This window comes from Cupressus sempervirens, chromosome 11, assembly GCF_028749045.1.
Source record: "Cupressus sempervirens isolate cs-2001-9-10 chromosome 11, ASM2874904v1, whole genome shotgun sequence".
NCBI lineage: Eukaryota > Viridiplantae > Streptophyta > Pinopsida > Cupressales > Cupressaceae > Cupressus > Cupressus sempervirens.
In genome coordinates, this window is record NC_143128.1 from 533,157,239 (window position 1) to 533,229,327 (window position 72,089).

Genomic DNA, 72,089 nt, shown 5'->3' on the forward strand with positions numbered 1-72,089 from the left:
CAAAAATTATAGGTGACATTTTGAGTAGGTGTCTTTTAGAAAATTTTGTTAGCCTTCATGCTCCTATCACTTTCTTTTCCTTTCTCTTGTCTCCTCTACCTCTAACTACATCCTTGATTTGCCTAATCACTGTCAACAGATGGTATAGCCTTTATATCAGCAATGACTTCCTAGATCACAATATTAGTATCAACATCTAGCCATGTGGCACCCCAAATGGTATCTAATTCATCTATGCACTTATTCCATTTAGTATCGATTATGGCCTTTAATTCCATTTGACTCAATTCTGAACATAAAATCAATCATGTCATAGATCGTTGTTGCATTCATCTCATTATTGCAATAAGAAATAAACCTTGGATGTCTCAAAATATCCTCAAAAGAGGAAGATCACTCATGCCATTCCTTTATAACACCATTAGCATCTAGAATAGTAGCAATAAAATTTGGAATCCACATGGAAATTATCTTCATCTTACCTTGTATTAACTGCATTTTTCCTGAGAAGTACCCATGCAATCCCTTCACTCTATTAATCATCTTTCTGGCATTGATCATTACTGCCTTGGGTAACTCCTTATTTTGGGGTAATAGGGGAACCAAGCTATCAAAGAATTATGTATATGGTCCCCATGTTATGAATAAATGGGATATAAGGGCTAATGCTTCTAAGCACTAGAATTTAGCTCCTTGCAATGATATGTAACTACTATGCACATTTTGCGATACAATTTGTAAGGAACCTAACTTTTTCATCATTAAGCTTTGAATTTTCTTGATCTCTACCTCCTTGGCACCATCCCATTCATCTATATCCATCTACTGAATCTCTCCCACAGTTGTTGTATCAGCTTCTGTTTGGGCTTCTTGGCCTCTCACCTCTATGTTGGGCCTTGAAATATTCCCAAGGCTTCTTGTTTCTTCTTCTAAGGAAGCCACCCTCTATTATATGACATAGGTCCTCTTCAAATCTTCTTCATACTTCTTCCTAGCATCAATGAATATGTTGTATGTTTGATACAACTATTCTTCTAACATATTCACTTTTCTCTTCCCCACTAATGATGTTGTGTTCTATAGATTATGGATTTGATCACTGGATACTATAGTGACATTCCAAAATATCATATTACCTTGGGGGGAATCCTTTATTTCCATAAGGTTGGCTTATTCCCCTTAGGAGCCATGCTCCATACAACCATTGTTTTGCTATCAATGTTAAAACTAGATCCTTGTAGCTCACCAACAATATTAGTCTCTTCAATAGAGACTGTCCTGCCTTCTGATCTGATCTAACATAAAAGATGAGCTCAGCTCCCATCTTGGAAGGAGAAGCATCCCACTTCTTCTTACAAGTTCTCTGGCTTCTTCTACTATGAGAATCTCTCGTCTAAGATCATATTGCTGCAACCTTTATACCAACTCTATAGTCTTCTCAGGGTAATATCCTGGTTGCAATTGTAGGGCGAGCTCATTTTGCTTTACCTTGTACAAGACTAACTTGAATTCATCTAACTTGATGAATTCATCATCCTTCATGAACTCTTGGTCTTGAACAATTTTCTCATCTAGCATCTAAATTTGCAATTCAATTTTATTGGGGATCTTCTCATTCTCCCCTGCTTGCTCTAGCAAGAAATTATGTCTTATTGTGTCAAAATATTTGGATCCCTTAGGATAAATTTGTAGTGCCTTTCCTCTAACCTTATCAGGGATCTCCATCATTTTTTGTTTCTTCCTCCCTTGTGCCCATGAGGAACTTTATGGATGGTCATCATCAACCTCAATGGTTATGACATCCTCCTGTTGAGGGGATTGAGGCTTTGCCCTGTATTTGATTTTAGCAGGCACCTGTGCCATTATTTATTCAAAATTGTCTAGGCACCTATTATATTTGTTTATATATGTTTCTTGATGGTAGAAACCTTGAAATGATGGATCAACTACCTTCATGGCTTCTTCAATTTTCATTATCTTACTCCATTTTTGGGTTCTATCTCTACATACCTCTATCTCCAAATGGTTCATTATGTAGTCCTCTTACCAATTTGGTTTTCTACTAGGGAGGGTATACTTTCTCATCTATTTAAGAGCTTACCTCACCAAATCATTTGGATCATAGGTTCTAGCAGGGGCTGAGGAAAGCTTGAACTCTCCCATACACTAGTCTATCTCCTCTATAATATCTTTTCCTATAAAAAAGTCACCTATCTTTGTATTCCTTGCTACAAAAGAGCCTCTCTTAAAAGTAGGACCTAAATATTCTTTATTCATCATCAAAAATTTCCAAAAGGATTCTATTTGTCCTAACCTTTTAGGGATATAGTTTGTTAATACATGAGTGGACTGTGGACACCCAAAAACCCTTATAATTGAATTTTTTTCAAAGAGAAATACACTAGCCCGATCATGACTAAGTACCCTATCCCCATTTGGGCAAGCATATGATCTTATTAGCATCCTTACCCCTCTTAGTACTCTTTCAGTTATATCTACTAACATTTTGTAATAGGAAAAAAAAAGTCATTGCAAAAAGAAATAGTACTAACATATGGATAAAACCTTTGCCAAAAATGAGTCCACTTCTGCATAGGAAAGTTCCCTCCATTTTCTTTAGTGGCTTCAATGAAGTTTGAATGATATGTCCTATGTTCTTGAATAGAATGATGTGCATCAACAATGAGTAATGGAAGAATCTAAAATTCCCAAGCTCTCCATTCTGAGCCACCACAATTTTATCAAGCATCCTATTTATGATATATTTCACAAAATCATACCAAACATTATGATTTGGATTTTGAATATCCAAACCAATGATATATGTAGCCTAGGGCATTATTTGTGCCATCAATTCCTATCACCTTGTTTATCCCAAAAATGGTGTACCTAAAAATATTTGTAGAAGAATTCAAGTGGCATTAGGTCTCCTACCTTCTTTGGCATCTCACCTTTCTCTAGCTTTAATTTTGGAATATGCCTCTTCATGACTCTTCCAGTAAAGAAAATCTTAGAAGTTTTGAAATTTTCATTCATCTTCTCCTTTTCAATTTCCTTTTTCATTGGTCCTCCTAGGTCAAAGACCTAAATGAAAGTCTCCTTATTTAGTCTGCATAGGATACTCATATCGTTCCTATGGAAAGCTTTAGTTGTGGGATTATAGGATTTGATCAATGCCTTGATTAGATCAACATTTGTATATTACTTTTGGAATTATCAATTTTGCCATGTTCCTAATCCATAGGTTGCAAATTGTAGACTTTTCAAACCTATTATGATGAAAATACCAGAAAAGCTCATTTCCATTCATATCAGGTACAATGGCATCTCTACAGAAAGGGTATACATCTCTGAAAACATATGCATTCAATGTTTGAACATGAGAAGACCCTAGAAGAAAATATATCCACTCCTTTGCATACAGGGTTGCCAACTTTGGTTTTTCTTGTTCAATAGCTTGTGAAAACTAGTCCACGTCAATTTGAGCTATTATCTTGCCTTCTTCTTGTGCCATGATTATGTAGTCAAATTCTTTAATAAAAAGCTCTGTCAATTTCAACTTCTGAAAGCTTCAAAAATCTCTGTAAAATTTGGAAATTTCTTAATACTCTAGCTTCTATCTCTGGTTTGTGCAAAATACTATAGCTCAGAAAACCATTATGTCAATCTTATTAATAGAGAAAAGAGTACCATAATGAGCATTTATGTGTCTTTATGTCGACGTGCATGAAAAATCTCAATTTCTATAAAAGTGCCAAAATCTATTTGTACTACTAGCCTTTCTTAACCTTTTATGCACTTTTGATAGGACATCGCTTTTTAGACCATGATGAGGCTCTTTAACAATCATTTTTTGTTAAAACTTATCCTCGTGACCAAGCAACTCCCTTTGTTTGTTGTTCTATAGTCATCTTCTACCTTAGCCCTTAAACACCAGTGACTAGGTGATCATAGCTTTACACCCTTTTCGCCACTTCATGGTCTAATCACTGCTTTAGCCTTTAACTATACAAATGGGTGCCTTAAAGATTTGACCCCTTTCACAACTTTAATCATGCACTCAATCTATCTCATCAACATTTACACTTATAGGTTGCGACTATACAAATACCCCTAGTAGCAATGTGATTGCGACTTCACACACCTTTTTCACTTTTAAGTTTTTATTCCTATGACCATGTGATCAAGATACAGTATGCAGCTTAACCTTAAGACTTCACTAGGTCACAACTTGGATTATTTGATAACAATTTTGCTTTGTGATCATGTGAGCAAAGGATATTTTATGCTCTTTCAACCTACTCGCTGCTTTGCAATCTATTCTTACTGACACTTCTTTAACATTGTGACTGCGCAGTCTACCACATTCTACTTTGATCTTGACTTTTTTGCTTGGTCATAGTTTAAACATTTTCTTTTGATACTTAATTGTATGACCATGCGAATGAGAACTTTAACTAGTTTTGCTATGTCCCAGCTTGTCTTGATCACTTTCTTCTTATTAGTGGGACAGTGCGATCCCATATATCTTTCCTATGAACTGACTATGTTGCTGAGTCACTGATTTAATTACTCTTATCTTATTTGATAGCATGACTAAGTGAACAAACATTTCATGCACTTTATAGTAGTGATCACTAGGTCACAACTTATCCTTTTTTTTGCTTACCTAACATCATGATTGCATGATTTAACACTTTCTTAACCTTTTTGCTTGGTTGTGGTTTGAGAACTGGATATCTATTTTAACCATGCAACCTAGTGAACAAACACCTTTTATGCTCATGATGATGTGATGTTTCATATATCTACCTTATCAATGCTTTGCAACTTAAATTCTTAACTCAACAAGTAACCCTACTAAGGCACGATTAAAAGATTTCGCAGGCTCACTACTGTAACTCAAGTTATCTCTTAACTACCTGCGAACATGCGCTAGTCTTGAAACTTAACCACTTCTGCCTTTTTGCATCCTCGCAACTTTGACTTCATAGATTATTTGACTACCTATGATCATGTACTAATATTCACTTAGATTATTGTTTATTTCTTTTGCACCATCACAACTTAAAATATACTCAATGCTTTCTGGCCTGCGACCTTACAATAATTTCTTGGAGCTATCTATTTTCCTTGATCACAACCTTGCAACTGTGAACTTTGACACATCATCTAAACCAATGATGTTGTGATAACATTCCTATTAATTGTTTCAATTTATTCACAAAATCACAACTTAATTTCGCTTAAGTCTTCAATGACCAATGATTATGCGCGTTCTATTATTTTGCTCCTTCGCATCTATAACATGACTGTTACTAGTAATCATTGTGAAGCCATGCTGAGATGAGAATAGACCATTTTGTACCTTCATAGTAATCAACATGGTTAGCAAATAAAACATAGCGATGCTGCGATTTATGAACTTTCACAATGTCGCAACTAAAAGGATATAAAAGGTCATGAAATATAGAATCGATACTAGCTCAAAAACTTAGGGATACAAAGATATAAGTAAGATTTTTCACATATCCCTATCTCCAATTTGTAAATCAATTTTGAATGAACTCCATCAAAACATAAAACACAAAATTGCCTCAGGGTTTTTATGAGGGTTAACATAATTTTCAGAAACCATAAGCATGACAAACATAATTCTACCTTATTTTCACAAGTTTTGACACATTTTTTAGATAGGTGAAAATTTAGGCCATCAGCTCCAATGCCAATAATTACATATTCAGGGTATGAGCCCCAAATGACTATATTCTTTAAGGAAAAGAATTCTCCACCCGCTAAACTCGAGAATAATATGGCTAGTGAGGTTAAGGCCATGCAGAAGATGATGTCTCCTTTATCTAATGAACTTACGAGAATAAATTTAATTCCTCAAGAAACCAAGGCAATTATCCAAGACAACTTGTTGCCAAAACAATTATTCTCAAAATTAGAGCATAAATTATGGCCCTTATGGTAACATGAATAATGAGAATAATGGTATTACAGGTATGGGTCCAAGTGAAAATGGATATGGGTATAATGATGTTTTGGATTAGCCTCCCCAAATCACAAAGGAACAAAATTTACAGTTTAGTGCAATGGTGTTTAAATCATATGATAAATTTGTAGGAGGAAAAAATGATGAAGATGATCAAGAGGCATTTGTTTTCCCATTCAATGAAGAAAATGAGCATGGGCACTCTGGAATATATGTGTTAATCTCATATTGGTTTTGACAAGGCAATGACAAACCACTTAAGTCATTATCTAAAAGAAATAAAGTGCATGCCGAGTGATCAAAGCATGCTGAGCATCAATCTCTAGACAATACATGTGAGCAATATGATAGTTTGTGCCAAGAAATTAGTGCATGCTGAGTCATTTAGGAGTTAAGCTAGTAGGAGCAAAGTAAATAGTATGTGCCAAGTGATTTTGGTGCCAAGCAAATAGAGTGTGCCAAGTGTTGGTTGATAGTTTGTTCTCCTATTAGATTTTATAATCTTGACTCTTTATTACCCAATATTTTGGAGATAAAAAAGGATGTTACCAAAAAATGGGTCAGTGTATGTGTTCTATCACTTCTCTCTAAATTACACGGTACAACTCCCTTAAGACTTTCAATGATGTGCAATGAATATGTCTTTATTAGATTAGAAGTTTTGATAGAATTAAGTTCTTAACCTAAGAGTAGTAAAGGATAACCAAATTGCTTGGAGACACAAACAATTCAAGAAAGATAGATTTTAATAACCTATCACACTCAATGGAATAACTATAGTAGATTATCTTGAGATTTTTGACTCTTACTCCTATTCTAAATGCAAATTTAACTTATCTAAATGCAAAGAGGAATGGAAGAGGAAATACACATGATAGAAAATAGAATTGCTTTGATTACTAGAGTTGAATGAAATGGGATTCAACAAGTTACTAATAGATTCATACATATCTATCCTTCAACTCCCAATGAAACTATCTAACATGTTATAAAACTAGCAAGAGATGAAGGAGAATCATACATGAAGAAAGTAAATAGAATCACCTATATTGCAAACATCAAAGTGAAATTGATTCCACTTGATTATCACAGGATCATATATCATTGTCCTTCAACTCTTAATGCATAGCTAATCTATGCATGGGCCACAAAACATGACAAGCAAATAGATAAATGGAATTATAGAGCCAATTCTATTGTCTAGTGTGGAGTTTGATCAGTCCCCAAGTGGGAGATTGTTAGTTTGTGGTGATTGATCAGGGAAGTACTGTACATACTATTCACCAATGGTGGGCTACTATTCGCCAATGGATAATATTCACCAATTGGTTATTATTTATATTCACCAATTTATGGCTGACATGTTGTAACTAATTTTAACCCTAAAGCAGAAAAAATACTTGTATAAAAGGGCTTAGGATTAGGGATTGTTTTATAAGGTGTGATGTGAAAATTTCTTCTTGTGGCGGTATTGAGCTGTAAGGGATTATAGTAATCAGGTTGTAATCACTAGATTGTAATAATATTGGACTTGTTGTTTGGTGGACGTGGCCTAGGGTTTGGGTGAACCACATTGAATCTTGGTGTCTTGTGTTCTTTTTGTGTGTGATCTATTATTTTTTGATAGTGTTTATATTTGCATGCAATTGTTATTTTTGTTTGAGGTTTAATGGTAACAAATGGTATTAGAAAGAGGTTGTTTTTTCAGTTATTCTCTACAAGAAAGTCTCACGATTGAGTGGGAGCAATGGTAGATGAGAGTAAGCTGGGGGTTGAAAAGTTTAATGGGCTGAACTTTTAGTTATGGAAGATGCAAATGGAGGATTATCTCTATTAGAAGGATTTATGGAAGCCATTGGAAGGAAAAACCAAGAATCAGGGATCTATGTCAAATGACGATTGGGATCATTTAGATAGAAAGGCACTTGGAAGCATTCAATTATGCTTGGCATCATCTGTGGCATTTAATATTACAATAGTGAAGACAACGAAAGATTGATGGAAACACTAGCAAAATTGTATGAAAAGCCCTTCAGTTCAAACAAAGTATTTCTCATGAAGCGTTTATTTAATATGAAAATGGCAGAAGGTGGATCTATTGTAGATCATTTAAATGAGTTTAATACTATTACTAGTTAGTTATCTTCTGTGGGTATTCATTTTGTGTTCTTTGCCTAAAAGTTGGAATGGCTTGGTAATGGATATGAGTAATTCCATTTCTAGATCTAATACTCTAAAATATGATGACGTGATCAGTTTTATTTTGAGTGAGGAAACTAGTAGGAAATCCTCAAGTGGATCTACATTAGGAAGTGCTTTGAACCATAAAGTTGAGGCAGAATAACTGAGAGAGGAAATAATTTTGGAAATCAAGAGGAAAGTCAAAGGGGAGGAGGTCTCAATTGAGAGGACCAAATGATTGTTGGTACTGTGGGAAACTAGGGCATAAGAAGAAAGATTGTTGGACTCAAAAGAAAAATGAAGGAGAAAAGCAAGATGGAGACATAGAGGCAAATGTGGTAAGTAACAAATCTGAAGAGGATGCTTTGCTTCTATCTTTAGAAAGTGTTGATGATTCATGGGTTTTAGATTTTGGTGCTTCATTTCATGCTACACCTCATAGAGGTTATTTTATTGATTATGTCCAAGGGGATTTTGGGCTTATTTATTTGGGTGATAATGAACCTTGTTAGATTGTTGGAAAGGGAATATTTAAGATTAAGTTGTAGAATAAGAATCATTGGCTACTACATGAGGTAAGACATGTTCCGAGGTTGAGTAGGAATTTAATTTTAGTAGGGCAACTCGGTGATGAGGGTTGTGTAGTTACAGTTACTTTTAATGATAAAAAATAGAAGGTTTCAAAAGGTTCCCTTGTAGTAGCAAAATGTGTGAAAGTAGGCACCTTATATTTTTGAGAGGTCATATTGTTCCTTCTACTTTAATTGTTTCAAAGAAAAATGAATGTTCAGGAACAATTGTTGCAGTTGAGTAGGGAGAATAAGTTGCTGCTGTAGATTCTGATACAACATTGTGGCACAATAAATTGGGGCACATGAGTGAGAAAGGTATGAAAGTACTTCATTCAAAGCAAGATTTACTACGTATGAAATGTGTTAATATGGATTTTTGTGAAAATTGTGTGTATGGAAAATAAAAGAGAGTGATTTTTGTGAAAACTGGGAAGGAAAATAAAAGAGAGAAATTAGAGCTTGTGCATATAGATGTATGGGGACTAGCTCAGGTATCTCACCTCAGTGGCTCTTATTATTATGTTACATTTATTGATGATGCAACTAGAAAATTATGGGTTTATTTCCTTAGACATAAATCTGACGTATTTCAAACTTCTAAGAAATGGAAATACTTGAATGAAAATGAGACTGGTAAGAAATTAAAATGTCTTAGATCTGATAATGGTGGTGAGTATTGTAGTCATGCATTTGAATATTATTGCTCCACTAATGGTATTCGTAGACAAAAAATTGTTCCAAGGACTCCATAGGAAAATGGAATCACTGAACACATGAATAGGACTATAATGGAGCATGCAAGGAGCATTAGGTTGCATGCTATGTTACCCTTAAACATGTGGGTAGAGGATATTAATATTGCTATATATTTGATTAATAGAGGCCCCTCTACTCCTTTGGGTTGTGGTATTCTAGAGGAAGCATGGACTGGTAAGAAGGCGAGTTATTCTTTTCTCAAAACCTTCAGTTGTGAAGCATTTGCTCATATAGATTCTGAAAATAGAACCAAGCTGGAAGCTAATTCAAAGAAATGTGTATTTTTTGGATATGGCATTAATAAATTTGGTTATAGGCTTTGGGATTTTGAAAATTGTAAAATTGTAAGAAGCAGGGATGTCATATTCAATGAGAAAGTGTTGTACAAAGATCTGTTGTAGCAACATGAGAAGAAAGAACATGATTATGTAGCGTTGGATGATACTCCAAAAGATGATGTTCCAACAATTCCTCATGATGTTCAACAACTGCAACTACAAATACCACAAACACCAGTGAATGTTACTCTAGAAATATTTTCTCCTTCTTTGTATTCTATTTTACTAATAGATGTTGTTGAACCTAAATGTTATGATGAAGATATGGAGGTGGATACTAAGATTTAGTGGGAGTCTACAATGAAAGATAAAATGGACTCTTTACTAAAAAATAAGACTTGGAATTTATGCAAATTGGCTGTAAGTAAAAGGGCTTTATAGAATAAGTGGATTTACAGGTTGAAAGAAGAGGATGGAGGTAAGAAAATATTTAAAGCTAGGTTAGTTGTAAAAGGATTTGCACAAAAAAAAGACATTGATTTTGATGAGATATTCTCTCCTATTGTTTAAATGACTTCTATTCTCATTGTTTTAAGTATTGTGGCTACTGAAGATTTGCATTTGAAGCAGCTTGATGTTAAAATAGCCTTCCTTCAAGGTGATTTGCATGAAGAGATATATATGGCATAGCCATAGGGTTTTGAGGTCAAAGGTAAGGAGAACTTAGTGTGTAGATTGAAGAAAAGTTTATACGGATTGAAGCAAGCACCTCGATAATGATATCTAAAATTTGACAGGTTTATGCATGAGCATGGATACAATAGGTGTTATTTAGATCATTGTGTTTATTTTAAGAGGTTGGAAGATGATAGCTACATTATTTTATGTTTAAATGTTGATGATATGCTTGTAGATGGGTCTAACATGATCACATTAAGGTGATGAAATGCTAGTTAGAGCATGCATTTTCTATGAAGGATTTGGGGGCAGCAAAACAAATCCTTGGTGTGAAGATTTGTAGGGATAGGAAGAACAAGAAATTGACACTATCTTAGGCTGATTATGTTGAGAAGTTGTTGCAACATTTCTCTATGGAGAATGCTAAAGTTGTCAACACACCTTTACCTAGTCATTTGAAGTTGACTAAGGTGATGTGTCCCAAGACACAAGAAGAGGAGGATAAGATGTCCACATTACCCTATGCTTTAGCTATAGGAAGCTTGATGTATGCTATCGTACAAGGCCAAATATTACACATGTAGTGGGAGTCGTTAGTAGGTATATGAGTCATCCAAGAATTGAGCATTGGAATGCAGTCAAATGGATTCTTAGATATTTGAGAGGAACATCCAGTAAGTGTTTACACTTTGGGGGATCTACTACTGATTTATAGGGCTATGTTGACTTAGATTTGGTAGGGGATATTGATGCCAGGTAGAGTACTACAATTTATGTATTTATTGTTGGCAGGGCAGTCATGAACTGGGTTTCTAGGTTACATAATGTTAATGTTTTATCCACTACAAAGGAAAAGTATGTTGCTACTACAGAGGCAACCAAGGAGATGATATGGCTTCAGTTCTTCTTGGAAGAATTGGGACATCCACAGAAGGATAATTATTTGTTTATAGATAGTTAGATTTTTGTTCATCTTGCAAAGAATTCATCTCTACATTCAAAGAAAAACACATTCAGTTGTGGTACCATTTCATTCGATTAGTTTTGGATGATGGATAGTTAAAGCTAGATAAGATACATACAGATGACAATCCAGTGGATATGTTTACAAAGGTAGTGACAAGGGAGAAGGTGAATTCCCTTTCAGTTTTATTTGGTCTTCTAAACTAAATAGGAATAAAAGAACAACATAGTCCAGGGTGGTTTGATATAGTGGGAGCCCCATGTAGTGGTCTTGCTACAGGATCAGTCTCCAAGTGGGAGATTATTGTCTACTATGGAGTCTGATTAGTCCCCAAGTGGGAGATTGTTAGTTTATGGTGACTAATCAGGGAAGTACTATACATACTATTCGCCAATTGGCTATTGTTTATATTTGCCAATTTATGGATGACATGTTTTAACTAATTTTAACCCTACAGCGATAAAAATACTTGTATAAAAGGGCTTAGGGTTAGGGGTTTTTCATAAGGTGTGATACAAAAATTTCTTCTTGTGGCAGTATTGAGCTGTAAGGGATGATGAATTGTAATTAGGTTGTAATCAGTGGATCATAATAATATTGGACTTGTTGTTTGGTGGATGTAGCCCAGGGTTTGGGTGAACCACGTTAAATCTTTGTGTCTTGTGTTCTTTTTCTTTGTGATCTATTATTTTATGATATTGTTTATATTTGCATGCAATTGTTATTCTTGTTTGAGGTTTAATCCTAACAAATTCACCATCAAGTTTGCCGACCTTTGTATTATCAAAAGAATATACATTTATAGTTTCATGTCCTCCCTCAGTTTAGCAGAGCAACAATCGCAAATAGAAGAGAAAATGAGAATAAAATCTAAAATTATCTAAGGATATGGACACGTGGCATCTTTTGCATTAAAAATTATGAATCTGTGATATTCTTGAAAACATACCATGACTGTTCAGCTTCATGCAATCTCAAAAATCCTATAGAAATCAACATTCTCTTCATATTTCACTATTTGGCGCCAAGTCCATACAATTCATATTCCAACAATTATTGCATTTTTGAATTGCCATCGTTGATCTAAGATCAACGGTCTAAATTAAATCCTGATAAACTTTCTTTGTTTTATTCCTTGTTACTCCTTTATTTGATGCGATGATGCAATATTTTTATATTCGCTTAGTCGCTACCTTAACCATAGGTTATTCTTAACCCTCTATGAAGACGAGATCATTTTGTTTTCACTTAGATACAACTTTGAAACTTAACTCTATATTTAACCCTGTAACCATGCGATTAACTCCAATCCTTTTTGCTGGGTCACCACTTCAACCATGGCTTACCTTAACTTTCCTGTGATGGTACAATTTGTTTCTTTCACTCAATCACAACCTTAACTTGGGGTTTGCATTAATCATCAGCGACCATACGATAATGTGGATTTCTAGGATCTGATGGTTGAGATTCAAAAATTCCTTAATTATCCTTTTTGTTTTGTAGTGTGGTTCCATTCATTCCACATGTCAATTTCTTGTATTCCTGCATTGGTTATCTTTCATGCATCTCTAAAAAGTGGGCAAGAAAGTGTTGTTGATTTGCTTTTGATTTGATAGTGGCGATAAAATATCTGAACTCTGTTTGTTTTGCGGTGCGAGTCCACTTTCCAACTACACACATCATGGTAGATAGGTGCATTATTCCATTGCTTGGAGAATCCAACCTTGGACTGCTTTACTTCGTGGCACTTCATCACTAGGTTCTAACTCTATCTCGTGGAATATAATGGGCCCATTAGGACACATGTTGAACTGTCCTTATGTTGCTATAATTAATAGTCGAACAACTTTCCATAGTGATATAATGATAAGCATTGATTTCAAGTCTGATCTATGGTGATAATTCTTTTGATGATCTTACCTTCAGTTGGGTCCCATAGATAGATGTCAAATTGTCGCTATGTCACCATGATTATTCCTTGTGCAACTTTGGAAAGTGACATAGTGATGAGTGTAGATCTTTTAAGATCCAATGATTGTGGAAAAGGTCTTACTTCCAAGTTTACTTGACTACTCAACTCAATGATATGGATGTTTAGATGTGTTTTGGACCGTCGATTCAATTTCAACTTAGTTCTTGCCACCTTTGATCATGTTCTTTCACCATTTTTGATGATTTATTTGCTTCTCCTGCATTCTATCTTGATCATTTGCAATGTCTTTCATGAAAACTGCAATATATCATGAATCTTTGTCTCCAACATGATTAAGAATAGATAAATATAAATCATGAAGATATCCAAACCTTCTTCTCATTAGAGGAATGCATAACAAACCCTCCAAAACCTAATCACCTAGCCATTGGACTGGTGCATTACTCATATGATTTCCTGCATTAAGTTAGCTGAAAGGAATGATGAGAAGAAAGGCCATCCTATGGACAATCTAGATTTAGACTTGAAACTTCAAAGAAAAAAGATATGAATTGAAACTTGGGCAACAATTGACTCTGTCTGGGGATTTAAGCATGATAATGCTTGAAAAAACTCTAGCAATCTTTGGTTTCACACAAAAGGTGACAACTTGGAAACGAAAAGAACATACTACACTAGGAAAACAACAACAAACTACCAAGGAAAGAAAGCAACTAAGCTAAAGAAAACTGCATGAAAGGAAAACCTACATATCTAACTACTATGCAGGGGTTACCTGCTTTCAATTTTTCATTGGATATAACTTCAAATCCTGCCTATTATAGGAACATAGTAGGGTTTCTTCAGTGGGATATGCCAATTTGAAAGAGTTATTTTGATTTGCCTATATGGTCTAAAAAGATCCTTTCCACAAAGACTGAAACTTAGAATGCATACCCCTTGGTTCATGTCTTTTATCACATAGCAATACCAAATCACCTTCCATGAATTTTGTAGGCCTCACCCTTTTATCAAACAACTTCTTTACTCTTCCTTGGTGTTCAGTAATTTTATCAACCATCTCTTCCCTTTCTTCCTATAGTTTCGTAAGATACATGATTCTCTTGTCTAATCCATCTTTGAAAACATCTTCTTCAATGATAGTCTTTAATTTACATGGAACAAGTTCTAGAGGTAATGGAAAATTAGCTTCCACTCCATATACCAATTCAAAAGGTGAAATACCTATGGCTTTTTTTGGTGTGGTTCTATCAACCCATAAAGCATCATGTTTTTCTTGTGCCAACTTTTCTAATTATCTGAGACCAATATCTTCAAAATATTAATTAGATTTTTATTACTAGATTCGGCCTGCTCATTGCCTTGGCGAAAATAATTAGAGGAATGTTCAACTTGTATACCATTATCATAATAGAATTCAATAATTTTTGAAGAAGAAAAATATGATTCATTATCCATTATCAACTTCACAGGAACTCCAAATCTAACCAATATATATTCTTTGAGAAATTCACATACTACCTCTGATGAAGTCTTCTTCATTGGCTTTGCTTCAACCCATTTACTGAAATAGTTTGTAGCAGTCAATATATTAATGTCCTTACTGGAAGGAGGATTGATTGGGCCTATAAAATTTAATCCCCATTGATGAAAAGGTGCTTCAATTATTACTAGCCTAAGAGGTAGGGCAACAAGAAGAGGTTTACGAGTAAACATCTTGCATTTCTCACAATTAGCAACCCACTTATATGCATCTTCAAACATGCCAGACCAACAATTATATTGCCTCAAAATTTTAAATGTAGTGATAGTAGAAGAGAAGTCTCCTCCACATGCCTAATTATGAAAAGATGTTAACAAATTTACTTGTTGTTCCTTATCCACACATCTTAAAAATGTTCCATCAATTGCTTTCCTATACAAAAAATCATCATGAATCACATACTTCAAGGCTTTGTTTTAAGATCCCTTCTTTTCTTAGTAGTCAATCCATCAGGGCATTCACCATATGTCAAAAAATAAGCAAAGTTTGAGAACCAAGGATCTTGAAGACTTACCATAAGAACTTTTGGAGTGTCCTCTTCTTTGAATTGTTGATCATTTTCCAAGGCTTTACAAAGTGCATTTCCTCTTACAAGTTTGGTTGGCTTAATTTCTATATCATATTATTGGACCTTTGCTATCCAAACTCCTCTATTATTACAACCAACCTCTTGTTGTGTCAAAATACTTTTTATTGTAGGAACTAGCACATATATCACTAAATGAGAATATAACACATAAAACCTGAAAATCTTAAGGGCTCTCACTATTGCATGTGCATGTTTTTCCATTTGTGAGTATATCAATTCTTGAATCTTTAGAGGTATGCTCATGAAAGAAATTGGAGCTTGTATTCTTTCTTTGTTTTCTTACATCAATATAGTTGACATAGTATGTTCCGAGGCATAACAATATAAGATGAATTCTTTAGTGTAATTAGGATGGACCAAAACAAGAGCTTTGGCAATAACGCCCTTGATATCTTCAAAAGCCTTTTTCCTAGTATCACTCCATTTGAAAGTTTTATTACCTTTCATAATATCAACTATACGTTTAACTATCTTTGAGAAATCAGGCACAAATCTCCTCAAGAAGTTTACTTGGCCAAGGAAGGATTTTAGTCCAGTTTTGCTCACTGGCAAACTTAATTGCTGAATGGCTTTAACTTTGTCTAGTTCAATCTTCACTCCTTCTTGGGATACACTATGACCAAGTAATTTACCTTTTGTCACACAAAACACTAATTTCTTTGGATTCAGTGAGACACCATGATCTCTACATCTTTGTAGCACACTTTCTTGATCTTTGATATGATCTTTTCTCTTCTTAGAAAAGATTGTTAAATCATCAAGGTATATTACAATTATTCTATCTTTCAAATCACCAAAGGCCAAATTCATACCACGCTGAAAGGTTGCACCTACATTAATTAGGCAAAAATGCATTCTATTGTAGGAAAAAGTACCCCATGGAGTGGTAAATGCAATTTTGAACTGATCTACTTCATTTACTTGAATTTGGTTATATCCTGAAAATCCATCTAACATGGACATCATTTGTGATCCTGTAATAGTTTGTAAAAGATGATCCATATTAGGAAGAGAAAAATTATCTTTCAGTGAGGATTGATTTATATTTCTAAAATCTACACAAATCCTTATCTCTCGATTCTTCTTCTTCACTGGCACAATATTGGCAACCCAAGTAGAATGATGAATAGGATATATAATCCTAGCCTGCAAGATTTTGTCAATTTCCTTGAAGACTGCTCCTTCAACTATAGGGTTATAATTTCTTTATTTTTGCCTAAATGGTGTTCTGTCTAGTTTAAGAGGGATTTCATGTTTGAACTTTCCACCCATTAAATTGTTTAAGTCTTCATAATCCAAGAAAATACATCTTGGAATTCAATAAGTAATTTCTTGATCTCTATCCTCTCCTCTGGTGTGCAACACCTTCCTATGTTTATCATCTTTGGGCTGATCTTTGTCCCTATATTGATTCCATCATATTAACCACATGTTTTTATTTTCTTATCTCTTTCCTTTTTTATGTATGCATCATGTCTATCAAAACATTTTTGCAAAGAGATTAGATGGGGTGGAATCTTATTAAATTTCAATTGAATCATATCAAGCTCTGCTTTAAAAAAATTAAAACTATTTATCACTTGTCACTGAATTGTCACCATTTGCATTAGTTCTTCCTTTAAAATACAAGCATTCAAAAGGATCTTCCCCTTCAATGAATTGTTGTATGTGTTTGTCATCTTCAAACACCTGCCAAGATTCTTCATTATTAGGAACATCTAGTTTGAAAAGAACTTCTACTTTGTAGACTGATCCTTAAAATCAAGGTGTGGTAAGAGAAATGATGCAAAAATTGCTAAAGAATCAACTCTTGAATTGAATTCACTTAGTACTAATACAATTGAGAAATCATCCAAACTCTCAATTTCATCCCACACTCTATTACAATAATTTCTCAATCTAGAGTTCTTTACTGCATATTGATTTATGACTTGTCTTACCACCAATTTTGCATCTCCTTGAGCTTTGAGTAACTTGAACCCCTTTTCTTTTTCTACAATTATACCAAGGAGAAGGGCTTCATACTCTATAGTATTGTTAGTATTCTTGAAATCCAACTTGTGTGCCAAACAAGTCATTTCTCCACTAGGTGATATCAATACTACTCCTGCACCTAAACCAACATTAGCACAACTTCCATCAAATTCCAAAGTCCACAATTGATCATCTATATTTTGTTCTAATTCTTCTTGAATATCATGAGTGTCAGAGAATAACATGTAATTACCAAATTTCATTTCATGATATAAGATTTGAGATCTAGGATTATTTGATTTCAAGATAGTAAACCTTGCCTTTTCTTCTAGTTCTAGCTTCACCTTATTATCTCCAACTTGGATAGTAGCACATGACCAATATAGTTTTATCTCTCCCCCATGTCTTTACAAAAAAAATTTCTTAGGAGCATTCCATAGCTTGTAGGGATGTCTACCACTAGGATTGTGAGTTTAGTCTTTTTGAAGGATAAGAAGCTAGAGCAACTTGAGCATCTTTTATTTGTCCAAGTAAGGGTATTTGTTTTACATCCATTCAATAACATCTACCCAAATTTTTAGTCAATAGAAGACCTAGAGCTTTGGCTATAGAGGTAGGCATTACATTGTTAGAAGCTCTTGAATTTTGATGCAATTATTCAATCTATTCCCATTAATAAAAATATATAGAAAGGATCTGGTTTTTTATTTGGGTAAGTGGCTAAGAAAAGGGGTTCTTTTTCTTGAAACAACTTAGGAAGTACTAAATCTTCATTAGTCAAAGAAGTTCCACTAGTACTGGCTTTACTGAGATGATCAATATTGGCATTAATACTAACCTATACTTTGTCTTTATTATTACAATGCTCAACTAATCTTTTCAACTAATCAGGATTATCTTCCAAGTAATCCAGTGGAGATATTTGAATTCTTATCTCTTCATAGTATTGTATTATGTCAAATGAATTAGATGACTTACCTTCGTGCTCCTTTTGTGAAGTTGAAGGTGCCATACCATTGTCTTTATTAGTTTTGTTTGATGGTGCATTATTTTTTACAAGGACTAAATTGTTAATCTAATTTCTATTCTTTTGACCTCTAGTCATTACTGTCAATTGAGCTCCTTCTAGAGTTGCAAAGTAGTCACTTCCTGTCTCTGAATTTGATTCATACTCCAAGAAAAAGTTTTTAGAGTCACCACAAGGAGCATGATCATCCCCACTTTCAGGATATTCAATTGTGTACTCATTATTATCCACCATCTATTTATATTTGATCATATCAACACATGTATCTCCATCATGATATAATCTTAAATGAAAAGTACACATATTTTTCCTTTTTGGGGCAGGCTCAATTGCTAATCTCTATTGAATAGGTGGTATTTGCAATGTTTTACCTCCATTTGTGTATCAATATCCTTCTTGATGAGTTTGATGAAAAGAATTAGTAGGCCTATTGATTTGTTTCTTCAATGAAATGGCTTCATTTGAAATTTTTTGAAGCACAACCTCTGTATTATTTGAAGTATTAGCTATATTACCCATGGTTCTAGATTGAATCTCTCTTTTCCACTTACTAGAGGCTATAATGTCATCTTCCATCTCTATAGTTAGTGTCTGGGTAGCTTGTAAGTTTGCTACATTTGCTCTTCTAATTTGGTATCCTAAATCAGGAGGCATAGAGCTAACGTAAAAAGTCTTTTTATTATTATTTTTTGATGTAATTGCAGTAGGTATTCTCTTGATAAGTTTATTGAACTTTGCATTAAAATCTCTCATAGAAAATGATGGTTCTTTCTTTATTTGTGCCAATTGTAGCAACAATACTTGTGCATCTTCTGTACTTTTGTAACATTCTTCAAACCTTTTTTTCATACTATTCCAATCTATGATGCATCCTGCAAGTAAATCTTGGAACCAATGAATAAAATTATCTACAAGGGTATCCACAAACATTCTAATAGTGACATCCCCATGTTGAGGATTTACCACACCACAGGCTTTATGGAAAGCCCTTAGATGTTGTTCTATTGAGATAGTATCGTCACCATTAAATTTTGGAAAGTTTTTCCTTGATGCTCTGGACAAATCATTATTTGCTGTCAAAGTGAGAGGACCAATAACATTTCCCCAAGGGAATAACATAGCTACTGGTATAATATTCTAGTTTTCTTGAAAGGTAACATAAATAGGAAGTGCAGTACCAATTAACAACAAAGCATCCAAGATAGGAGGAATGGAATTCCTAGCAACAAGAGGAGTAAAAGAATGACTTATTTTTGTTCTATTAAGAGTAACTATAGGTAATTGCATATTTTGGAGTTGTTTAGCTACTGATTCCCTTGCACATGTTCTTCCTTTTCTGCAAATATCTTCTAGAATAGGTAAATTGGCTTTCTTAAGTTCCTCGTATATTGGGTAAATATTTCCTTTCTCCTTGGCACTCCTGATATATTTGGAATCCAGGATGTATCAACTATTTAGAAAGATGGTGTTTTGGATTTATCTTTACTAGTCTCCAACTTTGGATTTGCTTCTTTTCTTCAATAGGTTGAGGCTGTAAAACTAGTATCAAGTTCTTATGGCAAACACCTGACTACCACAAGTCCTTTCTTGTAACTCATATATATGGAATTAGAGTACAAATTAATATGAAGGGAAATTCTTGAAAGCTTTCATTTGAAATCTCCCCAGTAGAGTCACCAAAAACTGTTGGTTGATAGTTTGTTCTCTTATTAGATTTTATAATCTTTACTCTTTATTACCCAATGCTTTGGAGATACAAAAGGATATTACCAACAAATAGGTTAGTGTATGTATTCTATCACTGCCCTCTGAATTACAAAGTACAAATCCCTTAAGATTTTCAATGATGTGCAATGAATATGTCTTTATTAGATTAGAAGTTTTGATAGAATTAAGCTCTTAACCTGAGAGCAGTAAAGGATAACCAAATTGTTGTAGACACAAATAATTCAAGAAAGATGGATTTGAATAACCTATTAAACTCAATGGAATGACTGCAGTACATTATCTTGAGATTTTTTACTCTTACTCCTATTCTAAATGTAGATTTAACGTATCTAAATGCAAAAAGGAATGGAAGAGGAAATACACATGAGGGAAAATATAATTGATTTGACTACTAGAATTGAATGAAATGGAATTCAACAAGTTACTAATAGATTATACATATATATCCTTCAATTCCTAATGAAACTATCTAACATGTTATAAAATCAGCAAGAGATGAAGCAAAATCATACATGAAGAAAGTAAATAGAATCACCTATACAACAAAAATTAAAGTGAAATGGAATCCACCCGATTATGAAAGGATCATATATCATTGTCCTTTAAATCTTAATGTAGAACTAATCTATGCATGGGCCACAAAACATGACAAGAAAATAGGGTAAATGGAATTACAGAGCCAATTCAGCATCAAGTTTGCTGACCTTTTTATTATCAAAAGAAAATACATTTATAGTTTCATGTCCTCCCTTAGTTTAGCAGAGCAACAATCACAAATAGAAGAGAAGATAAGAATAAAATATGAAATTATCTAAGGATATGGACACGTGGCATATTTTCCATTAAAAATTCTAAATCTATGATATTCATGAAAATATACCATGACTGTTCAACTTCATGCAATCTAGAAAATCCTATAGAAATCAGAATTCTCTTCATATTCAACTATTTGGCACCAAGTCCATACAATTCATATTCCAACTGTTACTACATTTTTGAACTACCATCATCGATCTAAGACCAATAGTCTAGATTAAATCTTGATAAACCTTATTTATTTTATTCCTTGTTACTCCTTTATTCGATGCAATGATGCAATATTTTTGTATTCTCTCAATCACTACCTTAACCATAGGTTATTCTTAACCCTCTATGAAGACATGACCATTCTATTTTTGCTCAGTCATGACTTTGAAACTTAACTCTGCATTTAACCCTATGACCATGTGATTAACTCCAATCCTTTTTGTTGCATCGTAGCTTTGACCATGAGTTACCTTAACTTGCCTGTGATGGTGCAATTTCTTTTTTTCACTTAGTTTTGAGAAAGACTTGAACAAAATTGTCAAAAGGATTAAGGAGAGATTTGGTGAAGGTGAAGGTAAAGGTGAAGAAGAAGAATACGAATAGGGCCAAGCACCACTGAAACCTAACCAAGGCCTAGGTGAAGATGTTGAAGGTGCCAAGGAAGAAGAAGTTGAGGAAGCACCTAAGGAAAATGAGAAGAAAAGGAAAGTAGACTCAAATAGTGGAGAAACCTGAGAAGTCTATGAATAAGTCATAGCACAATATAGTTGTACCTATAACTAGGTCAAGCACAAGAGAAGCCACTGTATTGGTTTAAAAAGTGACAAAGGCAAAAGGAAAGAGAGCCAACATTGCAGCAGAGTTGAGCCAACCTACTCCAACGACATTCAATAGATTAAGGAAGAAGAACAACCCCAGAAAGATTTAGATGGGGACAAGATAGATTATATGACTTGAGTCAATTCAAGTTGGTAAGTCACAATCCCTCTTTTGACATTGACAACTCGTGTGAAAACATTACAACCAATACAAATTTGTAAGATTTTACACATGTTGATTTTGATAAGCTAGGGAGTGTTGATAAAAATAAAGTTAAAGAGGCCATATATGATATTATGAAGACTTTCAAAACCACTCCTCTAGAGATTTCCAAAAAGTCTTTATGACAAAGTTGAGAAAAAGAGACAATTCAGCTTGACCATTGAGAGACAAATAAGGGAAACTACTCTAGCACAAGTGATGTTTGAATTAGATAAAAAGATGACTGCCAAAACAATGGAGAAGCATAAAGGGAAATTTTCTCCCAGTTATAGAGCTTTCCATATTTTGAAGAAGAACATAGAAGATGTGGTAACCAAAAGTACATCAAATTGGAAATCTATTAATGTGTTATCCACTAAAGCTATAACTGAGATAGGTTAAGAAGAAGAGAAAGTACTTGAGAAGGATGATGAAGAGAAAGATAAAGAGGTGAAACCAATCAAGGAAGGTAAAATAGAGGTAACTAAAGGAACAAAAGAGGAGGAAATAACTAAATAAGAGTACCAATATGTACAAAATACACAAATTCTGAGTGCAAGTCCCCCACATGATGACCAAGAGAGTCAATAGGACTCAATGAACATCAAGGATGTTCTTGATAAAACAACATAGAATGTAAATTCTTTGACTAAAGATGATTTGAATAAAATTATGCAAGACTCTACCAATAGAACACTTTTATGCAGTAATCCTAAAATGGTGATAGTGGATGAGATTCAACAGGCAGAAGTTGCATCTGTAGGGAGATACAACAAGACACATTAAACATATCCCCAAAAAATATAGAGATAAAAGACATATAATCATAGGATCTTCAAAGAGATCAAAGTGTAAACTTGGAACAGAAGGATGTCACAACTGAGACACCATCTGTAATGCCAACAATTGTCATTTAGATGAAAAAGACAAAAGCACAATCTATAGATACATCAGTGCCCAACCTAAATAGTTCAAGTTTACAAGCTATAATTTTTTTTGAGAAGGATGGAATCGAAGTGCATAAGGGTCAGGAAGAAAGTCCTATACCTATTCCACCATTATAGGGTGAAGTCTAGAAGGAAGGAGAAAAGATTGAAGAGTTAAAGATGACTACTAAACTTGTGGAGAAATTTGCAATACATACTCAAGTTACCTTGCCAGTTTCTACTTCTCCTCTCAGCAGTCACACTCTTTAGAGGCCAAGTACACATGCCACACCATTACAAATATCAAGGCTGAGTTCCAACATACCCAAGAGTACTGATGTTACATCATTGAGGATACATAAGCTTGGATGGAGTGATTGAGTTACCAAAGTTTGATCTGTATATAATCACAATTGAAGAGATGAGCATTCTTCAAGAAGCTCTACAAAGAAAGAAGAGACAAGAAATATTAAGGAGGGAACATAAGCAAAAGCAAGTCTTGCATGAAATTAAAGACACATTCATGGATGCTTTTAACCTTCCAGAAACTAATGAGGATAAGCCCATTATAGAGAAACTTGTCACTATTGTGGACAAGATAAATGATGAAGACCTAGATTCTAATGTCAAATTATTAGAATAGTCAGAAAGGAAATTTCATACAAAGGTTTTAGAGAAGATATCTAGTGCTATTGTAATATGATAGGTTGATTTAGCAACCAAAATGGAAAGTGTGAAGAAGGTATTAGAGAATATTTTCTTTCTATACAAAAAGTATGCAACATTGATCTATTCACTCAAGAAAATCAATAGGCCATTGACCAGATGCAAGGAGATTTGAAACTCACAGATAGTACATTACAACAATCTCCTAGTCAAAGTTAGATACACTTTCAAAGGTTATTGACTACTTAGACTAGGCTTACCAAGTTGCAAGCAAAATATGCTAATATCAGATCTACTTTGATCAGTATACAATCCATGTTAGCACCTCACATGGAAGTGTTACACAAGGAACTAGCCTATGCTAAAACTTTGATGAAGCAAGAATCCCAACTTTCTACTCATGAAGGCTTAGTTGACCTTACTACTAATCTTGAAATATAGATTCATTCATTGGATGTAGCATGTGATAACGAGGATGCAACATTGAATATTATCATGAAGTTACACAAACCATTCCTAGACAAACACACTATAAGTGTACAACCCAAATGACATGAATGTCAAGAAAGGGAGGTATGAAGTTTTGGATAAGTATTTTTTGTGAAATTTTGAAGGAAATTTATCAAGGCAACATATCTACTCAGTAGGAGTAATGAATGAAGAAACAAAAACAACAATGAAGCATTTACTCATGGGGAGTAATGGAGTAATAAGGTATGAAGGATATCAAACAATTTTGCAAATTATGAAGTTTTTGAGAATTTTGTATATGAACCGAGTCATGAAGATATATTGTCGGACTTATGCATACAATAAAGTTGCATATTCCATAATGAAGTGTTTTTTCTACTCATGTCAAAGGGGGAGATTGTTAATCTCAAATTGGTTTTGACAAGGTAGTGATAAACCACTTAAGTCATTATCTAGCAGAAACAAAGTGCATGACAAGTGATCAAAGCATGTCGAGCATCAATCTCTAGACAATACATGCCAAGAAATATGAGAATTAGTGCCGAGCACTAGTAGGTCCCAAGTAGTTAGTGCGTGCTGAGTCATTCAAGTGTCAAGCCAATAGAAGGAGCCAAGTAAATAGTATGTGCCAAGTGATTTTGGTGCTGAGAAAATAGGGTGTGCTGAACTATTTAGAAGCCAAGTTATAGCATTAAGAGCACAGTGAAGGTTGAGCATTAGAGCCTTTGGATGCCAAGTGAATAGCTTATGACATAGATATTTGTAATGACACAAAATTCTATGTAAACTATTTTTGGGTTGACATAATCATAATTTTGATTATAAGAGATAAGTATGGAGTCATATTACAAACCCCTATGTAATACATGTAACCAACCAGATTGAGAGAAGCATTAGGTGACAATAAGGATCAACCACAACCTTTGATTCTTACCTAATCCATCATTGCCAATGTTTATTTAAGAAGGATAAACCCTAAGAAGTTTATTAGTATGCAAGGAGACAAATGCTATAAGTTTAGAAGACATTCATGGTGGCTTAAATGACTATGACAGAGTTATACTTTGTAAAATTAGTTTGAGAAGAACAAAGTAAAGAAGTGAAAGGATAGATGATACATATTTGATTAGGAGGATCAAGGTTTAAACAACAAGGAGGAGATCGAACATCAAGCAACAAGGTGCTAATCAAAGGATCATGATGTTGAATCATTCTAACAGGTGATACCAAGTAAATCTCTTAACCAAGTAGTCCTAATAGGCTAATGTAAATCTCTTAATCAAGTTCTTACTTTATTATAAGTTTAAATCCTCTAACAAGGTGAGACCTAATAGTATTTGTAAGCCATTAACATGCCAGACCTTTCACAGGGCAGATCATAGATTATGATCAAACACATTATAGCCATAATTGGCCACACTTTACAACTACAATAGTGAAGATTTGTGGGTTTCATCCCCACCACAATTTTACCTTCTCATTGGAGGGTTTCTGGGAAACCAAATTTATTGTGTTATGTGTTATTTACTTTATGCTATGGATGTGATGCATGTTAAGTTATTTTAGTTTACATGTTAAGTTATGAGATGGATGTTGGTGATATATTTTAAGAGGGAAAAGTTTTAAGTGTTGATTCACCCCCCCCGCCCTAGAACTTACTTTCCCATTTTTATTTCCAACAACATGTTTATTGCAGCAATAATATGAACACACAAAGTTTTCAAAGTAGAGAAGAGTTTCTAATGGATGATGTCTCTCTATGGTCACATCCTACTCCTCTAGACATGCAGGTCTGTAATACTCCAATTCATTACAAGGCTCCAACGAACATAACCTTGATAGCTCAGAAAAAATTACATGTAAAGGATGAGGTTTTGAAAGGTTTTTTGGATAACATAACAAGAAACTTGAAGTATCTTGGAGAATATCAGAATCCACACATCCTTTTCTTCCTAACTATTGTCACCTCCATCAAAGATTCATTCAAAGTTGGAATGTGCTAGTTGCCAAGATGAAGTATCTAATGTGTTAGCATAGACATATTAGCCTGTTGAAATTATTGAAATTAATGAAATTTTCTCAAGTTTTGATGTTGTAATAAGTGTGGATATCCCAATAAATGTTGAGGGTGTAGAAATTTTTGAAGTGCCAAAACTCCATGGAGTTGAAAAAATTCTCAAAGTTGCAAAAGTTGATGGAAATATAGAAGATTCTAAGGTGGCTGAGATTTTTGAATTGGGAAGTCATCAAGATGAAGATACCAATGCTTTCTATTGTGATATTGATTCCCCATTGGATAAGGATAAGATACCTCCCTCAAAACAAGATATGTCATTAGATGAGATGGATATAATGCTTAATTTGGTCTCAAGATTGACTAAGGAAATGTCATTTTGTGGGTGTCCTACACATATATCAAACCATACAATAACTGAGTCATGTAGAATCCATCCATTTGGGTTTCATTCATAAGTTAGTTGTCTTGATTTCTTGTTAGCTTGGGAGATCTCAATGGAGCGTAAGTTTGATTTTGAACATGCTTCTTTGGAATATGAGGCATAAAACATCTTGATTAATAATATCAATAGACCTTGTAATTAGAAATGAAGGCTGCCAATTGATTTTTCTAGTCCCAAGGAGCCTAAAGGTGACAATTCATGGTTTAAGGCTAATGATGGTTATAATAAGAATCATATGTTAGTTTGTGGTGATTGATCAGGAAAGTATTGTACATACTTCATAAATTGGGTCGACATGTAATTATTAATTATAACCCTAAAGTGGTAAAAATACTTGTATAAAAGCGCTTAGGGTTAGAGATTGTTTCATTGTTGTGATACAAAAATTGGTTCTTGCAGTGGTCTTGAGCTACAAGGGATTACGAATTGTAATCAGGTTGTAATCACTAGATCATAATAATATTAGACTTGCTATTTGGTGGACATAGCCCAGGAATTAGGTGAACCACATTAAATCTTGGTGTTTTGTGTTCTTTTCTGTGTGATCTATTATTTTCTAATATTGTTTATATTTGCATGTAATTGTTATTTTTGTCTGTGGTTTAATCCTAACACCATAAAAATAATGTTCTATCTTTTGGGTCTTGTTTTGATAGCTATATTACATCATTGATACTAGTGTTTCCATGTCCACATGGAGTTGTGTACTATGAGATAAGACCACCAGAAGGATAAATTACATTGTGTGAGTTTACCCCTATGGTGGGGTACTCACTAGATCAGGTGAGTATCTTCCTATTATCTCTCTCAATTTAATGATTTTCAATTTGAATATGATGCTAAAGGTAAGATAACTTATTTTTGGATTAATCATGGCCATGGAGAGTTACCACAACTTCTAATTTTGTACCTAGAATTTGAACCAAGATTTTGTTGGAAATATAGAAGGAGTAATTGGGGGGGGGGGGCGAGGGGAGGGGTGTGAATCAGTTACCACAAAAATAATAATCCCAGATCCCTTAGATGTCAACAAAAGTAAACTAATAAAACTAATTGCCACTACAACTTGGTAAATATACAAAAATTGCTGTAGCTCGATAAATGCAAAGTATGTATTACTTTAGCAGATCTAACATTAACAGTAATAACTTGCAAACATAAGAGAAATAACATGAACACATGAGACACCAGGATTTAATGTGGAAACCCAATATGGGAAAAACCACCAATGTAACTAGTTACTATTTTTAAATGGCTTGTTCCTCCTAATAGATGGATCAAACGAAATTTTGATGGAGTAGCCAAGGGCAACCCGAGAAGAGTAGGATGTGAAGGTGTTCTTAGAGATCACATGGGAAATGTTATTGATGCTTTTGCAATCCCTATTGGTCACTCGAATAGTCATATTGCTGAAGCTATTACTGCCCTTTATACTACCAATTTAGCTATTGAGCTAGGGTACTCCAAATTATGGTTGGAAGGTGACTCTCTGAATATTATAAATATCCTTAATAAAAAAAACACTACCTCTTGGTCTATAGAGGCAACGGTTATGAAAATCAAAACTCTTTTTCAAAATTTTGAAAAGGTGGTCATCTCCCATACTTATAGAGAAGCCAATAGGGTTGTTGATTGGATAGCTAATCACGCTATTCAAATGGGGAAAAAGATGAGGTGGCTCGATGGCTTGCACAAACAAGTGGATCTTAAAGTGATCATTAATTATGATGTTATTCATTCTAGAGTGGGAAAGATTTGCTTGGATTAGAAATTTAATGATTTGCGAGAGTGGCCTTACGATTGTCAGTTCAGCATTCCCTAGGAGGTACATTCATGTGAAGGCTATTTTCTCTCTGCACATATCCTTAAAAAAGCATTATCGATATCGTGTCATCAAAAATTGGTCTCACTTCTTTCTCTCGGCGTTTGATATCTAGGTGTCTCTGGTTTTTTGTTTGCCCTGCAATATGGGAGGTGAGTCGAGGAAGCAGGAACCCAAAAAATGTGATGATTGGAAGGCTAGGCAGGATGTTTGGAAGATTCTCTAGAAAGGGAAGGTGACCAGCTACCTGGAGCGATTGCATGGATTCAAACCCCATGTCACCACTGCCTTCTTTAAAAACTGGGCAGACGACAAAGTTACCCTACGTGGAGTGTTTGTTAAGCTGACTGAGGAATTCATTGCCAAAGTCACCAGTCTTCCCATGAAAGGTATTGAGTTTTTGAAGCAGACCAGTATTTCCAACGTGGCCTACAAAAAATTCTTGAAGACGAAAGAAGAAGAATTGCAATTGGAAAAGAGTGGTGACTTCTTTGATGTGCAATAGATAAAAGGTATTTGGCATGATGTGCCTTGTTGTATTCACAAATATTTCATCCTTGATGGTAGAAGTAAAAGCGTGTGCAAATTCCATTTTGTTTTCCTTAACCATTTCAGGTACAAGGACATAATCTCCTTCCCTTTCTATTTGCAGTTTTCTTTGCTCCAAAGTTTGAATGCCCATAAAAAGAAACAGTCTCAACCCATATTACATGAAGGTCTAAGTTTACTCATTGAGGGTTTTTGTAAAAATAAGTCCATTGCTTCGTCCTCGTCCACTGCCAAGAATAAGATTCCTAATCCCATTACTGGAAAAATAGATGAGAGTGTTAAAAAGATAACAAAGGTCAAACTGAAACCCTCCAGTTCTCAAAGACATATTGAGGAAGAGGACACTGAGGTGGAGAGCACTGATGGCTCTGATAAGGAGGCCCCTGAGGAAGAGTAGGGGACAGATGCTGGGGAGTTTAGCTCTAACCTGGATGGTTACCCGGACTTGAAAGACAATAATGAGGAGGGGAGAGAGGAATATACTATAGAGGTGAATTCAGAACAAAGCAAGTCTGAAAATGAGGACACTCATCTCGAGTCTTGGAGAGGTGACAAAGAGAAACATAATAATGATTTAGCCATTTTGAGTGAGGAGGAAAACACGGGGAAAGCTTTCACTCCTCTAAAGAAGACTGAGGGACATGATAAGGTGGGACAGAGCCACCATACTCAAGAGGAGCCTGATGAGATGGAACCGTTGGATGGGAGGATTCATATTGATAAAGATGGCCCTGTTCCATACACCATTGTTGATGATGCGGGTGACTCCTTGGAGAGGGAAACTAGTCTTTCCTTCCTCCATTCTACTAAAAAAAACCTTGACTCTTTCCTTTAGGTTGACTCCTAGTTATATAATGAAATAATGGGGCTAAAGAAGAAAGTGGATACATTGCAACATAACCAAGAGGTTGACCAGGCTATTATTCAACACATGGAGGTGCAAATGGGAGATATCCCAACAAAACTAAAGGACTACGAGCATAATCTTAGACTGCTCATCAGGGAAAGTGGACCAAAAATGGAGCAAGTTACCTCTAGCATCTGTGCAGCTATGGTAACTCTGGGTAAAAGAGTTAATGAAGGAACCATATCTTCGGAGGGCCCAAGCAAGAGGACAAGATAGAGTTCAAGAAAAAAAGCTTTGATTGATGTTGCTTCTTTGACTGCTAACTCCATCCAGGATACGGTTAAGATTGGTAAGGAGGCTATGAAGATGATTACAAAATTGTAATAGTTTCCTGGGTCTTCTTTTCTGGTCGGGTTCCTGTGCGGGTCCTATTTGCTGGCTGGTTCTTCTAGTTCCTGTGTTTGGTCTTGGTTTCTAGTTTTTAGTTTTTTATATATACTACCAGTTCCAGGTCCTTGTAAAACCTGAGTTTATTATCTGGACATTAATAGTGGTTTCAGGTCCCTGTAAAACCTGATTTTGATGCTACTTTTTAGTAGGTTTATGGAATCTTTCCTTTTGGTTAGTGTGTTTTTTCCTTTTTTGAGGATATAAAAGGGTTTCAGTGTCCCTTAAAAACCTGTTTTTACCATAATCTAAAACTAGTTACTATTTTTCACTCTTTAAAGTGAGCCCTATTAGGAGCCAACCCAGTTAAAGGTTACAAAACACACTATTAGGTGTGACCTTCTTAGAGGATTTAATCACTCTGTTAGGAGTGGCCTTGTGAGAGGTCTTAAAACAATTCAATAGAATTTATACCTTGTTAGAGGATTTACAATTAGATGTTAAACCAACTTTGTTAAGAGATTTTAGATCATTGCTACAATGGTTAAAGAGTAACAATGAAATAACCTGATTATGATGCAACTAAATTGCTGAATCTAGATATCTATTTTGCTTAAAATTTGATCCTTCTTGATCGAATATTACTTTTTTCTCCACAAGGATATCTGCTCATCCTTCAAGTTTTCCCTCACTCTTTCCTTCTTAATTCAATCAACACACTTGCACACACACATGAAAACCACAACTTGACCTTATATTTATATCATTTAGATTGTCAAGTTGGCTCAATACAAATTAGAATGACCACTAATCATTACCATAGTTGGCTAGAACCAATACTTAAAATAATTAAGCTTCTCATGCCAAAACAACAAAATTCTTTATTACTCGACCCTGCTCGGTAAACATTGGTTCTGAGATGATTTCCTGTGTTAACAAACATAAGCTTAGTTAATACTAAAAACTTGCAAAAATCCTTTGATAACCGAGTGAACTCGATTAGCACTAACTCTGTCCAACTTTCCTTTGTTAACCATGAGAACTCAATTAACACTATTTTTTGCCATAATTTCCTTTGATGCTTGAGTGAGCTCGATAGACACTGTCTTCGTAGAGTAAACTTTAGGAACGCTCGGTAGACAAGGAAATTTTTCTTACTGACCGAGTAATCTTAGTAAGCACTAATTAACAACTAATATGACATTTGTGTGACATCAAAGCAAACACACAATTAGACATTTGTATCCAACAATCTCCCTCTTTGGCATTGATGGCAATGCAACATGTCATAGCACAATGAAATTTGAGAACATGACTTTCTCTAATAGAAAGTTTCTCCCTCTTAGATTTTTCAAAAAAAAACTTCTTTTTTCATGCAATAATCTCCCTCTATAAAGGAATTACATAACTTCTCGCTCTTGAGATGACAAAAACAAATTTTAGAGAGATATGATAGTAATCTTCTCCCTCTTTGACAAAACATGCCAAAGACAACACATACCAAATTAGTATCAATGTACCTTGAATACTAATTCATATGCAATATTCTCCTGACTATGTTGCATCAACTAATTGATTTTTAACTTGGTTCCTATTGATACATCACTAAAACTTCATTTAGTGAGCTTCAGATAAGGGAATGACCCCTAGCTTACCTCTTAGATATATGAATGCATCCTTAGGTAATGGCTTGGTGAATATGTCTGCAATGTGTTCTTTTGTATGAACATATTCCAATCTAATTTCTTTGTCTTACACCAATTCTTTGACAAAATGATATTTTATTACAATGTGCTTAATTTTAGAATGCATCACTGGGTCCTTTAATATGTTAATTGCGCTCATGTTATCACAAAACATGACAACTAGTTCTTTGATCTCAACCTTCATGCCTTCCAACAATTGTTTAAACCAAACAATGTTAGAACAATTCACTACTGCTGCAACATATTCTACTTCTGCCATGGATTGGGATGTGCATTTTTGCTTCTTGCTTTTTCAAGATACCAACCTTTTACCAAGAAAGAATGCTCCACCACTTGTGCTTTTTCTGTCATTAAGATTTCCTGCCCAATCAATATCAGTGAATACCTTTAGGTCTAAGTTTCCTTCAAGTTTGTACCATAAATGATAGTCTTCAATGACTTTCAAATATCTCAAGATTATTTTGATTGCCATCATGTGATTTTTTCTAGGTTTTGCTGAGAATCTTGCCACTATTCCAACTGTTAAGACAATGTTAGGTCTTGTATGAACTACATACTGTAATTTCCCAATCATAGATCTGTATAAGGTCTAATCTACCTCTTTGGAGTCATCATCTTTTGTAAGCTTTAGTCTAGTACACATGGGGGTACCGACTGGTTTAGAATCTTCCATTCCAAACTTCTTGAGTATCTCCTTGATATACTTAGATTGAGTAATGTAGATACCATTTTTGTTTTGTTGTATCTGTAATCCAACAAAGAATTTTATCTCACCAACCATGGACATTTCAAACTCTTTGTTCATTTATTCTGAAAATTCTTTGCATAGATCATCATTCCCTATAAATAGAGTATCATCCACAAATATCTCTTCCAATACAATCTTGTTATCTGGTCCTTTCTTGATATACAAGCTACTGTTATCATTAGTTCTCTGAAAACCAATCTATATAAGGTAGTTATGTAACCTTTCATACCATGCTTTAGGAGCTTGTTTCAGACCATATAGTGCTTTGTGTAATTTGCAGACCATGTCCTTTTTTTTTGGATCAACAAAACCTTCTGGTTTTTCAATGTAGACTTCTTCATCAAGAATACCATTGAGAAATGTAAATTTAACATCCATCTAATATACTGTGAATCCTTTGTGTGCTACATATGCAAGTAAGGTCTGGACACCTTCCAATCTTGCAACAGGGACAAAAGTTTCACTATGATCAATGTCTTCTGCTTGAGAGTAGCCTTTACATACCAGTCTTGCTTTGTTTCTTGATACTTTACCATCTTTATTCAACTTATTCCTGAATACCCATTTTGTTCTAATCACATTTTTGTCTTTAGGTCTAGGTACAAGGGTCAAAGTTTTGTTCTTCTCTATTTGTTCTATTTCTTTGTTCATTGCCTTAATCCAACTTTCATTTTCTATAGCATCCTTAACACTTCTAGGTTCAAAATTAGCAAGTAAAAATGTACCTTTCAATTTGCTTCTTGTCATAGTACCTTTTGATTTATCTCCAATAATCTAATTAGGTGCATGATGCCTTCTGACATACTTGGCCAATATAGGTTCTTTTCCTTTTGAATGAATTGTACCGTCTTCATTTTGAATCTTAACTTTTGGCTCGAGTCATTCAGACTCAGTAGACATTGGCTTGGTAGCCTCAGAATGTGACTCGGGTCCCTGTAACTTGGTTTTTACTTCTTGCAACTCGGTAACTGTGGAAGACTCAGGAAGTGGAGTCTCCTGATTGTTAGATGTGCCTGGAAATGTATCGGGTTTGAAATAAAAAATATTTTGTAATCTTCTAGTTCCCTTTTGCTTTCTTCTTCAGTCTTTTCTACAAACTCATCAATTCTAACATGCGCACTTTCTATGATTTTGTGAGTGGACAAATTCAAACATTTATATGCTTTGCTTTTGAAGGAGTATCCTAGAAGTATACCTTCATCAACCTTTACATCAAACTTTCCTTTTCTAGAATCTTTCAAAATATAACATTTTCTTCCAGATACTTTTAGGTAACTTACATTGGGTTTGTAGCCATACCATAGTTCATAAGGAGTCTTGTCTAAATCATTCTTCAACTAAACTTGGTTCAAAGTATGGACTGCAGTGCTAATGGCTTCCTTCTAGTATTTGATAGCAACATTCTTTTCAATCATTAGAGTCCTTGTGCAATCCATGATGGATCTGTTTCTTCTTTTAGCTATTCCATTCTGCTCAAGAGTACCAGGGGTTGACACTTGCCTTTTGATTCCTCTTATAATGCAAAAATTATTGAATTCATTGGAGATGAATTCACCACCTCTGTCTAATCTTAAGCATTTCAATATTTTCCCTATTTCCTTCTCTACTCTTGCTATATACCATTTGAATTTCTCAAATGCTTCTGACTTTTCTCTAAGATACATAATAGTCATCATTCTAGAGTAGTCATCAACAAAAAGAATAAAGAATTTTTCTCCACTATAACTTTCTATTTTAATGGGTCCACATAAGTTAGTATGCACAATTTCCAAGACATCTTTAGATTGATAGTTTTTACTCTTAAAACTAGTCTTTCCCATTTTGCCAATCTGACAATTCTTGCATAAACCAACATCTAGTTTCTTCAAACTAGGGATACCTCTTACTTTTCTGAATTTGCTTATCTTGACCATATTTTCAAAGTTTACACGAAAAAGTCTTCTGTGCCATAACCAACTTTCTTCTATTTGAGCAATTAAACATGAGAAATCACCAAGATCAAGATAAAATAGATTGCCTCTTGTTTGTTTGCTTGATCCAATCCGATTCCCTTTGTTATCTAGTAGTCTTGCCTTGCCATGCATGAATTCTACCTTGAATCTAATGTTGATTAGCTATGCCACACTCAGTAGATTATGTTTTAGTCCTTCAACCCAATAATCATTGTCACATACAAGTTCATTGGTTAATGATATGTGGCCTTTCCCTTTTATACACCAAGGTTCATTGTTTCCAAACCTTACACTACCTTCATCATAGTGTTCCAAGTGTTCAAACTTTGTTTTGTCTCCAGTCATATGATGTGAACATCCATTATCTATAATCCATGTGTTGGAAATCTGATTGAAAAAGAATACTATCAAAGAGGGAGATTGTTGATAAAGAATGTTTTCAATCATTGTTTTGTCATTGATGTCAAACTTGCTGTTTGGTGGAATGACAATTGCTTATAAGATCCAAGTACTATCACTTAGTTAATTGATGAAGATGATTTAATCAACAAGATGTAACAGAAGCACCTAAGGGAAAGGTTGAGTTATGGTTTTGAAATGAAGTGCAAGGATTAGTTTAAATAATGGTATAATGATGTATTGATTGTAGACACCTAAAAATCCTTTAGAAAATAAAATATTTTTATTTTCTGAAAAAAATCTCTGATGACATCATCATTAATTAATTAATTAATTTTTATGCCATTAAATCCCTTTATCTTAATTAAAAATATTTAATTAAGTAATCCCTCCCAAAAATGTTTAAATCTTATTTAAACATTATTTCCTTATTTATTAATTATTTAATTAATAAATTGACCCAAAATTCCAAAAAATATAATTAATTTATTTTTTGCCCAAAACTTGGCCAATTTCCTTAAGACCACTAACCTCTTCCAAAATCTTCTAATCCTTCTTTAATTTTGATTAAAGGCTAATCCCATCATTTCCTACCCCTAATCCCAACTCAAAATATTTAATTAAGATTAAATATTAATCCTCATGTTTATTAAAAATATTTTAATAAATATCTCCTCAACCCAAACCCTTGAAATAAATAAAATTTTATTTATTTCCTAAAAACCTTATTTATCCTCATCCTAAGAAGTTCTAGACTCTTTTAGAAAGTCTTCATCCTCATCCAAAGCCTAGACTCTTCTAGAAGATGCCAATCCTTATCTTTGACCCTAATCCTAATCCCCCTTCTAACCTTGTCACATTCCCTAAACATGGGTTAAGACTTGCTAACCCAAGCCAAAGCCAACAAATATCTCCTCCTTCACCGACCCTCATTAAATGCCATCCACTTTCCCATCTCTAACATCCCTAATCTAATCCTAAGCCATCTCTAATCCTACCCTTAATCATTTGCACAATCTTAAACAAACTTAAGACTTTTCTAAGCCAAGCCAGAGTCTATCCCCTCAAAATATCCCAACCATAAAACTTTATGAAGCCCACAAAGCCATAAATGACTCTTACAAGCCCATTCATTTCTCTTACAAGCCATTATGAGGGTCTTTATGAGCTTTGAGCCTCCTTTATTGACCCCTCAACCCCTCTTTCTCTAACCAATGACTCTGTGACATGTGTCATTCCCTAATTGGTTGTAAGGAAGCACAATCCATGTGCTCTCCTCTCATTCAATCTAAACTTTCCATAAGCTTTTTCCCATCCTTGCATCCTAGTCTTTGATCCCTCAAACCCTTTGCCTATTTAAGGAATCCTCTCCCAAGCCATTTTAACACAATCTAGAAAGTAAAGCCATAATGCCATTTTGAGAAGCCATTTTTACATCAAATCCATTCACCAAAATGTATCAAAAATCTTCCATTGAAGCCCATTTGAGCATTTGATCATACCTACATAATCAAGCGATCTTAGCTATTAGACACACCTCTACATCAAGTGATCATCCTCATTGAGAGAGCCTATCCATGGCTCATATTCTCATTTGAGGACTTCACTTTGTCTCTCATGAAGTTATGTTAAATTAGTATGCAAATGCTTTTTGATTGTTTTAATTTGGTGTTTCTAACATACTAAAGTAGCATATACATTTTGGCACGCTCGGTGGGACCACGCATGGGTCATCTTCATTAGCTTTTTTAGTCGAGTTTTGTATGTCATTTGCTGATTTTGGCTTTTTTTTCTTATTTTTGTGATTGGTAGCATTGTATAAATTTTTTTGTAGGTCCACATGAGCATGAAGAAGACAAAAGAACTCATAGTCTATCTCATAGTGTTTGCAGATTTTTCAAACTTATAGGTGGACGAAGCACTTAGAATTCTTCTTCCTCTTCTTGTCTATATTCTTCTTCTATTCCATCTACTTCTTCTTCTTCTTCTTGAGGGATCTTGGCCTTTTTTTTTTTAAGGAAGCAAAATCATACACACTTTTTTTTAAGTGCTTAAAATGAACCCCCAAATCATACTTAAATCCATTAAAAACTAAAAATTTACAAAAAATAAATCTTTTAACAAGTGAAACTAAATGAATGCAATCATTTGCATCCTTGCAACATCAAGGTTTTAGATGCATTCATGCAAAGTTAGGAACACTTAATTTTTGTAAATTTAAAAAGAACTTCAAGTTTCCATTTCAAAAGGTTCAAAATCAACACTAAGTGCATACTAAAATCTAAATCAAACTCAAAGCATCAATCAAGGATAAAATGAACCTCATTTGCAAATATTTTAAAGTTCTTTTAAAAATCTCATGAAAACTAAGAGTCCTAAATGGTTGCCAAAATTGTCCTAAAAGCTTTGTTATTTGTTCCAAACAAATATCTTGTTGCAAAATCTTGAATGTTTCTTAGGTTTTTCATGCATAAAAACAATCTAGGAATATCATTTTTGGGCTTAAAACATGCAAACTAGAACACAAAATCTTGAATGAAAACCAAAGTCCAAAAAGTCATTTTCACTTTTGAATCCAAAACAATCTTGAATGATCTAAGGTTAAAACAAAGCACTTCAAAGTTCTTAAAACAACACGCAAAATCTCAATCTTCAATGCTCAAAGGAAAAAACTTGAATGTTTAATTACTTGTCTTTGAATGCATGTTGCTAAAATCACTCTTGAGTGCCATGGATTAAAATCAAGTTTTCTTTTAATTTTATGAATGCATGATTAAAAAAATAAATTCAATCTTGAATGCCATAGATCAAATAATCATCTTTTGGGGCATAAAAAGAATCCACATTTTAGAAACTTTCACATTTTAGAAACTTTCTAAGTTATAAAAACAAATAAAGACACTTTGAGTGAATTTGTTGTTGGACTCACCCTCTTTAATCACCCATCATTCTAACCATTGGTTGCAATATTAGTGCCATATATGGGTATGGGTCTACCTAAGAAGGTGTTAAGTGCTCCACAAAAATCAAATTCCACTCACTTGAGTTTTTATTGGTTTTTCTAAGATATAAAATTTCTTGAATGCACATTAGTCTCACTAACACTTCATTTGAGCATAAAAATTGAACAAATCTTGATGTGGAGGGCCTCCGGGTGCGCACTTGAAATCGAGCTTTACACACATCTTTGTTTTGGGCTTAAAAAAAACTCACACTCAATCTTGAATGCCTTAAAGAAAATCAATCGATACTTGACGTGGAGGGCCTCCGGGCGCATGAGTTTACTTTTTGTTGACCCTAAATCTTCTTGGTGTATTCATTCTTTGATCATTTCTCTTTTGTTGGCATATTTCAAATTGGAATTGAACCTTTGCATCTTAAATCACGTGTGTTTTCAAAAGGTCTAGATCAAAAAAATTAAAGCATTAGTTGGAAAAGAACTTTTTCTTTTAGCCTGAGATCATCCAAGTCTTCTCTCCCCTTGTCGTCTTTCGAGGCCATCTTGGGTGCATAAGATTAGGATCCAAAATCTTGTCTTAGCTTTTAGGAGGCCTGCTTGGGGATTTCATCACCCCTTGGGATGACCTCAACTCTAGCATTGCAACGGAGTATAAAGATTGGGAGGTGAATCCAAAGACACCTCTCTTGGGATCAAGATTTTGTCACTCGGGCTAAGCCTCAAAGAACTTTATACCCTTGAGAAGTGAAAGAGGAGAAGTGGGTTACCGCTCCTCTAAGCTATGTGACATTGTTTTGGTTTCATCTACGGATTTGGGCCTCATGTACCTTGGGTATATCGAGGACTCCCTAGCTAAACCAACTGTCAGCCTTGTAGAAAACCATCTAGGATGTTAATGTGTTTTAAGTGACTGCTCAAAACATTTGTAGAATATACACACTCCTTGGCGCATGTATCACATTCTGAGAATCAAAAACTTCTATCTGGTTGTTCCTATCTATTGCTTGATTTTTTACTTGTTGAATGAATGTTTTCCAAACTTGGTCAATCCTAGCTTAGGGCACACTTAGCGTAGTCACTGCCTATTTCAGAAGTTGAACAAGTTGAAGCAAAACAACCATGATCTCTCAAACCCAAACAGATTTAGGAATTTATGTCAGAACAACCCAAACCCAAATAGAAGTTTCACAAAGCCAAATTCAAGCCCTCTTAGGCATACCAAGAAATTTTAGCCAATAGAAAGGAAGTAACACCAAGCCCTCGAATTGCCAAACTCCACAAAGTAGAAGACAGAGCGGCCGACGAAACTTGTCAGGATGCCTGGTTAGATCGCACTATCAGATTTAGCAAGCATCCAGGAGTTAACCCTACTTATGTCTTACCAACTAGGCATGATTTCTATGATTAGGCCCCCTTGTTTTTCCACATCTTCTTGCATAAGTTTCACTTTATAGTCATCTTTATAGGAAAGCCAGCCATTCTAGGTTATCCCTTTAAATCATTTTAGCTCATCCATCTCATCTAGGTCTTTGCCTTAGAATCAAACCAATCCCCTCAAACCTAGCTAGCATCCCAAAAAGCCTAATTCTCACATCCAAGCCTTCAAAATTTTTGTCACCTTGCCAAGAGTTTGCCATTCCTAACATCTTCCAAATCCACCAATCTCACCAAGTTTATCCCTTTGACAGAGCTTTGTCTAGGGTAATATAGCTTTTGTCACTTGTTATCCCTCATCACCTTGAGCTAAAGGTTGGGATCCACAAGTGGTCAATCTCATTTTTTTCCTAAAGGATCATCCGTCTATCCTTAAGTTGAACACAATCACCACCAAGCTTGCACATAGGAAAGCAGACCTTTCATGCTTTGGCAACATATCTTTGAAGTTAGAATCCCCAAACCAATCCTCCTTAGGTTTGTCATATAGCTTTGCCTCAACCTAGGAAATCATTTGCATAGAAAAGCCTTCCCCCTTTGCATCCATCAACATTGTTGCATCTCATCCCTAGGAACATTTTCATGCCACCCGTCACTCGCTTAGCCAAGAAGAAGAAAGAAACAATGGAACCCTATCATTTGGATCAAACAAAATTGCTCCCCTCGAGTACTCAACCATCCTTCAACCCAGAGAACACTATACCATCACCTACTGACATTGAAGCTTTCATGAACCAACTAGGAAATGCAGTATTGGTGAACACCATTATAGACAAGAACAAAGAAACAATCATGGCTAACTTTCGAAGGGACAATATAGGAGCCTTTGACTTTGGAAGACCTCCTCCCTTATTAGATCCATCTCACCCATTATTTGGACAACTACCACTCCCAATAGGCTCTTATGATTCATATTATCTTCAATATGTGCCAAAAGAAGAGCCTCAAGCCAATCCTTATGATCCAATAGACCCAAACATACCAGCCTACACTCAAGTTGAAATCTCCCATCCGCAAGACAATCCAGCCACCACCACTCCACCATTGGTCCATACCACTCCATACCAAACCCCCTTTGCCCAAAACACCTCATCATTCACTCCCTTCACTATTGCTGTTGTTGCTCTCCAACCCAGCCTTCCAAATCCACCCATCTCCCAAATCAGTGCTAGCATCTTTGGCCAACCTCAGTAATATACAACTGGGATGCCACCCATGGGGCCAAGTAATCAACCTTTCATCACCCCCAGCTTGTTTACCTTAGCTCAGAGCACAATTCCATCATTTCCACTAGGTCCTTGGAGCTCAGTGCCATCAACCACAAATCCACAAGCTACTGCCCTCACTCAACAAAGCTATCAAACCCCACAAGCTACTACCAATGTTCTGCCAAGCTCTCAAGTGACCCAAGCTCCTGCCACCACTCTATCAAGCTTTCAAATATAGCCACCAAGCTATCAAACCCCATTAATTCCATTTCCAAGCTTTCAATTCCCACCACCTCCACCACCAACTAATCCATTACCTCCTATTACTAACTATTTTTCTATGTCACTTCTAGGAGGAAATCCACCACCACAAACCACCAATTACTTGGCCTCTTTTGCCATGTAGATAACTTCCCAAATGGGGGCACAACCCACATATATTGGTCAAACTCCTCAAATCCAAAGTCAAGTTCCACAAGCTCCCCAATCCTTTCCCCAAGCTCCACAACCATCTTATACCTTACCTCTACAAAGCAATCCATTTATCCCACAGCCAACTTATGTTCCTCAATCCCAACCTCAAATCCAATATCAGCAGCAAGCCTCGCAACACATGCAGCAATATGTGCCCCCTCCACCTCAGCAACCCATCATCCACCATTTAGTTGCCCAAGCCATGTACAATCCCTACCAGCCCATACCTCAAAGCCATCCATATTCCATTGCCCCATCTAGCACATACCTACCTAAGGGCACTCCTACATTGGGGGCACCCCAGCCATCACCCATTAATGCAGAATGGGAAGCCATGAAGATAGCTTTGAAGAACATCTAGGAGGGAAATGATCCAAAAACCTTCAAGTTTGAGAATGTGTGTCCTTACCCATTTGACAGAGCCATTACCATGACACCATTTCCCAAACACTTTGAGATACCCAAGTTTGACAAATTCAGAGGAAAAGGAGACCTTGTCACACATATCAAAGAATTTTACATGCACTGCCAAGAAGTGGCATACGGTGACATCTTCCTCTTGCATCTCTTTCCCAAAAGCTTGGTCGGACCAGCTCTTGAATGGTTTTATAGAATCCCATATGGCACAATTAAAAACTTTGCTGAATTGTCTGAGGCATTTGTAGCCCAATATGTCCATCTTGTCAAAATAGAACTATCAGTAGTTGATCTTGTCCACACTAAGAAAAAAGGTGGAGAAAGCCTTCTCAAATATCTGCAAAGATGGCAAACCCTTAACACCAGCATATCTTGCACGTTGCCAGAGCACCATTTGGTGAAAATGTTTATTGATAATGCCGATGCTAGCTTGGCTCACCACATGACCATGAACTATTTGCAGACCTACAAAGATATCAAAGAGAAAGGAATGATCCTTGAGAAAGCACTCATTAAAGATGGTGTGGTCAAGATTTACAAGGAAGCCAACCAAAATCAAACACATTCAAATGACAAGTCTAGGTATTGGAACAAAAACAAGCACGTTGCAACAGATGGGGTTATTGACACCAGACATGTGAATATTGTTGGTCCTTCCCAAAATCAGTCCAACCCACCTTATCAACCAAACAATCAACAAGTTATCAAAAACCAACAGTAGAATCAACAAAACTTTCAAAGCCACAATCCAAAGCCCAACTTTCAAGGGTCTAACAATCAAGCTAATGCCATCAATGTAGCTGTAGGACCAAAGCCTAAGTTCCAACCTGCACCTAGAAACTATACACCCCTTGGTGAGCCATTGGATGTCATTTTTGAGAAATTGACTAAGGAAGACCTCATCAAATTTCCTCCTACCCAACAAATTGACCCAGACCAATCCAAAGCTACATGGTACAAAGACAATGAGTACTACAAATTTCATAGGGTAAAAGGTCACACCACCCTCAGATGCATGAAACTGAAAGATTATGTGTAAGACCTCATTGATCGGAAAGAAATCACCGTTGGTGCCCAAACCTCTCCCAATGTAGGCTTACATATCTATCAAAATGCTTTTCCTCCTCACAACAACCAAAATCCTGGAAAAACACCTATCCAAACCAACAACAACAATACCAACAATTGCCAGCCAAACCAACAACATGGGAAGAACAATGACCACACTTCATCCTACATAGACTATGGTAGCCTCATCGGCTGTATATCTGAAAAAGAGCCTTCTATCAATGATATCAATAACCAAGGCCCCAACAATGAGTGTGCAGTCACCACTAGAAGAGCGCGATTGAACATTGCAGCCCCATCAGTCCCATCAGCACTATCAACCCCAACAGTATCATCAGCTCCGTCCAAAAGCCAATACAATATCTTGGAACACCTTGAGAACATGCCAGCCCAAATCTCCATTTTAGACCTTCTCTGCACTAGTCCTGTGTACAAAAATATCCTTGACAGTGCTCTCATAGAATCCTGTGTCCCTTTAGATATCAACGCTACTAATTTTTGTAATCTCGTTGGACATCTATCCTCCTCATGTGCCCTATCATTCAAACCCACCGACATACCCGTGGTCAAGCCAGATCACACCCTTCCACTTTGCATAGCCATCATGGTATCCAATTTTGCTGTAAAAAGAGTAATGATAGATAATGGATCAGCCTTGAATATTTGCACCCTAAAATTCATAAAACAAGTTGGGTATACTGAGGCATATATCATTAGTGAGGTTATCACCATCAAAGCTTATAATAACTTGGAAAGAACCATAGAAGGAACTATTTTATTGCCAATCAAGGTCATCCAAGAAATACTCTACCATGTTATTGATCTAAACCTACCATTTAACATCCTCCTCGGTCACCCGTGGATTCATGCCATGAAAGCCGTTCTATCCACTTACCATCAGTGTGTCAAATTTTTGAATCAGGGCACTGAGGTAACCATCCATGCTGATCTAGAACCCTTTGCTTACTACAATGCAGTTGAAGCTTCATATGCAAACCATTGCCCTGGAATTGATATCAGCACAGCCATCGCCAGCTCATCCCACACTTGTAATGACCCAGAAACCATCCTCACCTCCACCTTATCTACCGTGAAGATCAATAACAAAGGCTGTGGAGAGTATAGTCTATCAGATGCATTTGTTGTCGGGGCACTCCCACTTGATCCACATGCGACAATCGACATATCACAAAGCTAAGGATATTCCACCTCCTTGATACAAACAATTTGGCCCAACAACCTTTGTATCCTCGAAAATCCCTCTTCATGAGGAGCTCACTCCAGATATCAACAATTAGTTACATAAGGATGCACCTCCAAGAAATCAAGCACGCCTTGATCACTTCAGCTAGAAGTATCCCCAAGAACATAAGCTCATCACTGAAAAATGGAACTATCATGGTGGTGGTCTAGGACCAGAAGAAAGAGGTATGCAGTGCCCCATCGACACACACAAGTGGGAATCGAATTCAGGTCTTGGCTTTGGCATACCCACAATTGGGGGCACCAATGAGAATGATCACGCTTTTACAAACATTCACCACAACCTTGTCAAAATCAAAGACATTCCTAAGGAAGTTGAAAAGAGAGCCTACGACGATATCCCAGACCAAATCTTCCTTAGAGATTTTGTTCTCCAAGAACTATCCATCCATTTCATTGACCTACCACTCGCCCATCCACAACTCATAGATTGGGACCAACCAAGCATCATACACATTGATGAGTTCACATCAGAGGAAGTACTTCTAAGATTCATGGGAGCCGAAACTCCTCATAAGCAAACAAAGCCAAATTTTTCCTATATCTATAAGCTAGATCCCAAGGGGTATTTTGGAGAAAATCCCCAACCTAGTTCTGATACACCCAAAACTGGAACTAAGGTGAATCTTGGACTAGCTAAGGCAGTGAAGAGAACCCCTCAGCAAGAAAATCCAGAGTCATAAGTAGAACATGAGGATTTAGCATTGCCTCCTCAAGATAATCAACTAGAGGTGTCTTCTATTCTAATTGAGGATACTAGAGAAGTCAACATCGGTTCTTCAGAGATCCCTAGACTTGTTCACATTGCTGCATCCCTATTGCAAGACCAAGCTGATCTCCTCTTTGAGGTCTTAAGAGAGAACATTGGCCAATTTTCATGGTCATATCAGGACATGCCAGGACTTGATCCAAAGCTTGTAGTTCATCATCTTGCAGTCGATCCAAAGATCAGGCCCGTCAGACAAAAGCTTAGAAAAATGCACCCCAAGATGGCATTACTAGTCAAAGCTAAATTAGAAAGAATGTTAGCTGCTAAGGTTATCTGACCTATCGACTACTCAGAGTGGATCTCCAACATGGTCCCCATCACTAAGCCTTTCAGTGACATCAGAATCTGCACTGATTTCAGAGATCTTAACAAAGCTTGTCCAAAAGATGATTTTCCCTTACCCAACATAGATATGATTGTAGACCTTATAGTTGGACATGAAATTTTGTCCCTCATGGATGGATTTTTTGGGTATAATCAAATCAAGATTGTAGAAGAGGATCAGCATAAGACAACATTCACTACCCTTTGGGGAACCTTTTGCTACAACATGATGCCTTTTGGCCTAAAGAATGCTGGGGCTACTTATCAAAGAGCTATGACAACCATTTTCCATGATCTTATCCATAGCATTTTGGAGGATTATGTGGATGATATCTTGGTTAAATCTCACACCTTCATGGATCATCTTGCTAACCTGGAGAAAGTCTTTGATAGGTTAGCCAAATATCATCTCATGCTGAATCCCAAGAAATGTGTCTTTGGGGTCACATCTGGCAAGCTTCTAGGCTTTATAGTTTCTAAAAAAGGTATAGAGATTGACCCCAAGAAGGTCAAGGCTATCTTAGACATGCCTCCTCCCTAGAAACTGTGACAGCTTCACACTATTCAGGGAAAACTTCAATCCGTTCGATGCTTCATCTCCTAGCTTGCAGATAAGTGTACGCCATTTGCACATTTACTAAAGAAGGATGAAAACTTCAAGTGGGATCCTTTATGTCAACGCAGCTTTGATCATCTCAAGAAGTATCTCATCAATCCCCCTATCTTGGTTCCACCAGTTCTTGGTCGTCCCTTGATCTTGTACATATTAGCAATGCCTACTACTCTAGGGGCACTTCTAGCATAGCTTGATGACTACGGAAGAGAAAGAGCCATCTACTACATTAGTAGAACCCTAGTTGGTTATGAACTCAATTATACTCCTATTGAAAAATCTTGTTTGGTAGTTGTTTTCTCAACTCAACAGCTTTGCCACTACATGCTAAGTCATACCATCCAACTAGTCTGCAAGATCGACCCTCTCAAGTATATGCTCTCCAGAACAACACTTATAGGTCGTTTGGCCAAATGGGTTATGCTCCTTAGCGAATTTGACATCTAGTATGTGGACAAAAAGGCAATCAAAGGGAAAGCTATAGTAGATCACCTAGCTGATGCACCTCTAGTAGATACATATCCTTTGATCACAGAATTTCCAGATGAGTATATCTGTCTAATTGAAGAACAATCCCCATGGAAACTTAATTTTGATGGCTCATATACATCTCATGGATTAGGGGTAGGAATATTGTTGATCACACCTCAAGGAGATTACATTCCAAAATCCTTCAAGCTACAATTCCCTAGCACCAACAATATAGCTGAATATGAGGTTCACATAGCAGGATTAAAGATAGTTGCAGAATGGAAGATCACCGAGTTACAAATATTTGGCAATTCTTAGGTCATCATCAAGAAAGCCCTAAATGAATATCAAACCAAAGATGAAAAGCTATTACCCTACAAAGAGCTAGTTGATCAGCTAACCCAACATTTTACAAAGCTTCAGTTTACACAAGTGCCTCGAATACAGAACAAAGTAGCAGACGCTATGGCTATTATTGACTTGCTCTTGGAAATTCCTCAAATGGCTACGTAGTATGAGTTTTTAGTCGAGCAACTCCTCACACCTGCCTATGCAAATGATGACTCAAACTGTGTTTGTATCTTGGTTGGTCCCCAATCCCCTTGGTACCATGAGATTCATGCTTACCTTAAAGATGGTATCATCTCCCCTCACCTCACATGTACTCAATGCCAAAACCTCATTTGAAAATCATCCCGCTGTGTTATCATAGCCAATACCCTATATTGTCGGGGTTATCATGATACTCTCTCTTGATGTTTAGATGAAAATGAGGCCGCGATGGCGTTAAAAGAAGTACATTCTGAACTTTGCGGTGCCCACATGAGTGGTATTGTCCTCGTGTGACAAATCCTTAGAGTAGGCTACTATTGGCCTACCATTGAAGAAGACTCCTATGACTTTGTCAGAAAGTGTCTCCCATGTCAGCAGCATGCAAATATTGTGCACGCTCCAACACATGATCTACAACCTATTGCACCACCTTGGCCTTTCGCTTGTTGGGGCCTTGATCTAGTTGGAACTATCACACCTCTCTCATCTGATGGACATAAATGGATAATAATAGCTATAGACTATTTCACTAAATGAGTGGAAGCAGTCCCCCTAGTCTCAGCTACAGGAGTTCAGGTCTCCAAGTTCATTTTGTACCACATTGTTTGCTATTTTGACATCCCATCCACCATCTTCACCGACCACGGAGGTAACTTTGAAAATTTCAACATGGAAGAATTATGCACTTCCCTCCGCATCCATCATCACTTTTCTAGCCCATATTTCCCACAAGGTAACGACCAGGCAGAGGAAACTAACAAAACCCTCCTTAAAATCCTAAAGAAAGTTGTCAATGATTCCGGCCGTGATTGGTACCTATAAATAAATCTAGCCCTATGGGCCTATCTAAATTCCTTTCATACATCCATAGGCACAACTCCATACTCCTTAGTCTATGGTGCCGAAGCAGTACTACCCATAGAGGTTGAACTTCCCTCCTTGTGCATATCTTTGCAAGGGCAAATATTAGATGAAGAATACAAAATAGCTCGGCTCACCCAGCTAGATCTCTTAGACGAGAAGCAACAACGAGCCTATGATCATCTCACAGTCTATCAAACTCATCTCAAAAGGAATTTCAACAAGAAGGTTCTCCCTCAACACTTTTAGTTGGGCGACATGGCCCTCAAGGAAAATATGAAAGTCCAAGTCGATCAAGAAAAGAAAGGCAAGTTTAAACCTACATGGCTTGGTCCTTATGTTGTCACTAATTCCTTTGGCTTCGGAGCCTATCAGCTATCTACACCAGAAGGAGAACTCTTGAATGATCCTACTAACATCATTCATCTCAAGAAGTTCTATGCTTGAAGATCCTTGGTATACCCAACTTTTGAAAAATACAAAAAAAAAAATAGTAAAGAGAAATAAGCATCGAATGGTGAAAACTTGGCAATTCAAGCACCTTGGATAGGTACCTTGGTGAAAACTTGGTAATTCAGGTGCCTTGTGTACTAAGACTAATCCATTATCTATCACTATCCTATCCCTCATCCATCTACTCACCATCCCATAAAATACCTGCGTGTTCCCTTGGTGTTCCAACCAAATATCCAACATCTAATGAAGCTTGTAAATCTTGTACCAAAGCTTGTATCATCCCTTGTATCATAGCTTCTATATCCAAATCTTGTCCAAAGCTTGTACCATATTCCAGCCTGTATTATATGCCAAAGCTTGTATCCTATCACATGCACACAAAGAACCCCATTTTCACTTAAGCTTTTCACAAACCATCTACCTATCTGCCTATCAACTATTACAAAAATCTCACCCTTCACAAACATTTCCATCTCACAAAAAAAAAACATAAACAACCTTGTACATTTGTAACATATCTTGGTTTGTTAGCTTGTACATCCTCTTTAGCTTAGTGCCATTGTATCTATCTAGCTTTTGTGTCAGTTCCTCCTTGATCAACATCTTGCACACATCGCACAACCCTTGGTTAGCTATTCGAATGCATCCTTTAGCTAGATCTCCTATCACCAAAGTGTTATCCTTCTTAGTTCAGCTTGCTAGACGCATCACTCATCCAGATCCATCAGCTTAGGTGCTCTCCTATAGATCCTTGTAGGATATAGCTTTCCTCATGTTTGATCTTGGTCCGTTAGTACCTCATCCCACCCATCTCATTGACAAACGGTTCTCTTTTGGATTTTTACTTTCTTTTGATTTGGAATCTTCTCTTTTGGGTCTTGAAGTATCTTTTCCAAACAATCTTTTTGTTCCCTCCTCAAGGTTGCCACGATCTTCCATATCATGGTAAACTGTGAATGGGGCAATCTGGGTGTAAGGTCTTGATCAAGTCTTTTATTTGTTTTTCTTTTCTGCTTGTGAGTTACCCAGTGTCGGTTTCACTCTGATTCTTTTGGGATTCATGTGTGATGCTGGGGCAATCCTTGCGTGTTTGTTTTGAGTCATTTCGTCAGTCCTCTGGACAGTTGGTGAAAAGGCCTTGATGTTCTTGGTAACCTTGGCAATTAACCAACAGTCCTATAGCGAATCTAGTGCTCAACTACATGGTGGTACTTCTCTTTGAAGTATCCCTCTACTCAAAAAGCTTCAATGGATTCCCTTCATCTCCATTATCCCCCATCCATCTCCAGCATCCATCTCTCCTATCCCAAGCTTATGCATCAGTATCTCTTTGAATCAATCTTCACTTTTAGCTTTAGGGATTCACAATCCTAGTCTTAGAGATCCACCAATCCAATCAATCCACCAAGCCTCATCTTTTGAGATCCACAATCCTAGTCCTAGGGATCTCTGAAACCCATCTTTCGCTAATCTGACTCTTTGAAATCCTGTTGCCTCAGCTTTATCTCATCCCATCATCCCTTCCCTTATCCTAGATTCCTTTTTATAGCGCTCTACTCCTTCATCCTCCACCTTCCCTAAAGTCTTAAGCTTGCTTCATCTTGTGCATCTAATTCTCCTTTATCATTCTCCCATAGTGAGAGTTTGATCTAACTAAACCTCTTCTCTTAAGCCACTCTTCGTCCTCCCACTCGCCAAGATTCTTGTACTTTTCAAGAAGTCATCGAGCCTCACTTTCTCTCCCCGCCGCCTTCTTGAGGGGGCATCTTGCAGTCCATTCTCTCCTCTTCTGCTCTAGCCTTGGGCATCTTATTTTCTTATCTTTGATGCCATGCCACTTGCGGCATCACATCAAAGAGGGGCAAAATGTAGACACCTAAAATTTTTTTAGAAAATAAATTTTTTTTTTTTTTGAAAAAAATTTCTGATGACATCATCATTTATTAATTAATTAATTAATTTTTATGCCATTAAATCCCTTTATCTTAATTAAAAATATTTAATTAAGGAATCCCTCCCAAAAATGTTTAAATCTTATTTAAACACTATTTCCTTATTTATTAATTATTTAATTAATAAATTGACCAAAAATCTCAAAAAAAATAATTAATTTATTTTTTGCCCAAAACTTGGCCAATTTCTTTAAGACCACTAACCTCTTCCAAAATCTTCTAATCCTTCTTTAATTTTGATTAAAGGCTAATCCCATCATTTCCTACCCCTAATCCCAACTCAAAATATTTAATTAAAATTAAATATTAATCCTCATGTTTATTAAAAATATTTTAATAAATATCTCCTCAACCCAAACTCTTGAAATAAATAAAATTTTATTTATTTCCTAAAAACCTTATTTATCCTCATCCTAAGAAGTTCTAGACTCTTTTAGAAAGTCTTCATCCTCATCCAAAGCCTAGATTCTTTTAGAAGATGTCAATCCTTATCTTTGACCCTAATCCTAATCTCCCCCTAACCTTGTCACATTCCCTAAACATGGGTTAAGACTTGCTAACCCAAGCCAAAGCCAACAAATATCTCCTCCTTCACCCACCCTCATTAAATGCCATCCACTTGCCCATCTCTAACATCCCTAATCTAATCCTAAGCCATCTCTAATCCTACTCTTAATCATTTGCACAATCCTAAACAAACTTAAGACTTTCCTAAGCCAAGCCAGAGTTTATCCCCTCAAAATATCTCAACCATAAAACTTTATGAAGCCCACAAAGTCATAAATGACTCTTACAAGCCCATTCATTTCTCTTACAAGCCATTATGAGGGTCTTTATGAGCTTTGAGCCTCTTTTGTTGACCCCTCAACCCCTCTTTCTCTAACCAATGACTCTGTGACATGTATCATTCCCTAATTGGCTGTAAGGAAGCACAATCCATGTGCTCTCCTCTCATTTAATCTAAACCTTCCATAAGCTTTATTCCATCCTTGCATCCTAGCCTTTGATCCCTCAAGCCCTTTGCCTATTTAAGGAATCCTCTCCCAAGCCATTTTAACACAATCTAGAAAGTAAAGCCATAATGCCATTTTAAGAAGCCATTTTTACATCAAATCCATTCACCAAAATGTATCAAAAATCTTCCATTGAAGCCCATTTGCGCATTTGAGCATACATACATAATCAAGCCATCTTAGCTATTAGACACACCTCTACATCAAGTGATCATCCTCATTGAGAGAGCCTATCCATGGCTCATATTCTCATTTGAGGACTTCAATTTGTCTCTCATGAAGTCATGTTAAATTAGCATGCAAATGCTTCTGATTGTTTTAATTTAGTGTTTCTAACATACTAAAGTAGCATATACATTGATAACATACTTGAAGATACGGAGGTTGGTCACACTTAGAAACATTGGAGGAATAAGTTGCAACAAGGTTGACTACAAAGCTTAACTAAGCTCATTAGTGAGTGCTGAGCAAGCTAGTTCAAGTCGAGAAATTTTTTAATTAGTGCCAAGAAAATAAAAAATCTAGTGTGTGCTAAGTAATATAGAAGGAGCTGAGCATGTTCAGGTGCCAAGCAAAGTAATAGGTGCCGAGCATCAGAAAAACTTAGTAGATGCTGAGTGAATCCATAGTAGGTGTCAAGCATTAGTAAATCGTAGTTAATGTTGAGTAACACAATGTGTCAAGCACTAGAATTTCAATAGTGCCAAGCTGGTGCATTATTGGAAAAGTCAAAGATTCACCAAATCTGAGCTGACAAGTTTGTTACCTTGAATTTTGTGAACCGATCGGAGGATAAGGATGATGAGTTGGAAGCACAAAATTCTATGTAAACTATTTTTGAGTGAATTCAAGAGGATTCTTCATGATGTTTCTAGAAGAAACAAGATGTGGGTTAGATTCAATGAATCCTACCTAATCCATTCAAACTAAAATTAAAGGACGGAAGAATCGAGTGGGAAAAGAAATTCCAAACTTCTATTTAAAGAGTCATAGGCCAAGAAGCAAGAGCTGCTAGAGTGCTAAATTGTGAAGTGGTTGAAGGGTGTCAAGGAGAAGACATCAAGAGGAGAAGGAAGAACTAAGCATAGAGACTCTGCTTCAATAAGTGGTCAGAAGGAAAATTGTACTAGTACACTGAGCTTGAAGACTCAAGGAGACAAAGCTTGAAAGGAGGGAAAGTTGTCAAGAGCTACAAAGACTGAAAACTAGGCAATGTGAAGAGCTGAACAAAGATCTAAAACCTACAAGATAAGTTGTGAGTTGTATTAGATCAAAAGCCCTTGTTGTTACTCTCTAACAAGTGTATCAGTTAGGGTAAAAATCTTATGGACTTAGGTTGGTTTAACAACCATTTGTAAATCCTTTAACAGGGTGGCATTCCAAGTGAATATTCTAAAGTCCTCTAACCAAAACCACTTCTAATAGGGTGGTTAAATCCTTTAACCAGGTCACATTTAATAGTGTGTTGTAGCCTTTAACAAGGCAGGCCTTTCATAGGGCATCACTTCAGAAGAGTGAGAATTGAGTAGCATGTTATTGGTGGTTTTGCCCAAATTGGATTTCCACACAAATAACTTTGTTATGTGTTGATTTTTCATGTGTTATGCTTGTAAGGAAACTTGACAACAAAGAATATAACTATTTCCACATAACCCATAATAGATCTGAAATAAATATGGAATTAAAATCCACATGCAAGAGAATAGACAACATACCCACAAAATTGTGACACAAGATATACCCTAGGAAACCCTCATTGAGGGAAAAAATCCAACCTCCAAAAGCATCCATCACCATGTATTATTCAGCAAAAATACCATTGCCATACAACCATGGAAGCCTTCATGGCCATAGCCACAACCGAGCAAACTATGTGAACAAGCATGAATCCACACATCCCATGCCATGCTTTCAACCTTCACAAATGCTCCCTTGGCTAACCTATCAAGCCTTGTCCCGCTCGACTATTGCCTTTTGTCTTCTCCTTGTCACTCTCCAACAACTACCCTTGTGGCTGCTTATATAGTAGCAAGTCCCACAAAACCACTAAGTGGTATTACATAAACCATGTGCTAAAACCATGTGCTACCTAACCCACTAACTCCACATTTAATATTGGGCATTTAATTCTTTTCCCCAATATTAAATAATTACATGAAATATTTTCACAATGTTACAATACAACTTATCAAGAATATTCTATGGGAATCTTTACATGTTGCACGTCTATCTAGGTACAACATTACATAATAAAATAAAATAATAAAATAACAATATTATGCAATGTGTGCAACACCCATTATCTCAACAATCTCCCACTTGTTGTATACATTGCATAGGGTCAATCCGTAGCCACATAAATGAACAAGGGAACAATCCCTCCCAACACATCCACCATCATGGATCAAAATACACCAAGTGCTCCATCCTGGTACCCGCAACAAAATCAAAGTATCCAGCATCTAAAACATGAATGATCTCACCTCCTATTATGCCACTGCCACTGGACATACATAGAAGCCATCCAAAGAGAAAGCCACCCAACCTGTTGCATTAAAAGATCATAAAATCTTGTACCAACTGAAAAAATTCTGAGCACAAAAAAAACCCGATCCAAAGGTAATCACATGTATCCATAGTTGTCAAAATATCCATAGCTGAAATAGCACCCACAACAAGTGCCAAACCCATCCAACTATCCATACCTCAAAGGTATAACAAGTGAATCTCATATCACTAACATATCCAATCTACAACCTACAATCATAAGCCTCAAGAGCAATACCTACCACATATATACCAAGAAGCTCCCACTACAAAGGATAATGTCAAATCTATAACCAATCCACTCACAACATCTCAAAGAAGTGAATCCATGTAGTATCAAGGACATCCACAATACATAAACTGATATCCTGCAAGAACAATTCTCATAACAAGTCTCCAATGCTCTCCCAAGTTCACCACAACCAACAGAGAAAAGAGATAAAGAAATAACCATGTCATCTCTCACATGACATGCATAAGCACAAACCAGTGATCAAAATCTCCAACCAATCTCAAATCCAATGTAGGCAAAACTGAACATCCAAGAAGATAACCAAGACCAAAGAAACCATGCAAATCATAACCTGTATCATGTCCTTCTACACACATCTCTAGATGTAAACTATGCAAGTATGATCTCCTCCATAAAACCCCAATAAGAAGCCTCAACAACACCCAAACCATACCATATAACTAATCATGGATGTAAGCCTGTGACAAGAAGATCAAACTCAATAAACCCATTCCTAAACCAAGGAATAACCATTCCTAATCCAAGGAAAATGCCCAATATAAAACCATCTCCCAAATTCAACCAACATAACACCATATGCACATAGAGATAACCAATGCTAAACCATCTCTCAAATGAACCCTTCAGAACTAACTCATGTACCATAGCTCAAGATCCATATCCATGAAAGACAAGCATAAATATAATGCAACTAAGAGAAACAATGGGCTATACCTCTCAAGTAGCAAACTGCCGAGTAGACCAAGAGTGGGGAATGAGAATGCTCATCAAGATACCCAAGTCTCCAACCAAGACTCATCTAAGAACAATCTCCTCTCAAGTCCATATCAGGTGACTGCCCCTCGAACTTCCTGCTGAAACCATCAACCATCCCAACAAATACTTCTCTAATCCAAGAGAAATCAGTGTCACCACCATCTCTAAGTATCCATGAGCACCTGTAACCAATCAATCCATGCCAACTCCAAATGCAACATAGCAATATCATGAAGTATCCAACTTATGATTAGTGTACTCAATACCAAGAAACTAAACCAAGATCAATGTTCAAGTTCCAACCATGGCCCCGGGAACATAAACATGACAACATGATCTAACCATCTCAATCAAAGAGATAACATGCTCCACATGAACATACCATAACATGTCACAAATCTAAACGCGTATCAAGAGTATACCATGACATAATAATGAAACCATCCTCATACTAAGGATAACATGCCAAATAAAAGCATAAACTACACCTTTGCCAAGAACCCTATGAGTCCTCAAGATGCAACCATCTCCACACACCATCAAGAAAGCTATCTCCACATACCATGAAGAACCATCTCCACACACCATGAAGATAACCAAGAACTCCATGAGTCCTTAAGATCTAACCATCTTCAGGCACCATGAAGATAACAAGTGCACCATGCAAATGTCAAAGATGCTTCTGTAGAAACAAGATCTAAGAAAAACCTCTAACATCTGCAAACACTCAATAAATATATCAATGCCAATAACTCCCACTCAACCATGGTACCAAGTCACCCATGGCATCATAACATCCATCTCCTACTTGAAGATCCAAACCAAACTAGGAACTAATCCTGTACTATCACCCCATCACTGTCACAAGCTCCTACTAAACCGTGTATCCAAGCTATCTATGACATCATGATAAAAATATCATCCTCTAACCATGAGAATCAACCAAGGCATCAAACCATCAAAGAACTCAAAATGCACATCATGAGCTCCTCAAAAGAAACCAAATAACCATGATCCTCAACCAAGAAGATATACCACCATAACTAATTCAAAAAATCCAAGCTAATGAACATCAAGGATGTACCTATATATCCAATCATGTCATGCCAAAATCCATGACACCATGATCACATCCATGAACTGAGCATCTGGCTCTCAAAGTGTCCAACTTGTTAGTATAAAATAGTCAACCACAATCCTCCACCATGACTGTACCTGGTAACAACATCTCATCCCTTCTACATGAAGAAAATAGTAAATCATGTGACTTACGGCATAGACAACCCAAATCCAAGCTACCAATCTCAATATGCATCAATAATGAAAGATCAATGGGCAAAGACAACCCATAACCAAGCTATAAATGCAACCTGTAAGTATAGACTGCTTACAACACTGCACAACTTGTAGATCCAACAAGTCATCATGCATATCCAAACCAAATACTGATAACCATATCATCATGAGACTAATCTGAAATATGAACTGAGTATACAATGACATCAAATCTTAAATCTCCAATGCCATAAACTCACAATGTTACCATAGTCAAAATATACCTATAAACTGTTCAGCTCAATATATTAACAAATAAATCATGCCAAACTTGCACCAAATTTGAACCAATTTGTAGAGCTCTCCAAGAGCTTTTCGTTGACTACTCGAAGTCCAAAATCTGACTCCGTATGCCCAAGTTATGCCCTAATCCATGCTCAAAATAAACAACATCTGACTTTAGGGCTCTAAAAACTTGACAAAATTTTAAAATCACAGAACCAAACCTACACCATGTTGTAGTGCTCTGAATTAGCTTTCCAACGCCTATAAGAACTCTGAAATCTGATATTCTGAGAGAAAGTTATGGCCATTTTACTAAGACAGTCTTTTTACCATTTTCAGTACGATTTTTCATTTTTAAAATTTTTTTCAATGACGAAAATTTTGACGGGATTAAATTTGATGGCCATCATGGGCTAAAACCAAAAAAATCTTTCATTTCCTCTTAACATGGCCAAACTAGGGCATATTATATATCAAATTTAATGGAAATGTCAACCCGGATCCAATGGTGAGGTCTGTTTTTACCTAGGAGGTCATTTCTGCATGCTACCCCCCAAAACCCTCATTTAAATGAAACATTCGAAAAACTCTTTTGTCCAACAATTTCACATGCCCAAATATTTTAACATCCCATCATAACAGCAAATCTAAAACCCTTAGATCCGCAATAAATCACTCATATATCTTGCCCTTTCTTTTATCCTCTCATGCATTCCCATGGATTCAATCTAGGGTTACAAATAATAAAACCATAGCTTTGATACCACTTGTAAGGAAACTTGGCAACAAAGAATATAACCGTTTCCACATAACCCATAATAGATCTGAAATAAATATGGAATTAAAATCCACATGCAAGAGAATAGACAACATACCCACAAAATTGTGACACAAGATATACCTTGGGAAACCCTCATTGAGGGAAAAAAACCCAGCCTCCAAAAGCATCCATCACCATGTATTATTCAGCAAAAATACCATTGCCATACAACCATGGAAGCCTTCATGGCCATAGCCACAACCGAGCAAACTATGTGAACAAGCATGAATCTACACATCCCATGCCATGCTTTCAACCTTCACAAATGCTCCCTTGGCTAACCTGTCAAGCCTTGTCCCGCTCGACTCTTGCCTTTTGTCTTCTCCTTGTCACTCTCCAACAACTACCCTTGTGGCTGCTTATATATTAGCAAGTCCCACAAAACTACTAAGTGGTATTACATAAACCATGTGCTACCTAACCCATTGACTCCACATTTAATATTGGGCATTTAATTCTTTTCCCCAATATTAAATAATTGCATGAAATATTTTCACAATGTTACAATACAATTCATCAAGAATATTCCATGAGAATCTTTACATGTTGCACATCCATCTAGGTACAACATTACATAATAAAAATAAAATAATAAAATAAAAATATTATGCAATGTGTGCAACACCCATTATCTCAACAATGCTTGCATGTTGATTCTCAGTAACTTGCTAAGTAGGAAAGTTTAATCTTGGATGAATGAACAGTTTTTTAAGGCTCACTTTACTTGATGAAAAGTTTTAATTAGACATTTGGACCTTGAATAACTGATTCAATGCCCCCCCCCCTTCTTAGTTATTCTAAAGCATTTCTAAAAAAATGGTATTAGAGCCATCTACTGATTTAGTTTAAAGGTACTAGAAGCAGGAAGATCGAGATGTCCAAGAGAGAAGTTTCCAAGCTCAACAAAGATAACTTCATTGCCTAGAAAAGCCTAACGAAATTGCACTTTGGATCAATAGGTGATTATGCAAAAACCTCAATTGGAGTGGAACATGCAGATCTAGCTGGTCCCTTCTCTGTAGATGATTTGAACAAAAGGAAAGAACACAATTAGCCAATGCTGAAGATTGCCTCTGCACTTAGCTATGCTGAATTTGATGACATCAAAGGATGTGACTCTGCATTCAAGATGTGGAAAGCCCTATTAGATATCTATGGAGGAGATCATAATGTTCAAAGAGAAAAGAGAGAAAGCCTCAGAGGAAAGTTTGATGACATGAAAATGGAGGAAGGTGAGAATGCTACTCAATATGCCTCCATAATGAAAGAATTGGTAAGTGCAATAAGGAGTCTAGGTGGTCATTTGGAAGATGATACTATCAATAGCAAATACTTAAGAACTTTTCTCCCCATCTATGTTATTAGAGTTTTAGCCATCCAAGAGCTAAGGTGTGTACCAAGAAACACACTAACCTTTGAAGGTATAGTGGGAAGACTCACTGCTTTTGAATTGTCCAATTATGATAACTACAAACCTAAAAATCTTGAATTTGCTTTCAAGTCTAAGCTATCATTGAAAGATACTAAAGAGGTGAAATCAAAGAAGAGTAGAAAAGGAAAACATCCATCCAGTGATAGCAACACAGATGAAGAAGATGTGGAACAATTGAGAGCACTATTGGCAAGAAGATTTCATAGAGGGAAATTTAAATTCAAAGGTAAGCTCACTATCATTTTTTTCAATTACAATGAAGTAGGACATATCGCTGCAAGGTGTACATAGAAGAAGAACTACAAAGAAGGAAACAATTACAAGAACAAAAGAGAAGATGATAGCAGAGATTACAAGGACAAAGGAAAAAGATGCTACATTGTTAAAGAAGATTATGATTAGAATGATGATGAGGTAGTCTATGTAGCCATGAAGGATGAAACAAATGAAGATAAAGGAGCAACACTAGTGACTTGTGTGAACAAAAATGACAAATGAATCATAGACAGTGGATGCTAACATCACATGATAGGAGACAAAAGTAAGTTTATTACCTTTACCCAGTATGATGGAAATAGTTTTAGATTTGGAAATGATGCTCCATGTCAAATCAAAAGAAAATGTTGTATTAAACTTACAGAGAAAATTTCATGTGATAATGCATATTATGCTAAAAGATTGAACTACAATTTGCTGAGTGTATCATAGTTAGGCAATGTAGGTTGTAGTTTGGAAACAAAATTTCCAAAATCTATGATACTGATGGAAATCTGATAGGAAAAGGTGAACAAACTAGGAGTAACTTGTTTTACATAGATATGGAAGATGCAACATGTCTTGTTGTTAGACTTGATGATGTGTGGTTATGGCACAAAAGGCTGTGTCATGTTAACTTTGACAATTTGATTAGCATCAGCAAAAAGAAGAAAACCAAAGGTTTTCCCAAGCTAAAGAAACCTGAAAATACAATGTGTAAACAATCTCAACTAGGGAAGATGACCAAGTCAAGATTCAAAAGCAAAACCTACACTTTCAAAGAAGTATTAGAGCTAGTGCATACTGACTTGTGTGGTCCAATAGAAGTACAAAGCTATCAAAGAGACATATACATAATGCTATTTGTAGATGACTATTCCATGATAATGACTGCCATGTTCTTAAATAAAAAATCTGATGCATTTCAAAATTTTAAGTGGTATTTGGCCAGTGTTGAGAAGGAAACATGTAAAAGTTTGAAGTGCTTGACATCAGACAGAGGAGGATAGTTTACATCAAAAGAGTTTGAGATATTTTGCAATGATAAAGGTATCAAAAGGAAAACATCAGTACCAAGAACTCCACCATAGAATGGGATTGTAGAAAGAAGGAATAGCCCAGTAATAGAATGTGCCAAAATATTGATGATTGAGAAAAATGTTACTCTGAAGTACTGGAGAGAAGCTGTAAGTATTGCTGTTTACACCCTGAATTGAGTACAAGTCAAGAAAGGTATAAATGCAACACCTTTTGAACTTTGGTATGGTCACTCACCTAATGTAAAACATTTCAAAGTATTTGGTTGTAAATGCTATATTCTTAAAGATACTAGAAATGGAAAGTTTGATGTAAAGAGTGAGAAGGGATATTCCTTGGATACTCCACTAGAAGTAAGGCATATAAGTGTTTGAATACTAACACTAACAAGATTCTGGAGAGTGCAAATGTAAATTTTGATGAGCATGTAAAATTCCAAGTTGATGAATCCAAGAAACTAGAATATTATAGATCTTTTGTATACTTTTATGAATGAATGTCTATTGAGGATGAAGCTACCAATCAAGTTGGGAATCAACAAATTTTTTTAGTATCAGCCGAGTCACAACTAGTGAATGCCGAGTTGCATTTAGAAGCCAAATTATAGAATGAAGAAAATGCACATTCTGACTCTAAAAATAGTATATATGAAAGAGATGATGAGATACTAGAATGAGAAGAGCAAAATGACTTTGAAGCTGATGAATTAAATATGGAAAGAAGGATAGAACTAAGACTAGCCAAGTATGTGAGAAGAAATCACCTTGCAGAACAAATCATTGGTGACAAGGATGGAAGACCAATGACAAAGAATAGACTAAGGAATGAATCATGTCTGCTGAGCAAGATTGAACCCAAAATAGTGAAAGATGCATTACAAGATGATAATCGGCATAAAGCTTTGGAAGAAGAGATAGATCATATTGAGAAGAAAAAAACCTGGACTCTAGTGTCTAGACCAACTGATAAAAATATAATTGGTACAAAATGGGTCTCTAGGAACAAACTTGATGAGAATGGTAAGATAATAAGAAACAAGGCTAAACTAGTCTACAAAGGCTATGCACAAGAAGAAGGACTGGACTATGGGGAAACATTTTCCCCTGTTGCAAGACTGGAAGGAGTAAGAACACTACTTGCATATGCTATTTACAAAGGTTTCAAAGTCTATCAAATGGATGTAACATCTATTTTTCTGAATGGAATACTGGAAGAGGAAGTCTACATAGAACAACTAGAGGGATTTTTTGATGAGAACAACAAGGATATGGTTTGCAGATTGCATAAAGCACTCTATAGCTTGAAGCAAACACCTAGAGCATGGTATGAGAGACTGTACAAATATCTTGTGAAGATAGGATTTGAGAGAACAGATGACAACAACAATATGTATATAAAGTTAGAAAAAGGTAAAGATATTTTGATATCTAAAATCTTTGTTGATGATATAATATTTGGAGGACAAGATGTTCTATGCAAAGACTTTGCTGATCAAATGAAACATGAGTTTGAGATGTCAATGTTTGGAGAAATCAAATTTTTTGTTGGATTGCAATTACATCAACTGAAGCATGACATATTTATGACTCAATCAAAATACATCAAGGAGATACTCAAGACATTTTGGATTATAATACTCAAAACTAGTCAATACACCAATAGTAACAAGACATAAGTTATCTAAGAATGATGAATCAGCTGAAGTGAATTAGACAATGTATAGATTAATGATTGGAAAGTTGTAGTATGTTGTACATAGTAGACTAGACATTGCATTAGCAGTTGGAATAGTGGAAATATTTTCTACTAATCCAAGAGAAAATCATTTGATGGCAGTAAGGAGAATATTGAGGTACCTAAAAGGAACTGATGACTTTGGTTTGTACTACAAAAGAAGTGACAAGTTTGAGTTGAGAGCCTACACTGATGTAGATTGGGGAGGTAATATTGATGATAGAGAAAGCACCAATGGAGGAGCACTTTTCTTAGGAAAAAGACTGATTATTAGACCAGCAAAAAGTAAAGTTGTACCTCACAGTCCACAGCAGAAGCTGGACATGTTGCTGCTGCTATCAATTGCACTAATATTGTATGGATCAAACCTCTCTTGCAAGGTATGAAGGAAGAGGTAAATGAACCTGTGATACTTTATTGTGATAATACAAGTGCCATCAACATATCAAAGAATCATGTTATGCATGCCAAAATAAAGCATATTACAATCAAGTATCACTATGGAATAGAATTGGTGGAAGACAAGCAAGTAAGGATGGAATATGTCAGTTCAAAGGAACAAATTGTTGACATCTTTACAAAAGAACTACCTAAAGTTGCTTTTGAGTATCTTAGAGGTAAGTTAGGGGTGATACCCCTAGCCAAGGCTACTTGAGATAAAGCAAGACTGCCCTGCATCAAATGAGTTGATTGTTGGCATACTACAAATTGATGCAGACGATACTCACTTTAGGATTTTTGCCTGATGTAATCAAAGTGCTGAAGTTTCCAATCAGTCACAAGCAAGGTGATAGAGGGAGAAATTGGAGTACCTGCAAATGCTACACCTGCATGTTAAGATACTAAAATAGTATGTCTTTGGCATTGTTGTCAAAGAGGGAGAAGAATGATGAAACTGATCAACAATTGAGGGAGAAAAATGAAGAAGCTGATCAACAACAGTTGATCAACAACAGTCAATTAGATAGAGGGAGAAGTAGCTGATACTAGAACATGATCAATGCATACAGAGGAATAAATAATGTAAGAAGGAGTCAGGTGTAGTGGAAAGAAGAAGATTGTATAGATATGAAAAAGGAAATAGAAACTCAGAGGGAGAAAATAGTGCAAACAAGAATCAATCAGAGAAAGTCAGTCTATCTACAAAAGAATTCTGAGGGAGTCATAAGTTAACTTATGCTGCTCATAAAATGAATAGTTTTGAATATAGTTTTCTTTTTGGCATTTGATTTATTGTTTTAACCTAGTTAGCACTTTGTTAACTTGGTTTATTAGTTTGGTTTGCCATCAATGCCAAAGAGGGAGATTGTTGGAAATCTGATTGAAAAAGAATACTATCAAAGAGAGAGATTGTTGATAAAGAATGTTTTTAATCATTATTTTGTCATTGATGTCAAACCTACTATTTGCTAGAATGAAAATTTCTTATAAGATCCAAGTACTATCACTTAGTTGATTGATGAAGAGCATTTAATCAATAAGATGTAACAGAAGCACCTAAGGGAAAGGTTGAGTTATGGTTTTGAAATGAAGTGCAAGGATTAGTTAAGACAATGGTAAAATGATATAATTATGGTAAAATGATGTATTGATAATATACTTGAAGATATAGAGGTTGGTCAGACTTAGAAACATTGGAGGAATAAGTTGCAACAAGGTTGACTGCAAAGCTTAACTAAGCTCATTAGTGAGTGCCAAGCAAGCTAGTTCAAGCCGAGCAAATTTTCAGTTAGTGTCGAGCAAATAAAAAATCTAGTGTGTGTTGAGTAATATAGAAGGAGTTGAGTGTGTTTAGGTGCCAAGCAAAGTAACAGGTGCCAAACATTAGAAAAACTTAGTAGATGCTGAGTGAATCCACAGTAGGTGCCGAGCATTAGTAAAATGTAGTTGATGTTGAGTAACACAGTGTGTGCCAAGCACCAGAATTTCAATACTGTCGAGATCAAAGATTCAAAAAATCTAAGCTGACAAGTTTGTTACCTTGAATTTTGTGAACCAGTTGGAGGATAAGGATGATGAGATAGAAGCACAAAATTTTACGTAAACCATTTTTGAGCGAATTCAAGAGGATTCTTCATGATGTTTCTAGAAGAAACAAGATGTGGGTTAGATTTAATGAATCCTACCTAATCCATTCAAATTGAAATCAAAGGAGGGAAGAATCGAGTGAGAAAAGAATTTCTAGACTTCAATTTAATGAGTCATAGGCCAAGAAGTAAGAGCTGTTGGAGTGCCAAATTGTAAAGTGGTTTAAGGGTGTCAAGGAGAAGACATGAAGGAGAAGGAAGAATAGAGCACAGAGACTTTGCTTTGATAAGTGATTAGAAGGAAAATTTTACTAGTACATTGAGCATGAAGACTCAAGGAGACAAAGCTTGAAAGGAGAGAAAGCTGTCAAGAGCTACAGAGATTGAAAGTCAGACAATGTGAAGAGTTGAACAGAGATCTGAAACCTGCAAGATAAGTTGTAAGTTGTATCAGATCAAAAGTCCTTGTTGTTACTCTCTAAAAATTGTATCAGTTAGGGTAAAAGTCCTATGGAATTAGGTTTTTTTAACAACCATTTGTAAATCCTTTAATAGGGTGGCATTCCAAGTGAATTTTCTAAAGTCCTCTAACTAGGCCCACTTCTAACAGGGTGGTTAAATCCTTTAACCAAATCTTATTTAATAGTGTGTTGTAGCCTTTAATAAGGTAGGCCTTTCACAGGGCATCACTTCAGAAGAGTGAGAATTGAGTAGCATGTTATTGGTGGTTTTTCTCAAATTGGGTTTCCACACAAATCATTGTGTTATGTGTTGATTTTTCATGTGTTATGCTTGCATGTTGATTTACAGTAACTTGCTAAGTAGGAAAGTTTAAGCTTGGATGAATGAACAATTTTTTAAGGCTCACTTTACTTGATGAAAAGTTTTAATTGAATATTTGGACCTTGAATAATTGGTTCACCACCCCCCACCCCCAACCCGACCCCCCCTCTCAATTATTCTAAATCATTTCTAACACCATGTATTATTTTTACTAACATGAGAAATAAGTGCCATCTTATCTTATTTTTCATTAGATTCATCTTTCACAGCAATGTATACTATTTCATCCTCACTGTTATCAGAAGCCTTAGCAATAATGTAAGTTTTCTTACGTTTGTCCTTGTATGATTTGTGATTTTTTAAATCCTTTTTGCCTTTGTACTTGTGACACTTCTTCTTATCCTTGTTCTCTTTGTTTAGGCACCTAGTAGCAATATGACCAATTTTTTCACATGAAAAATAGATTAGAGGAACTATAACTTTGTATTTTCCTCTACTTCTAGAATGTTTCTTTGCAAGTAAAGCTTCAAAAACTTCAAGATCACTATCTGAGCTTTTCTTGGTTTCTTCTTCACTATTTGACTAATTTTCCTTTATCTTCTTGCCTTTTTCTTTGAGTGAAAGTTTGGCCTCAAATGTAAATTCAATATTTTTGGAAGTTGGAACATAATTGTCAAAGTTGTCTAGCTCAAATGCTATCAACCTTCCTACCAAGACATCCAAACTTAACTTGTAATTTGGATCACACTGCTTTTCTTGAATAACAGATACTCTAATTGCATAGATATGAAGCAATGTTCTGAGAACTTTACTTTTAACAATTTCTTCCTTGATTTCTCCTCCAAAATCTCTGATTGCACTGACACTAGCTTTGATTCTTTCCACATATTTGGCAACATTTTCATCTTCTCTCATTCTCATATGATCAAATTGTCCTCTAAGGATTTTTGCTTTAGCTCTCCTTACATTGTCATCACCACCATAGATGTCCTTTAGCTTGTTCCACATATCAAAATTAGTTTTACAGTGTTTGATCTCATCAAATTCATCATAACTAAGAGCAGATGCAATATCAATCATCATGATGTTATGGTTCTTTTTCTCACCAAGATCTCCAATAGATAATGTACCAGTAGGAGTTTTGTATTCTTCATCAAGGTATTTGCAACTTGAATCACTAATGGTTGCTAGATGAAGTCTCATGAGTCCCTGCCACGTTGAAAAGTTGTATTGGACTCTCTCTCTTGTAAGACATCTTGATCTTTAGCTTAGGTCCTTGAAACCTTTCTTACAAGCACCAAATGCTCTGATACCAATTGTTGGAAATATAGGACTAACTGAAAGGGGGCGGGGGGGGGGGGGGGGGGAAGGGGGGGTTGGTGTTGAATCAGTTAACACAAAAAAAAATTCCCAAATCCCTTAGATGTCAATAAAAGTAAACTGATAAAACTGATTGCTGCTACAACTCGGTAAATATACATAAATTGCTGTAACTTGGTAAATGTAGAGTATGTATTACTTTAGTAGATATAACATTAACAGTAATAACTTGCAAACATAAGAGAAATAACATGAAAATATGAGACATTGGGATTTAACATGGAAACCCAATATGGAAAAAACCATCAATGTAACTAGTTACTATTTTTCACTCTTCTAAAGTGAGCCCTATTAGGAGCTAACCCGGTTAAAGGTTAAAAAACACACTGTTAGGTGTGACCTTATTAGAGGATTTAATCGCCCTATTAGGAGTGGCCTTGTGAGAGGTCTTAAAATAATTTAATGGAATTGCCACCTTGTTAGAGGATTTATAATTGATTGTTAAACCAACTCTGTTAAGAGATTTTAGATCACTGCTACAATGGTTAGAGAGTAACAATGAAATGACTTGATTGTGATGCAGCTAAATTGCTGCATCTAGATCTCTATTCTACTTAAAATTTGATCCTTCCTAATTGAATATTACTTTTCTACTCCAAAAGGATATCTGCTTATCCTTCAAGTTCACTCTCACTCTTTCCTTCTTAATTCAATCAACACACTTGCACACACACTTGAAAACCACATTTTGACCTTATATTTATATCATCTAGATTTTCAAGATGGCTCAATAAAAATTAGAATGACCATTAATAATTACCATAGTTGGCTAGAACCAATACTTAAAATAATTAAGCTTCTCATGCCAAAAAACAAAATCCTTTATTAGCCAACTCTGCTTGGTAAACATTGGTTCTGAGATGATTTCCCGTGTTAACTAATAGAATCTCGGTTAACACTGTGAACTTGCAAAAATCCTTTGGTAACCGAGTGAACTCAGTTAGCACAAACTCTATCTAACTTTCCTTTGTTAACCATGAGAACTCAGTTAACACTATTTTCTACCATAATTTCCTTCAACGCCTGAGTGAGCTCGGTAGACACTATCTTCGCAGAGTAAACTTTAGGAATGCTCGATAGACAAGGAAAACTGTCTTGCTAACCAAGTGAGCTTGGTAAGCACTAACTAACAACTGACATGACATTTGTGTGACAAGTCAACATATTTTAGAACTATACGGGTTGGGTTATTACTATTGCACAAAATGAGAAATCTACTGAGAACCTCTCCACATTATTTTTATTCATAGTTTTTTGCATATATGTTTTTTTATAAATTAAGTAATTTAGTCTTTTTAGTTAGGTGTTAGTTTTCTTTGTGTCGAGTCTATTTTGTTTGGGTTTTTTCACATTTTTCTTCTTCTTCTTTTTTAGTCTTTAAGTTGGGAAGTTAGTGTATTTTTTCAGGGATGTTCCCAACATGTTGTTCATCCCAACTAGTCTCAACTTTATGGAAGAGGTATTTCTTTGTCAAAGCATTTAGATGATTTTGTTTCTTGTACCAAGTGAAAACAAGTATTTCTTGTAGTTGTAGAGGACTTCTAGTCTTAAAATTAGAATCACAAATTGATAGTTGATTTTTGAATCTACGTTGATAGTAGCAAGGGATAATTGAAAACTTGTCAGTTTAGACAAAGGGTCTTTTCAAATAACTGCTAAGATCACTATTTAGCATGAGAGTTTCCTAAAAGTTCATCAAAAGAGGAATGTAAGAATTATCAACTAAAGTACAAATCTATAAAATAACACCAATACCTTGGCCACATAGTCTAAGTGTGGTCAAGGTAGAAAATAGGATTCACAAACGTGTTACATCTATTGGAAATCTAATTGAAAAGATAATTGATGAAGAAGATTGATCAAAGAGGGAAATTGTTGTTAACAAAATATTTTCAATCATTGTTTTGTCATTGATGTTAAACCTGCTATTTGTAGGAATGTCAATTGCTTATAAGATCCAAGTACTATCACTTAGTTGATTGATAAAGAGGAATTGATCAACAAGATGTAACAAGAGCACCTAAAGGAAAGGTTGAGTTATGGTTTTGTAATGAAGTGCAAGGATCAGTTAAGACAATGGTCAAATGATGTATTGATAACATACTTGAAGATATAGAGGCTGGCCACACTTAGAAACATTGGAGGAATAAGTTGTAATAAGGTCGACTACAAAGTTTAAACTAAGTTCATTAGTGGGTGCCGAGCAACTAGTTTAAGTTGAAAAAATTTTCAGTTGGAACTGAGCATCAAAAAATCTAGTTTGTGCCGAGTGAAGTTCAGGTGCCGAGTAAACTTCAGGTGCCGAGTGAAGTTTAGGAGCCAAGCATCAAAAGATCTTAATAGGTGTTGAGTGAACTTCAAGTGCCAAGCATCAGTAAAATGTAGTTGGTGCCGAGTAACACAGTATGTGCCGAGCACTAAAATTTTAGTAGTGTAGAGCTACTGCATTATTGGAAATATCAAAGATTTTCTGAATTTGAGCCGATAGAGTTGTTACCTTGAATTTTGTGAACCAGTTGGAGGATAAGGATGATTACTTGGTGGCACAAAATTCTATGTAAACCATTTTTGAGTGAATTCAAGAGGATTCTTCATGATGTTTCTATAAGAAACAAAATATGGGTTAGATTCAATGAATCCTACCTAATCCATACAAATTGAAATTAAAAGAGGGAAGAATTGAGTAGGAAAAGAAGGTCTAGACTTCTATTTAAGGAGTCATAGACCAATAAGTAAGAACTATTGGGGTGAAAAATTGCGAAGTGGTTAGAAGGGTGTCAAGGAGAAGACATCTAGGAGAAGGAAGAATAGAGCACAGATACTCTAATTCAATAAGTGGTTAGAGAGAGATAATTGCATTGGTGCATTGAGCATGGAGACTTAATTAGACTAAGCTTGAAAGGAGGGCAAGTTGTCAGAGTTGTAGAGACTAAAGGCTAGGCAATGTTATGAGCTAAGAAGTGATCTAAAATATGCAAGTTAAGTTGTATTATCTAATCAGGTCAAAACCCCTTTTTTTACTCTCTAGCAATTGTATCAGTTAGGGTAAGAGAAAATCCTATGGACTTAGGTTGGTTTAATAGTCATTTGTAAATCCTTTAACAGGGTGGAATTTCAAGTGAATGTTCTAAAGTCCTCTAACCAGGCCCACTTCTAATAGGGTGGTTAAATCCTTTAACTAGGTCACATTTAACAGTGTGTTATAGCCTTTAACAGGGTAGGCCTTTCATAGGGTATCACTTCAGAAGAGTGAGAATTGATTAGCATGTTACTAGTGGCTTTTCCCAAATTGGGTTTCCATGTAAATCACTATGTTATGTGTTGATCTTTTCATGTGTTATGCTTGCATGTTGATTTACAGTAACATGCTAAATAGGTATGTCTAAGCTTGGATGAATGAATGGTTGAATGAGCACACTTTACTTAATAAAAAAGTTTGAATTGGGCATTTGGACCTTGAATAAATGATTCACCCCCCCTCTTAGTTATTCTAAAGCATTTCTAACAACATCTAAAGATTCCAAATGATTGTAAAAGATAATTAAATATATAGGGATATGCACTCGAAAATAGCTATCTCAATATATGAAAATGCTCAAAGGAAGAATCAAGTGGAAACACATGAGCTCTGCAAAGCAAGCTAAAGAAGATTACCAAAGACTCAAAATAGAAAGAATTAATAACTCACCAAGAGCCCTCAGAATGGATTCTCTCATCTGGTTGGATAGTGATGGACAAACAAGTTTATTAAGATTCTTGATGAATGGACTGGTCGAGCTAAAAACTTTCTCCAAGTTGCTAGATACTCATGATAGACTACACCTCAAGATATCAAAGGAAATTTAAGACTAAACACACATGAGCTAGAAAATTCAAGATTATGAGGTTTCAACTTCCAAACAACTTAAAAATTGCTTGAAATATTTGAAATCTAGTTGTCACTTAACAATGTTATAAGAATTCTTGCTAATGAAGAACTGCCTTTGTCATTTCTTCCTTTTGTCGAGGTGATTTGTTGTGGTTCCACAACACACACCACATTTTTGACTTTAGAAATGGGGATGCCCTTTTTTTGGCTCACAAAAGCTTGTTCGTCAGAATAGGTATCTTCAAAGGTTCCTCGAGAACTTTGTATTTGAGATTAGGAGTCTGGTTAGTTAGCATCATTTTATAACCCCTAGCACTAGTATATTGATGTTTATCTTTTGTGTAGGTCATCATGGCATCCTCATCATCTATAGCACAAACAAATTACCATGGTATTGCATGTGCATTTTCAAAATAGATTCTTTGGGATTTCAGATAGAAGAAGTAGGAGTTAAAGTCTATGATAACGTTGGGTTAGAAATAGGCCTAAATCATTAAAAAGATCAAAATAATTATGCAAGAGTGATCTAAAACACTATTTGAGCAAAACCCATAAACCATTTTCAAAACTAAGAACTTTGTTTACAATTCCCTGAAGGTGCACAAGTGTGCAATTAAAAGATTTGGTGAATGAATTATCTATATGTGTAGGTTTGCATATCTAAAACATCTAGAGGCTTGCCAAGGTCCTGAACATTACCATGGCTTCCTGGTCTTCTACAGTAGTTGAGATCACACTCGAACCAATGACTTTCAAGTTCTAGTGAATGCCTGAGAAGTTACACTTCATGGTTTCCATAGGGAAGTGAGGGTGAAGTATGAAGCTTTAGACTTATTAACTCCTCAAAAAATCACCTCTTCCATCCAAAAGTTCAAAGGGAAATAACCACACATCATTTTGGTATAAAGGAAAAGAAAATCCAGATGTTGGATGTCAAGTTTTGACACTCAGAAGATTTTTTTGATTTTTGAGTCCTGTCACCAAGGTGCGCATGTGCATAGGTGCGCTTTTCTTAGAGGTGCGCTGATAGTTTTGAAGAGAACTAGTGCACTGATAGTTAATTGTTAATTTCTATTTTAGAGCATTCCATGCATTGGAAACATATTTTGATGGTAGTTCAACTCCTAGAAATGCCTTAAGAAGGATGATCTTCCATTTTTAGAGCTTCCAGAGACTCCTAGATCATCTTACATCTACATTCTTCTTATATTCTCATTATTTTATTGTTTTAAGTCATGTAAAGGCTCATGCACACATTAATTGATATAAATAAGGGTGCAAACCTACTTAGCACCATTTAGAGAGTCAATTTTTATATAATTAGATTTGTTTTATTAGTTTTTAGCATGAGTTGTATTTTAAGAACTCTCTCTTCTAACATTAAGGGAGGAGATTATTTCTATAAATAAATGGATGTAATATGTACTCTAGGCCATTATTTTTATGCAATAATATATGCAATTGGTGCTCTCATTCTAAGTGTAGTTTTTCTTGTCAGAGTGTGTTATTTTTGTGAATGCATGTTCATGAATAATAATGGAGCCAATGGTTTTATTGTGTTGTTATGATCATGTGATATTTTACTTCTAGTGTTTACCTCATGTTAATGAATTCTACTGATGTAACCCATTGATGATTACATTAGTGGAGTTGATGAAGTACTACTCATAATTTCATTAGTTTCCTACTCGATCTTTTTGACGATTTAATTCACAGACATGTTGTCACCGTGGTTTATGTCCATTAGGAATTTCCCCTTCAATTTATTTACTTTAATATCTCATTACCTTATCTTTGTTATTTTCTTTTCTAATACTTTTTAAAAATAGGAATTCATATAGTTGCATCGATAAATTGCATTCATCATAAAACATAAAATACCAAAAATATATCTCTTTTATGGTTACTTTTTCAAACAAAATCAAATCAAACAAATTACCCAGAGTTGTTCAAAACCAACAAAGGCCTCCTCATGAACATACACATTTATCTTCAATTGAGTGGATTTGAGTAGGTTGCAAGATTGCCTAAAACCTTGGAGTTAATCCCCAATTAGCTTTTCAAGAGAGGAGTTTGAAAGCCTGTCATTCAACATCATGCAAAATGCTAGGTCAACAAAGCCAAGCAAAAAGTAGAGAATGTCGATCATCATAGTGATGTACCTTTGATCTAGACATAAATATAATAGGAAAAACCATAAGTGATTGACCATGTTGAACTTGGTGAACCTAGTGAACCACATCCAGAACAAAGAAGGAATAACCTGTCCCAAAAAATCATGTAATAAGACATCACACACAAGACCAAATCATTGGAGATAAATATTCCAAACTTATGAAAAGAAAAATATGAAGGAGTGATACATGCTTACTTTGTGGGTATGAGCCTAGATCAATCAAGGATGAACTTGAGAATATATATTGGATTGCAACAATGAATGAAGAGATTGAGAAAATTGAAAAGACCAAGACACAGACTCTAGTACCCAAACCAAAGGACAAGAATGTTATTGGAGCAAAGTGGGTGTTAAGGAACAAGTTGAATGAGAAAGGTGAAGTGACAAGGAACAAGGATGAACTAGTTTGTAAAGGACATGCACAAGAAGAAGGTATTGACTATGGAGAAACTTTTTCTCTAGTTGCAAGGTTGGAAGGAGCAAGAACTTTGCTTGCATATGCTTCTTACAAAGGATTCAAAGTTTATCAAATGGATGTGAAGTATGCATTTCTGAATGGTATACTTGAAGATAAAGTCTATGTTGAGCAACTTGAATTTTTTGTTGAGCCCAACAAGAGAAACATGAATGAATCTGAGAACAAGAT